Genomic DNA, 60,948 nt, shown 5'->3' with positions numbered 1-60,948 from the left:
AGGGGAGTGATTTTGACAATAACAAAAATGATTTTACCCAAACACACCTTTAATCCCGGACATCTTAATCTCATGCTACCTTTTTGAAACCTTCAACCAATCGGTTCAGAAAGAATTAAACCTTTTCCGACGCAACATTTCATTACCATTGCTAAAACATCAGTGAAGTACATCACATAATTATTGAACTAAAAAAAATATTTTATTCACTTCGATAATATGTAACTCTTTTTTTATTGTAGCACGTGAGATGGGAGTTCAACCCATGACTTTTTAATCGGAGATATTGCCTTAACCAGACGTGTTAGGCTCAGATTACCAATTTTTTTTATTTACTTTTTTAAGAATAGAAGTACTTTATTAAGATTAGCCAAAATCACAACTACCTCCCGAAGAGAGTAAATCCTGCTTGGTTACATCGACCAACCAATCAGGAACTTCCAAATCCCAATCTGAAGAGATTACATTACGACAGGCAAATGAGACGACCTTGTGGGCTGCCCTGTTTGCAGATCGACGCACATGCAAAAAATGGATATGAGTGAAAATTGGATATGCAAAAATTTGATTCTTCACCTAGACGACGCTCATCTTGCCATTATCGACTTCATCCTCTGTTAGGGACTTTATCAATTGTAGAGAGTCTGATTCCAATTGAACTGCTCGGATATTCAGACGCTCAGCCATGCGAATACCTTCAAGAAAAGCAAAAGTTTCTGCCGTCAAAGGATCATGGTAAACCTCAAAACTTCGAAAATTTGCTGCTATAATTTGTCCCTTTAATTTCATCTCTGCCCACAATACCCACACCAGTTCTAGAGAGGGATTTTTTGCAGGCAGCGTCCACATTAAACTTCACCCAACCAGTTGGAGGGGCAACCAACGACTCTCATTAATTTGATCTGCATTGCTGTTGCAAGCTTGATAGTGGGAACTGCCATGGGACAATATGTTACTGTCTTTAAACTCCTTCACGTAAGATAAGATCCATTCACTTCTCAACTTAGTATCTGAAATTTGATTCTTAGCTTTAATCCCGTTTCGGTCATTCCAGATTGCCTAAATTCCAACTCCAACCTGCTCAAATTCTGCCTTGGAGAAGGACTCCATCAAGTACAACAATCTGTCTTGGACACTATTTCTGAAATCGTATGGCGAGACAGCCTGAGGTAATAAGAGATTGCCCGTTAATATTCAACTTAGATACTTAGTGTAATAATTACCATCATCAATCAAGTTGGATATTGATTAATTATAGTTATAGTAAAAAATGATTGATGCATGTTTTATTTTCTACCATATTTATAATTAGATTTTATTGCTAGCATAAAAATATTTTATCTCAATTATTTATGCTACGTAACTATTAACTTTATGAATTATTTAAATGTAATTAACTAATTATAATTAGGTTAATTTGTAGCAAAATATTAGCGTAGTAATGGAGAATGACCAAAATCTTCTATGGATTTTGAACACCCTAGAAAATAATTGCATGAATGGTAGTAGCATAGGTCAAATTCAATAGTAAAATTATTCAATTTCAACAATTTGAAAGAAACTATTTTGCGCGAAAAAAAAAAAGCATTTGAAAGAAAAATGGTCTAAATCTTTTTTTTTTCCACCTATATCTTTAGGATGATTTTATTTTAGTTTTTAAAATTTAAAATATTCTGTTAGGATCTGTAAATTCTCAAATTCTCTACTTTAATTTCTGGGCTCTAAATAAAATTTTATTTAATTTAATTTGTTTATTAATGAACTACCTGTGACACCAAAAATTTATCTCCCTATCTTATTAATTTGAAGGATAAGAATAAATTCAAAGTAACATTTATTACACCGTGATGTTATTAAATGCGAAACTAAAGAACTTTGTTGCAAAATAATTTCCTACCATTAACAAGAATAATATGTGGCAAATCTTAGTGATAAATATTGCCTAATAATTAAGTGGTTACATTTCTCAAAAAAAAAAAATAATAATAATAATAATTAAGTGGTTAAACTACCCAATAGAAAGACACCATAAAGTCTATAAAATGTAGTCAATTCTCTCCCTACCATTCTACTTGCCCCAAATAAGAGATTATTTTTTTTAAAAATAAAAGTTATATATTTTAATAATATTTTTGAAAAATATGGTATCCCCTCGACTCTCTTCTTATTTTTTTCACTATTTTTTTCCTTTTTATCCTCTCATTTTTTTTCTCTCTTTCAATTCTAACCTCTTTCCTTTCCATCCTATTTATTTTCTCATTTACATTCATTTTTTCCCAACCACGTACCAATGCAACTAACATTAATGCATTGAAATTGTCTCATAATACTAGGAGGTCTACTTGGGAAGTTTGGATAACCAACATTCACCATTGTAATTAAAATGTTGATTCATATTGATGAGATGTAGAAATTTGTTGAGTTTTGACAAAATATTAGAAATATAATTGTCCCACATCGAAAAGATGTACTCTAAGTGCTATAAAAGGAGCTCGTTCTATTCATCCCAATTGAAATACTTTACATATACTAGCTCTAGTTAACTTAGTGACATTTACTTTGAAGGAATTTTTTGTGTAAATGAGGTCGAGTAGAAAAATTTGTGTGATTATAATAATTTTTTACCTAGTGGATTTTTCCTTTGGATTGTGGTTGTGGTTTAAGCCTGATATACTAGCTCCCGTGTTTATTTTTTTAAAACATGTAGGGATGAAGATTTGAAATCACGATTTTTTAACAGAAATAAGTGTCTTAACTGGTTGAGTTATATTCATGTTCGCAATTTGACTAAAGGATGATAATAAAACTTTTAAAGGTGGAATTTGTTTCGTTTTGCTAAAAGAAGAAAGCAAGAGAATTTTATGAGGCATATTTGTAAATCTCGTTCATCTATTCAGTGTGTGACAACTTGCATATGGTTGAACCAACTCTTTAGACAATGAGTCAAAGCGAGCATAGCTCAACGGTAATTGACATATATCTCCAACCAAGAGGCTGTGAGTTCTATCTCTCACCTCCACATGTTGTACTAAAAAATAGAAAAAAAAAACCTCTTCAGACAATGCTAAATGCTAAAGACTAATTGTTCGACTAGAAATTCAACGAAGAGAAACTCAGATTTATGAACTTGTATTTGTATTTATGTATGTGAGTGTGCTACAATCTCTAATGTATAATCCTTTGATTAATTCTCTCAAATGTAAATTTTAATTCAAGGGCTTGTGAGCTTGTTCTTGAATAACCGAGGTTGATGCATTTTGCTTCTTGCTTGTGGAAGCTAGATCTTTGAAGTCTTTGGCTTTGAGCTTGTTGAAGAATTCAACTTGTTTATGAAGTTTGGCTTGTAGTTTGATGAAGACTTTGTGAAGTCTTCGGCTTTGAGCTTCTTGAAGAATATTTGAAGTCTTCAGCTTTGCACTTGTGAAGTTTTTCGGCTTTTCATTTTGTTGAAGTTCGTCAGCTTTATAGCTCGTGAAGTTCTTCAGCTTTGCAGCTTGTTGAAGTTTTCCGACTTGTTCTTCAACTTTGCAGCTTATTGAAGTCTTTCGACTTTGCAGCTTGTGAAGTTCTTCGGCTTGTAACTTGTGAAGTTTTTCGGTTTTGCCACTTGTGAAGAATTTGCAACTTTATGGAGTCTTCGGCTTCAAGTCGTGTGAAGGTCTTCAGCTTGTAGCTTGGCGAAGAGAAAATTTAGTGTTCTTGAAGTCTCGTACGCTTCTAGTGTCGAATTTTTCAAGTCTTGTTGACTTTGGATGTTTCACTTGACTATGAATGATTGTAGACGACTTTGGAAGCTCTAAATCTCCAATTCTTCTGGATCTCTCCGCCTGTCTCAAATGAAATGTGACCTTATCTATTTATAGAGTTTTGGTGGGTCTTATATGGGTCATAGGTTTAATGAGCCATGGGCTTGGGCCCGTCTTCATGGGTTTTGATCAAACTAGTTGATTTCATCGGACTGCCATAAGAGAGACACGTGGCATAATTTGTTTCGTCGATTTTAAAGTTAATTTAGGATACGTGTAATTTTATCATTGATCTTAAGTAAATGTAATTTTAATTTTGTGACATGGCATTTAGTAATTAGCCGAAATTTCTACTTCAACACTAATATTTATAACTTGAATTGATATAGTTTCTTCGCTTGGTATCAACCTCAAGGACATGCCTTTATTCTGTGTTCAGGTTGAGGTCCCTTGATTTTTTTTTTTTTCCTTCTGATTTTTCTTGAATCATATGGCATGTGGATCTCTATAATCGGGGTTCATTTTCTAGACTGAGCAGCACTATAGCACCTATCTTTAGGCATTAATATTCCAGATGGTTGAGCATAATCTCGACAAACCTTAAAAGTGGAAATTGAAGTTCCAACTTAAATGGCAATCTCATACACATAGACAAACCCTTCTCAACTTCTTAGTTAGTCTATTCAAATTTGTCCTAGATGACTCTTACACTATATCATTTCATCTAAAATTTATCTTACGAAAAGTGTCATGACTCACATCAATATTTTGTCAACTAATATTCACAACAAACATCACTACTAGAAAAGTGGTCTTCCGTAACAGTTGTGCAGTAAAAAAAGTTTGGAGGAAAAAAAACTGTCATAAATCATGGGGTGCATTTTTTGCGGGAAAATTACAACTTTTCGGATTTTTGTTTTGTTTTATGACAGTTAAAAACTGTCACGAAAACTGAATTTTCATAAAAAAAAACTGTGACGAAATGGTGGAGGCGCGATTTTTGCGGAAAAAAAAGGGTGATCTACGAAAATTTCCATATTTTATGACATTTTATAATTGTCAGAGATAATTGGAAATCAAAGTATAGAAGAATATAATTAAAATTTTTCAAATGTTCCAGACTAATTAATCAAGAAGACACAACACTAAATAATTATTAGGACCAAACTTATAATTTTTAACCTATCTTAAATTTAAATTATGAACTAATTATATGCACAATTGAATACAATAATAATGGAATCAATTTCATAATAAAAGGGGTTTTTATTTGAAGAAAAAAAAGGATAATGGATCATTTTGTCATACAAATTCCATCATTGTGAATAGCATTATATAGAAGAATATCGTGGGAGATCTTTAGCTTTAAAACTTAGTGGGAAGGTGTGGTATCCAGAGATATAAAGTAGACAATATGGAGTTTGTTTGGGGAAGGGAATACCCTGGACACGTGGAGGACCCTTATTGGTGCTACAAGATGGCTCATGAGTCATGCCCAGCTCGGATAGTCGAGGTGGCCGCCACTAACGTCGACAAATGCTAAGTATGAGGGCCGAGGTGAACCTGGCCCAGGTCTGACCTACCGGGGAGCTCGGTAGGGGCCGATGTGAGCAACTGTCTGCGGCGTGATTATCGGGCGTAACCGTCGGTCCCGAGATTACCGGGTGTAACCGACGGTCCCGAGATTACCGAATGTAACCGTCGCGAGATTAGCGGGACTACCACCCATAAGTAGAGGACCTCACTCCCCGATCAGGTACGATGATTTCTGGCCTCGAACTAAACTGCGAATCCGACCTATACTGACTTGATCGTCGGAGTGCTCACCCTTTTTGTGCAGGTCCGCCCAAGCGTTCAGGTCGGTCCGGAGGCCGAGTTCGAGCTGCAATCTGGAACACACTGTTGTGCACATCTTTGCATAAACATTTGGCGCCGTCTGTGGGGACGACAATCTAAGTCATCCCAATTCTTTTAAACCAACGCGCGAGCGAACATGGTTCAACTAGCGAACTCGACCAATACGACAGACCGAAGGACTCTAGCTGCCAGCGATGCCCACCAGAGGGAGGTCGGAGCAGCAGCGGTAGAGGGGCAAGGTCACGACGGCCTAGCAACGGAACCCCTCCGCAGGTCGGCGCGGATCACCGCGCCTGCCCTACCGCCTGCGCACCCGAGGACGACCAAGGCCACCCGTGGCCGAGGTGGGACCTCTAAGAAGGGCGTCCGGGATCCAGCTCCGGCTCCAACAAGCGAGAACTTTGATGCGCTCAAGAGAGAGATGGAGGCAATGCGCACACAAATGCGCTCCATGGAGGAAATGTATAACGAAATGACATTAGCTGCAGGCGCAGGGTCCCGATCTGAAAATCGAGTGACGCGCGTGGACGTACAAAGGGGTTCCCACCTCGGCCCAGCCGAGGAGGAACGTCCTGAAGACAACGAGAGCGAGGGGTACACTCGCCAGGGGGGAGACCTCCGTGAGCATCTCAACAGAAAGAGAGGCTCGTCTCTCCGAAAAGGGCAGTCACCATCCCGCTCACACAGGAGCTCCAACCAGCAGGCTGAATCCTCTCACAATCCCGCAGGGATAATCACAAGGGAGGAGTTCGACCAGCTGAGGGGGGAGCTCGATGCTCAGGTGGAGGCCTTAAAGGCCAAATGTGAGCAGAAAGAAGATTCACTGAACGATGGCGACTTGGGAGAATCGCCCTTCACCTCGAACGTTTTGGAAGCACCGATCCCTCGGAAGTTCAAAGCTCCTACCGTGAAGACTTATGATGGGACGAAGGACCCCAAGGACTATGTTGAGGTCTTTGAAGGCCTCATCGACTTCCAAGCGGCATCAGACGCAATCAAATGCCGCGCCTTTCAGATCGCGCTTACTGGCAGCGCGCGATTGTGGTATCGGAGACTGCCAGCCAGGTCGATCTCGACCTACTCTCAGCTGAGAAGGGAGTTCCTTGCCCAGTTCTCTTCTCGGCACTATGACAAAAAGACAGCGACCCATCTCGCCACCATCAGGCAGAAGGAGGGTGAGACGCTGCGAGAATATGTCACCAGATTCCAGGAGGAGCAGTTGAAGGTTGCACACTGCTCCGATGACTCGGCCATGTGCTATTTCCTCACCGGTCTAGCCGACGAAGCCCTCACGGTGAAACTTGGAGAGGAGGCCCCGGCCACCTTCGCCGAGGTGCTTCAGAAGGCGAAGAAAGTCATCGATGGACAGGAGCTCCTCCGAACCAAAACCGGCCGACCGGAGCGAAAGATCGGCCGGGGCGGAAGTGGAAAAGATGTAGAAAGGGCAGATCCCAAGTCCAAGGACAAGGGATCCTTTTCCAGCGGCCGAGCTGAGTATCGAAGGGCGGAGAACGAACCTACCAGGAGCCGACCTTACGAGTGCTTCACCCCGACCACGATTCCAATTTCCGAGATCCTAACGAACATCGAGGAGTCTGGAATGGAAAAACTACTCAAGCGTCCTGAGAAACTTCGGGGAGCCCCGGAAAGGCGCAGCAAGGACATGTATTGCCGTTTCCATCGGGAGCACGGCCACAACACGTCGGACTGCTGGGAGTTGAAGCGCCAAATTGAGGATCTAATTCAAGACGGCTACTTCAAGAAGTTTGTGGGAAAGCCCAGGATCAGCTCAGCAGAGAAAAAGGAAGAGCGAAAGCGTTCAAGGACGCCACCCCGACGCACCGACCGACCTGCGGTCATCAATACCATTTTTGGAGGGCCAAGCGGGGGTCAGTCCGGACATAAAAGAAAGGAGTTAGCCCGTGCAGCCAGGCGCGAGGTGTGCATCATCAGGGAGCAGGGGCCGACCTGCCCAATCACCTTCGACGGTGCAGACTTGGAGGAGGTCCACCTGCCCCACAATGATGCACTTGTGATTGCTCCCTTCATTGATCATGTGGTGGTCAGGAGAGTGTTGGTAGACGGGGGCGCATCCGCTAACATCCTGTCCTTACCGACCTACCTCGCCTTGGGATGGACGAGGTCGCAATTGAAGAGGAGCCCGACACCGCTGGTTGGGTTCTCTGGAGAATCGGTCATCCCAGAGGGTTGCATCGACTTGCCGGTCACGCTGGGGCAGGACCAAACTCGGGTCACTCAGATGGCCGAGTTTGTGGTAATGGACGGTAGATCGGCCTATAACGCCATCTTTGGGCGACCCATCATCCACTCATTTCGGGCCATTCCCTCAACACTTCATCAAGTTTTGAAGTATCCCACCCCCAATGGCGTGGGCACGGTCCGAGGAGAACAGGCCGCTTCGAGGGAGTGTTATGCCTCCGCACTCAAAGGCTCATCGGTCTGCGCCCTCGAAACTCTCGCCGGCAGGGATGGGCGCTCGAGTTCGAGGCCGACCTGCCAAGGAAGGAGTTTGCCGCACCCACTGAGGAGCTCGAGCTTGTTCCTCTGCTTAGTCCCGAGAAGCAGGTAAGCATAGGAACCAAGCTGGGGGCCACCGACAGAGAGGAGCTAATCCGCTTCCTCAGATCCAACTCGGACGTTTTTGCGTGGTCCCATGAGGACATGCCTGGCATTGACCCGCGAATTATGACGCATCGCCTCAGCATAGATCCATCATTCCGACCTGTGAAACAAAAGAGAAGACCTATAAACAAGGAGAGGAATGATGTAATTGTTGAGGAAGTTAACAAACTTTTGAAAGCTGAATACATAAGAGAAATTTTGTATCCCGAGTGGCTCTCCAATGTTGTATTAGTTAAAAAATCTAACGGCAAGTGGAGAATGTGCGTAGATTTTACGAATTTAAATAAGGCATGCCCGAAAGATTGCTTCCCATTGCCGAGGATTGATCAGCTCGTGGACGCCACAGCCGGGCATGAACTGCTCACCTTCATGGACGCCTACTCTGGGTACAACCAAATCAAGATGCATGTCCCAGATGAAGGTCATACCGCTTTCATAACAGACCAAGGTCTGTACTGCTACAAGGTCATGCCCTTCGGGTTAAAGAACGCAGGAGTGACCTACCAGAGAATGGTGAACAAAATGTTCGCCAAGCAGATCGGCCGGAATATGAAAGTGTATGTGGACGACATGCTTGTCAAGAGCAAGCAGTCTAAGTCGCATCTCTCCGACCTGGCCGAAGCCTTCGAGGTTTTGAGGGCATATCAAATGAAGCTCAACCCTGCTAAGTGTGCCTTTGGAGTCTCCTCAGGAAAATTCCTCGGCTTCATGGTGAACAACCGGGGAATCGAGGCCAACCCCGAAAAGATTAAAGCCGTGACCGAGATGGAAGCACCGAAGACGCTGAAGCAGCTTCAGTGTCTCAATGGCAGGGTTGCGGCCCTAAGCCGGTTTGTTTCAAGAGCGACAGATAAGTGCCTTCCTTTCTTCAAAATCCTACGAAAGAAAGGGTCGTTTGAATGGACAGCAGAGTGCGAGCAAGCGTTTCAGCAATTGAAGAGCTACCTCTGTTCGGCACCTTTGCTCGCCAAGCCCATGCTGGGGGACAAGCTCCAATTGTACTTAGCAGTGTCTGACAGTGCCGTCAGCTCGATCCTAATCAGGCAAGAGGAAGCGCGGCAAAACCCGGTCTACTACACAAGCAAGGCTATGATCGAAGCCGAGACTAGATACCCTCAGATGGAGAAGTTGGCTCTCGCTTTGGTCACCTCGGCCCGACGGCTCAGACCATACTTCCAAGCCCATACGGTGGTGGTGCTCACAAACTTGCCCCTAAAAAGCATCTTCCATAAGCCGGAAGCTTCTGGACGCCTAATGAAGTGGGCAATAGAGCTAAGTGAGTACGACATCCAGTTCGAACCCAGAACTGCGTTGAAAGGACAAGCAGCGGCAGATTTCATCGCCGAGCTCACACCACCTTCCGAGCTGAGCGAGTCCGACCTACCTTGGACAGTCTATGTCGACGGATCCTCCAATGAGAAGGTGTGCGGAGCCGGGGTCCTCTTGCTCGGACCAGGGGACGAGCGATTTGAGTATGCCTTGCGGTTCGGCTTCCGGACTTCTAACAACGAGGCTGAGTATGAAGCATTTATTGCCGGCCTGCGAATCGCTCGAGCATTGGGGGCCTCTTGTGTTAAGGTCTTTAGTGACTCCCAGCTGGTTGTGAGCCAGATCAAGGACGAGTACCAAGCCAAAGACACTCGAATGGAGAAGTATTTGGGCAAGGTCAGATCGTACCTCGCCCAGTTTCGAACTTACGAAGTAAGCTGGATTCTGCGAGCAGAAAATTCTAATGCTGACGCCTTGGCCAAGTTAGCATCGGCGTACGAGACCGACCTGGCCAGGTCGGTCCCCGTCGAGATCCTAGATAATCCCTCGATCTTAGTGATTACGCTTGTTTACATGCGTAAAAAGAAGGTTTTAGATGCTGTTTTTACAATGTTTCAGCTTTGTTTCGGATTTTTCTCGATCGTTTGAGTTCCAATTCATGCAAAATTCATATATTATGGTTTGTGGTTGGCTTATATTGTATTTATGACATTTTAGGACCATTTGGGAGTGCAAATTAATCAAAAGAAGCAAAAAGACGAAAAAAGCATCATGGGAGGCGCCAGGCGCCTGGGAAGCCTGCAGAAAAACTGGTTTTCTTCCAACTTTGCCCTTAATGAAACGCGTCTTCCAATGCGTTTTGGTGGTTCCAACCGATGCATACGTGTAGAAGAAGTGTTCCACTATCAGTTTGAGCACGATTTGGTCAGTCAAAAGAGTTGGAAATGGGTGATTCACCATCGTTTTAGGACCTACCTAACCAATTCTGCACAGCTATAAATTCCAGCAACTTCTCCACCAAAATCATCAAGCCTTGCTTCCTTCTCTTGATCATTTTTAGTGTTTCTTTGTTGCTTTCTAAGTACTTTTGAGTTACTTTCATTAGTTGCTTTTGGTTTTTAAATCCCGAGTACTTTACATTCCTTTATTGAGCTTGTTTTGTTTCCATTTGTACTTAGTTATTTTCTACTTATTCAAATCTATAAAAATCTAGCACTTTGCTTATCTTCCCTTTGCCTTTACTTTATTTTTAGTTAAGAGAGTTGTGTTTTTGGAGGAAAGAGCACGTGACACTCTCCCTTGCTTGAAAGAGAAGGGCGAAGCTCTCAATCCCGATAAAAACTCTCCGTTAGTTAACTTTTGTTTTTCACACATGCATTCCACATTCAACCGTTTTACTTGCTGTATTTTCTTCAATATGTCTTTCTAAATTCTCGTCTCTGGCCCGGTTATGGATAGTTAGCCTTTTATGTCTAAAAAGGGTTGCTAAGAAGTAGTGTTTTTGCTTTCCATTCATTGCTCAACATGTTTTCCCAAAAAGTTAGGATTTAGAGAAGGCCACTGTAAGTCTTAACAAGTCAATACTGAAAAGGTTGTTTATTTGCATTGTTGAGTGGTTAAACCGAGGAGAGGAGCGCCTTAGACATAAGGGTTCCGCTTAAGTAGCCTAGACATAGGACCTTAACCCGAGGTTGCGACTATTTCCATCCTAAAACTAAGATATATCTCATAATAGACATATTAGAGAATGTCTTAGGACTTTGAACTTGCTTAGACATAAGTCAAGTGAGAAGCGTAGTCGTTGGTTTCTAAAGTAAAATGCATATTGTCCTTAGCATGTCCTTGATTCTTTGATGGCTAACTTGAAGTAATTCGGGCTAGGTTTTATTATTATAAGTCCAAATCCCAAATCCAAACCATTATTTGTGACCACTTCCCATTTTACAAGAATCACTCATTCCAACATTCACTATTCTTTAAAACTTTAGAGTTTGGAAATTGTTTAGAAGTCCTTGAGGATCGATACTTGGATACTCCGTCCATTTTATATTACTCTGACAGGTGTGCGCTTGCATCAATATAATTGTTACCACGCTTAGCGCGTGCGTTCAGCATAAACGCCTAGTCACTTAGAGCCAAATCTGATGGAGATCGGCACTCCAGAATCCTCATGGATGGACCCGATCGCGGACTTCATTAGGGGCAACTCACCACAAGACCCCAAGGAGCGCAGAAAGTTGGCAAGGCGGGCAGCTCGGTTCGTGGTCCGAGATGGGGCATTGTACCGACGTGGCTTTTCCCTGCCTCTATTGAGATGCCTAACCCTGAAGAGGGCCTGTATGTCCTCAGAGAGATCCACGAAGGAGTGTGCGGCAATCACTCAGGCGCCCGGTCACTGTCAGCCAAAGTGGTCCGACAAGGATATTATTGGCCGACCCTCAGCCAGGACGCCAAGGCGTTCGTTAGAATTTGCGACAATTGCCAACGCTACGGAACCATAATCCACCAACCTCCCGAGCTGCTCACCCCCATCTCGGCCCCGTGGCCATTCGCGCAGTGGGGGGTAGATATCATTGGTCCTTTCCCTTTGGGCAAGGGCCAGACCAAGTTCGCTGTAGTTGCTGTGGATTACTTCACCAAGTGGGCCGAGGCCGAAGCGCTCTCCCACATAACGGAATCCAGGGTCACGTCCTTCGTATGGACGAATATCATATGTCGCTTTTGTATACCGCAGGCCATAGTGACAGACAATGGGAAGCAGTTTGACAACGCCAAGTTCAAAGACTTTTGCAGCAAACTTGGCATAAGTCATCTTAGCTCGTCCCCCGCACATCCGCAAGCAAATGGGCAGGTGGAGGCAGTCAACAAGATCATCAAGCGAGGCATCAAACTTAGACTGGACTCCAAGAAAGGCAGGTGGGCCGAGGAGCTACCAGAGGTTCTATGGTCGTACCGGACCACCCAACGAGAGTCGACGGGTGAGACCCCGTTCTCCCTGGCCTTCGGCTCTGAAGCTGTAGTCCCGGTTGAGATCGGCATGCCATCTGACAGAGTAGAGCATTACGAGCCTACGACAAATGAGGATGAGCTGCTCCTCAACCTCGACTTGTTGGAAGAAAGAAGAGCAATGGCCCAGCTACGCCTGGCGGAATATCAGGGCCGAATGGCCAGACATTACAATGCCTGCGTTCGACCTCGGGCCTTTCAGGTCGGACATCTGGTCTTAAGGAGGGTCCAAACGCATGTGGGTGCCCTTGATCCGGCCTGGGAGGGCCCATTTGAGATCAAGGGCATAGTCCGACCTGGGACGTACATATTGGCCGATCTGAAAGGAGATGTCCTCGCGCACCCGTAGAACGCGGAACACCTGAAGCGTTATTATCCTTGAAATGCCAAAAGAGTTTTCAATGAATCTGTAACGACTGTTCCAAAAGAATTATGATCGGAATAAATGTGATGATTTAATTTCATGCTTCCGAGTTGGACCAGAAATTAAATGGGGGCCACGGACTCCCACGCGATCACATTCCAGCAGTTGGTTCAAATTCAATCCTCCGAAGCCTAAGGGTACGAGGTGCGATGCCAAAACCACTGACGAACTTAAAATTCAAACCTTCAAGGCAAAAGGGGCGATGTGAAAAGTTCAAAATGATCAAGCCTCCGAACTTGGGGGTACGAGGAACGATATGAAGAATAGCTACGGACTTAGGATTTTAGCCTTTTAACCTTTTTTAAGTTAAGGTGAAATGTTAAAAATCCAGAGTTGGTGCAATGTATTGATCATTAAGAGATTCAAACTCAAACTTACAACTATTTTAACTGAAGGCGCGACCTCAAAGGTAAGAGGTGCGACGTGACATTGGCTGCAGTTCAAGAAAAAAGCAAAGAAAAGAGGTTGCCAACAACAAAGTAGAAACAAAGGGGAGCCTCTTTATTGAATGAAGAGCGGAACCAAGGCTTGTAGACCTTGCAGCTCTGCCCTGACACTTACGAACAAAAAAGAAAAGGGAGGAAGAACAGCGAAAAGCCTCGTGAAGGGTGGTCGCCTAAGAGCCTGCTTGAGGAGCGCCCTCTTGAGTGGAGCCGACCTGGTCCTCTTCGGGATCGGAGTAGTCAGAGTCCAGATCTCTGACATACTGATCCACCAACGCTTGGGGGCCAGGGGTGCCGCCAGGCCCAGACGCCCACTTCTCGACATACCTCCTTTTTAGACCGCTGAGATCGATCTGGAGGTCGGGCATGTCGGAAGCAATGCCCTTCATGAGGAACTTGAAGCCCGCATCAGAAAAGTCTTTGGCAAATCCATCGAAGTCAGGATGTTGCCTAAACGATTCCTCCAATAGGACTCCATTGCTAAGGCGCTCCTTCGCCGTCTCCAGCTCGGCAGTCGCATGCTCCAGCTCCTTATCCTTCGCTTCAAGCGCCTGGAGCATGTCGTCTTTCTCCTTTAGGAGCTGGAACTTCTCCTTCTCCAAGCCCCTGGTGATAGCGTGGGCAGCTCGGAGTTGGGCCTTGCGCCTGTCCTCTTCCTTCTTCAGCAGCTCGGCCTCAGACTCCACACCGGCCTTCAAAATCTCCACCTCAGAGTGAGCCTTCAGCAGCTCATCCTTCATGGTGGAGGAAGCAGCCTCCAAGGCAGCAGAGAACTCCTCTTTCTCCCTCGCTGCCAGAACTTCCCTCCCATCCAGCTCGGCCTTTACAGCCAGAGCCGATTGAATGGAAGCAACGAACGCCTGAGAAACGGTACAAGGAAAAAGTTAGACCAAACTACATGTTGGGCGAAATTAAGCAAAAATGGGGACACTAGTCTTACCTCGGCGGCGTAATCGATGGTCCTCTACAGAACGGACCCAGGGTCGCTCACAAATTTGGACGCCCTCCTTAGGCAGCGGTCCAAACTTGCAGCTGAGATGCGGGACACCTGGTCCCTCACCCCGGAACTTGACGGCTCAACTCTGAACCGTGCCGTCACGTCGGACGTCCCGCCCATCCTGGCCGCAGTATCGTCCACCCGATCTACGAAACTTGCGGGTAAGACCCTGCAAGCTCCGACCTCCGAGGGGGAGATCGCCTTCTTTTTCTTCCTTCTTCGCTTCAGAGGGGCTTCCTCCCTCACCTCCTCGCCCAAAGGCGGGGCGTCCACCGCCTCGGTCTGATCCCTAGGGCGCTTCTCCCTCGAAGGACCCTTAGAAGACTCCAGCTCGATCACTGGGGCTGGATCTTCCGAGGCAGGCCCTGCCACGGCAGGGGTGGTAGGTTTCGAACTCTGAGCGGCCTCAAGAGCATGGGCTCGGCCCTTGGACTTGCGCTTCACGCTGCCTGCAAACCCGCAAACCATGGCTGCAAAATAAAAATAGGGGTCATCACAAGGTTAGAGGAAAAAGGGGTGAGGCAAGCTCGGCATACCAAGTTCAGAGTTCGGCCTTGAGGATTCAATGGGACGAACTGCAGGGTTGTAATCTAGCAGCCCGGACTCAAGCAGCAGCTCGTCGGTCACCAGGGTTCCGACCTTCCTACCCCTCGGAAAGCGCTCCTTGTAGTATTTCAGCGTGTCGAAGGAGGCTTGCGTAAGCTCGGGGACTGGTCGGATTGAAACTGCACGAAGACAAAATCCGAGTTAGACCTGAATGACAGAAAAGAAAATTACGAAAAGCAAGAACTACTCTGTACCTAGATTCCCAAACCTAGTGGGGACGTCAAAGAAGGAACGACTTGACTCGTCCTTTGCGAGCCATTCCCCGGAAGCGTAGAACCACTTCCTCACCCATCCCTTGATGGAGGTCGGCCCCTTAACTATACCGCCTGCGCCTTTCCTTGCGCACATATAGAACCGACCGGGCTTCTTAGCTATCCTTTTCGCTTCGAAGCACGCGAGGAGCTGGTCTACGTCCAACAGCTCGGCCTCCTCACTATCCCGAGCTCGTAGCCAAAAAAGGATGGCCAAAGTGAAAATGACACCCCACCCATTGGGGGCCACTTGAGCCGGAGCCAATCCAGTCCGGAAGAGAAATTCTTGGACAAAAGGGTGAAGGGGAAGTCTGAGGCCGTACTCAAACATTTTGAAGTAGAGAGTGACCCATCCCTCTGGAGGACTGTCAGCTCTCTCCCTCTCCTCCGGAAGCCTGAGGAGGACGTTCTCAGGGATAGCGAACCCCCTACGAAGGGATCCGAGGTAGTGCTCAGGTATCCTAGAAGGGTATTCCAAACCCTGACCTGAAGTGGAGGCGTCACTATCCTCCCCGTCATCGGAGAGTCTAAAGTTTTCTATCTCCTCGAGCTCGGACTCTAACCTACGAGCTAAATTGGATCCTAAGTTGCTGCTAAAAGAGGACGACATGGCAACTACGTTCGAAAGAGAGAGGGAAGAGACCGACCTACCAAGGGTTCGAGCTGCCTTCAGATCGAACTCCAAGAATTCAGGGAACGTAAGGTATGATCTGAAGGATTGGGGGTATTTATAGCCCGTCGGAGGAATTTCCCCACCGTACACGTGTAATCAACGAGCGGCTAGGATCCTCCCTGAGATCCGAAGCGTCGGAATATTTGAATATTCCGACGATAAATCTTCAGCGACGGTTGTGTTTTCCCACGAATAGGAAATCGCCACGTGTCCAAAGCAAGTCGAATGAACTTCTCTGCCAGGTCGAGATCGGACCAGACAGAGAGGGGGCCAATGTTTTGGGAAGGGAATACCCTGGACACGTGGAGGACCCCTATTGGTGCTACAAGATGGCTCATGAGTCATGCCCAGCTCGGATAGCCGAGGTGGCCGCCACTAACGTCGACAAATGCTAAGTATGAGGGCCGAGGTGAACCTGGCCCAGGTCTGACCTACCGGGGAGCTCGGTAGGGGCCGATGTGAGCAACTGTCTGCGGCGTGATTATCGGGCGTAACCGTCGGTCCCGAGATTACCGGGTGTAACCGACGGTCCCGAGATTACCGAATGTAACCGTCGCGAGATTAGCGGGACTACCACCCATAAGTAGAGGACCTCACTCCCCGATCAGGTACGATGATTTCTGGCCTCGAACTAAACTGGGAATCCGACCTATACTGACTTGATCGTCGGAGTGCTCACCCTTTTTGTGCAGGTCCGCCCAAGCGTTCAGGTCGGTCCGGAGGCCGAGTTCGAGCTGCAATCTGGAACACACTGTTGTGCACATCTTTGCATAAACAGAGTTCTAAATTTCAAGACGGCTGAATAAATGATTTGAATACTTTATTTTAAATTTTAGTATCTATTATAAAAATTTCTTGAATAATTTTTCATTAAACATTGATACATGAATGTTAAAACTAGTGGAGGGTGTACCTAGTGACGGTTAGTTTTAGAGGAGGAGAGAAAATAGAGAGAATACATAAACAATGAAGAGTTTTATTGAATACATGAAGTTAATACGAAAATCTAACACTTATGTAGTATAATAATTAGTGAGCTGACAATAATTCAAGGACCAAACAGAAAGAAAATTATAAATTACTTTAGGCTAATCTCTAAACATTTGGAGGAGAAATTTGAAACTTTTCTCTTTCAGGTGACCTAATTCTTCTTTTAAATAATTTTTGTCAATGCAGTATTAAATATGATGTAAAGTAAGTGTTCGTGCACAAAATTAGTTTGTGCAAGCGAAGTGGCTTATCCCTTCTGCTAGGTAAGTGTCGTGCAAAATTAGTTGGAGTTCAATAGTGAATAATGTATCTCATGAAAGGTTTGAACATACCGGAATGATGTGATACTCCTCATTTTTATAGGTGGTTGTAGGTGAATTGGTTTGGTAAGGGAGGCCGAGATTCTAGCCTTCTATCTCGACAAGAGCTAGCCTGACGGTGGCGCTGACTGGCTTGGTCAATCCCATTGATATTGCGCTCTGATGGCAAAAACAACCTGGCAAAGTCGGGTTGATTTGCTTTTCTTTTGCAGACCTGGTGACGTCAGGTCTGTTCATTTCTTGGATGTTCGATACGTGGTAGGTGGGCTTTCTTCTCTGGTAACAATATTTTTTTTATAAACGGCAATGTGAAGTAAGTTAATCGAGATAGTTTTAACATTATTTACAAATAGTGAAGATATATGTAACTGAAAAATACTGAATAAGTACCTAAATCGAAAGTTTTTTTTCTTTTTTTTTTTGTTAATTGTTAATATAAGAGGAGCTAAATAAATAATTACTCAAACATTTGAAAAATGAATTCATAGTCCATAGATACTAAGAAAATTCATTAAAATGATTCATTAGTAATAGATTAACGTGTTGATATAAATATTTGGGCACAAAAAAATTTATATTTTAAAATAAGATATAAATATTTATTAATAATATATATATATATATATTGATAATTTTGATATTTTGATATCCATGAGTAATATGAACCAATTTTATTGCTAATTTGATTTTAGTTTCAATTTAGTCTCTGTTTAAAGATTTTCAATTATTGTTATCATTATTACTACGAGAGGGTAACATTAACATATGACCTGCCACATAGAGAGAGAGGAAATAGATCATCACACGTGACTCGTCACCTTGAAAAATACACAATGATCATCCTATGTAGCTCGACTAGAGTGATAGTTGATAGCTCGGTAAAAACCAATGTTAGTCTTCAAAAGATTATACGTGGAGGTGGGACGTCCAACTATTTGTAACGGTGTAACAAACTCATGAAACAGTCTAACAAAACGATAGCGTGGGATCTACTATATTTCACTGAAGCATACTTTGGTATGTAGGTAGGTAATCAAATTCCTCGTCTTGAGAGCTTACTGACCTGAACGCTTTGTTCACGTCTTTTTTCATATAGCTCGTTCTGGATGGCTCATGCAACTCACACGTATTTCAAGAGTGGTCCAAAATTCTGTACTGCATATTAATTTGACACATTTTTTAGGTAAGCAATAAACTAAATTTCTTATTTAATTAAATGTAATATACTTGAATATATTAGAATTTAGGACTAAGTGAAGGAAAAAAGGTAGGATTTTCAGATGGACGAATATAAAACATGATTTGTGAGGATCAAATTGGTACGAGCCAAATTAAAAGGAAACTCAAAATTTTAAAGATTAAATTGAAGCTTTTTAAAATTATTAAACCAAATTGAAATTATATCAAACAGGATAAAATTAGTAATTTAATTAATATTGTTTTTCGTTGATAACAGTTTGAAATGTTGGAATGGCACACGGGTTTAGGCTTACACCGCCACACCTCCCCCACGTTTATCTTTCCATCTTTTTACAATTTCACGATTTATTTTCCTTTTTCTAACTTTTTTTTTATTTTATCTTTCTCTTATAATTTTATTTTTTATTACTAACATATTATCCATATAACTATATTCAAATTGATTAGAACGCTACAGGCTAACAATTAACTTATTATGCTACATACGTAAACATGTAATCATTTCAAATATATGAGACTCATCACTTATTTTACAATAATAACTAATGAGATAAGTCGAGTAATTCATTATTCTCTATCAATAGGCAACTAAAATAAAGAGAAAACACTTTGAATAAATTTAGCTTTTAGCTCATGAGAATAAATTAGGTTTTGTTGGGTAGTCGATATGTATCCTTAATACTATGTCCCAAAATAGAGAGATTAATTATTTATTAATAATGGTCAAACAAAGAGGTGTTTAGTTAGTCATAATGTCTCAGTAGATATACTTATTTTACAAGGATGATACGATTTAAGATCTTAACTATTAAAATGAAAGATCAAATAATGATATTTGTATAGTAATTAGAGTGTAGTATTTATATTTTCACAGTCCAACTATTAGTGATCAAAATACTCCCTTAATATGCTTTTGATATGTATCCAAAAATATATATATATATATATATATTTTGTTTTGTAAAAAAAAAAAGTTAGATTATGTTTTTAAAATATTAATTTCGAGACAACATGAGTTGATGGGTGTTGAAATGTGAATCCAAACACTATCATTTATTAGCTAAATAAAATATATAATATGGTAATGCTTCATATTTTATCCTTAATTTTATAAAGTTTGTGGGCTAAAGTTACGAGAATCTCTCATATGGATTGTTGGTTGCGACGTGTATTCAATTCACCAATCATGGACCTTAATTTGGCTTTTAGCTTTTGCCTTCATATATATATATATATATATTATATGCTATTCCTTATGCAAAAAAAAAAAAAAAAAAGTACACGCACGATGGGCCAACTAAATGGAATCTATATTTGAGAAATTCTATATACTATAAACTTACATTAGAATAAGTTGAAAAAAATTATATAATACATGCATAAATAATGGAGTATTTATAATGGAACAAAAAAATTGATCAGTGAAATTGAACTATAAAGACATAAATTTTCAAAAAAAAAAAAAAAAAGTCGGGTGCTTGAATCCTACTCCCATATATTGTTGTGAAAAAGAAAATTAAAAGAACAATTATTATATTTACAAATATAGTAATTACATTTTAATTTTGTAAATATGACAAAAAAAATTCTGAGATGTTTGTTTTTTAATATTTTTTTTTTCTTTTCAATTTTTGTCATCTTGATTAATGTACTTTCTAGTAGGTTAAGTAAAAAAATACTAATATATTGAATATAACTTATATAAATCATATTAATAGAACTTGTGCTATTTTTTTTCTTTTAGATTGTTCAACAATATATGGATGGGAATTCGAATCTCTAACTTTAAGATCGATTATATATGAGTTATATAGGCTCAAGTTGGTACTGTTGTACTATACTAATTTTCGCAAATATATATTTATTTATGGTAATAAATTATTATTCGTTTAATAATCAAATTAATTAAATTTAATATATTCACTGCCAATCATATCATAGCGTAGCATGAGGTCAAATCCAAGCTAACGGACTAAAGTATTAAAGAAAATTTGATAATAGAAAAACAAGGAAAATAAGATTTAATAATTAGATCCACTTAATTCGATCAAATTTTTAAAGAGGGGATGGAGTGATACAGAAGAAACGACAATAGGAGTTATGATGTGATTGTCAATGAAATTTTAAATAAAATGAATTTCAAATAATCAAGTAAAGTGTCTACCATGTCAAATCTTTACTTTTTAGTTGGATTAGGTCACCAATAAAATAACTTCAAAAGAAAATAGTTTTTATTAATTACTATTTCGAAAGTTAATAGATTAATTTTCATATAAACCATTGTTGAAAAAAAAAATAGTACTACTATGGTTTTTTTTTTCTGTTCTTGATATAGTGGCATGAATGGCAAGAACTTTATTTGTCTAATACAACATGTTGAGTAGAGATTCGAAATTTTACAAGGTTTTAATCAGATACAGATGTCTTAACAAATTGAAATATCAACAAATGTTAAAACCTTATGGAATTAGATTAAACGTGGAGTAAGATAGGTAAAATTTGTTGAGTACGGTGAATGGTTTGACAACATTTAATGTTGAGCATTGGAACAGGCCAACTTAGTGTATGTATGTAGTTGATTATTCTTGATGGCAATACTCTCGCAGAGAGAGTCGAAGGTATTTGCCTTTCTCAAAATGGATTGGGCAAAATGTTTTCTTTTTCCTAATCTAATAATTTTTAATCTAAGATATCTATACGAAGAGCTTTTGTTATAATTACTGGAAAAAAATGATTTTGTTGATGCATTCAAGTAATTAAATGTTTTACTTAGTAACTGGCGTGACGTTGCTTCTTTTCTAGAAATAGAAGTTCACGACCGATAGACTCGAGGTTCTGGAGAGGTTGGAAGAGGAGAACACTCCTCTTAAATTGAGTTACTACTTAGATGTTTTCAATCGTGAAAATAAGAGAATGAGTCACAAAGGATGAGTCTTTCCTTCCTTTTTCATATTTTTTCTAATGGCTAACAAATAGCCTAAATGAGTCTATGCAGGTAGGAATAAAGTATCAATCCTATTATGCATAGTTTGTTTTAATTTCAAAACATTTTAGAAATCATTAACTGAGTCAATACTAATTTTGTTGAATTTTCTTAAAAGGAAAATAAAAATTAAAGAAGAAAGTAAAGTGGACTCCAGGGAGGCTATCCTTTCTAAAGTTCTACTGTTGGCACTTTATAAGTGAGATATACGAGAAGATCAATAAAACCTGTTTCGTTAATTCTTCATAAATATAGCTCTAACGGTAATTAGACATTCCTTTTAGGTTAGAGATTCAAATTCTCGTACCCCAATTTGTTACATTAAAAAAAAAATCTTCACATTTTCCTTCTATGTCTATTGAATAAGATCTAAATGTAAAGATTTGGTGACTATTTAAAACATGAAGGCAAATCATGTGGAGGGTGAAGAATTTGTTGGTGAGGAGCAAGCCCATTTTTCACTAACAACACCATGCTCATCCCCCATACTTGGTGACGCTCAATATGGCAGTGCATCAACCACATGCCTACAAATTTCAAACCAAAAAGAAAAACAAGATCAATAGATAACTTAGACACGATGAATAAAAACGTTTAAAATATATCTAAAACGTTCAACATTATATTCTGATACCATGTTAATAGGTCATGGTAAAATATACATTCTTAAACATAGATACGTTTATATACTTACGAGTTTAAAATATAACATTTAAAAGTGTAGGGATATACAAACAAACCTGGATTGTTTGCCTTGAACCTGATAGCAACCCAGCCATTCTTGGGAACTCCAACCGTGGTCTCCTCTGACGGGTTGACGAGATTATATCGTTTCGGGTCAGTTTTCGGATTGAAATTTCCAAACCCCCATCCAACAACATAAAAGCTATAGCCATGCAAATGAACAGGATGGTTATCACTGGCAAGCACATTGGTGCCCTGCAAGATGAGCTCCACACTAGCATTGTACTCCAAAACAATTACCCTAGTCCCAAAAGAAGTAGCCAACAAATTTTCCGACAGATTCTTGCCCGTGTAGTCAAATTTTCTCGGTGGTTTCCTCGGAAAATTTGTCGTAAACACGCCATGGACATCATTGTAGTAAGCTTCAAGCATAGCAACAGATGGGGTCACAAAGCTCACATTGTTGATGCTTGCAGCAAACCTCTTCCCAAATGGCCCAGCACAAGCCCTATGATCAGAAGCATTGCAACTCATTAGATTGACAGACAACGTGAAGAACAGACGAGTGTCGATGTTTAAAGGAACGTCAGCTCGACGGTCATCGATCGTCAAGCTTCGCAGGCGTTTGGTGAAATCCGTCGCTGCTTTGGTTGCATCATATGGGGGCAAATTTGGGAAGAAATGGTTGAGATGATTGGGTTTTGAGTAGTTTAGAATGGCCGTGGCTGTGGTGTTGTCAAAGCCAGCTCCAAGAGCGCTGGAGTAGGATCTTGCAGCCATGAAATAGAGGCCTGGGGACTGGTCTGCAGTGACCAAAAGGTCCATGGATTGACCTGGTGTGATCATTATGTAATGAGTTTTGATTTGTTTTGTGTAGATACCGTCTTTCGCGACCAATGTCATCTCATGCTTTGCGATTCCAAAGAACAGATCTTCGTCCATAACCGCGTTCACAATACGGAGAAGATAGGTTTTTCCTTGCTCCATTGTGAACTCAAATGTTTCTGTAAAAATTGAACAACTTTTACAGAATGTGGAAACATTACGTTTTCATTGGAAAATAATGCTCAAACATTGACGTTTTTTATTTTTTTTTCTTCCTTTTTAACGTTGAAAATAATATAATTACATTTGGTAATTATTTTCTTTCTTATTTTTTTTTTCATAACAGAAAGAAACTTGGTTTCCTTGAAAATGAGAATAAAAAACAAAAAACTTATTTCTAGTTTTTTTTTTCTTTTTTCTAAAATATTTATACAATTTTGGAAACATTTATAAGAAAATAAAAAATAAAAAACATAAATAGTTATCCAATACTAAATTGTTTTTAACATGGAGAGGAGAGATTTAATCTTCAACCTCCACAAAAGAAACAAGGTGCAAATGAGTTAAGCTTATTTTCACCCATGCTTTAACTTAATAAAATCAAGAACAATAAATAAGAAACTGGAATATTAAGAAATGGGCTTGTTTTTTGCCATTTTATTTTTTTTGTTGCTCTTTTTTCCTCTTTGTTGTTTCTCCTTTCCTATTTTTCAATTAAGAAAAATAGAATTTATTTGGTACCTGTTTCATATTTCATGTTATTTTTTAATTTATTGATGAAAAAAAAAACATAAACATATTTGGTAACCATTTTTAATCGTTTTTATTCTTCTAAAATTTGAAATTAAAAATGTAAAAGTCTTGCACGAAAATTAATTTTTCAAATTAAAATTTTCAAAACTTTTATTTTTTTTGTAATATTTATATCATTTTCATAAATAATTTTTACGTGGAAGATACAATGAAAGTGATTTTCTTCATAAACCTCGAAATCTAAAATCTACTCTTATACATAATTCAACTACAACTGCGTGCATATATCTCAATCTTAATTTCTCATGAATTCAAACTATACACATTTCTTGATTTTCAAAATTTACATTAACAAACACCCGATTGATTGATAGATAGTTTTTTTAAATTAGTCCTACCTAAAAACTAGTTACCTACGTAACTTAAGTACGCTGATCACTTAAACATATGCACGTATACATACTTCACATATACATGCAAGCACACATTCAAACTACACGTTTCACAAAAAGAGAGAGTGAAGAAAAAACCGTAAAACAATATGATTTCGTGAGATTTCTTGAAAAACAAAAAAATTTAATCAATAGAATAGGTAACACTTATTAATACATTAAAGAAAATAAAGTAATGAAAATACTTAGCTCTTTAACGATGAGGACCAAATTTGTCTTCGTCACCCTTGAAAAATTGGCAACTCATTAATTTTTATAAAAAGTCTCTATTCTTGCGTTTCTCTCGTTTAGTTGTCAAATATTTAATAATGGTAACGATGTCAAGATTGTCCAACCAAGTATTCTCCTGAAATAATTTGAACTAAGTTTTATAGAAAAGGAATGATAAATGGTTATGGTATTGGTATAAATTATAATTCTTTTTTTTTTTCTCTCTTTGGGAAATATTGATTAAATTAAGGATTTTAATTTGTACCTTGTTTGGAACAAGGATAAAGATATCCTGGCTGTCCATTGATGGTGTAGGCATCTGAAAGCATTGGCTCTCCACCTGTTCTGTTTGCTTTCCTTGGTATTTCCATTACATCTCCCTTCCACCACTCACCTAATTAAAGAAATTAAATAATTTTACATTTTTTCTTAAATTGAATCAGATATTAAATAAATAAATAAGAACTTATATGATATACTATTTCACTAATTATTTTTTAAAAATTTATAATTTACTTTTTAAAGTTATAATTAATATTTTGAAACGTAAGACGATCTAGGTTGATTTAGTAAACATTATCTAACGTAACTCAAGTTTTGAAAAGTAATAAAGTAATGTTTAGAAGTTAAACATATTTTTAAGAAAAAAACTGCGAGGAAGCGAACGTAATTTTTTAAAAATAGAAAACTAAAAATAAATGATTCTTATTAGAAATTGAGATATATACCGATAATGATGGGGATTTGTGCATGAGGTTTGGGAAAGGGATAGGGCCGTGATGGGCCCGGGTGAACGATGAGAGGCCCATGGGCCGTAGCCCGAGCCCAGCCGCTGTGAGCATGCCACCACATGGTTCCCTCTTCTGTGGTGAGTTGAATTTTGTAAGTGAAGCTCTTCCCTGCTTGAATTGGGCACTGTGTAATGTATTCCGGACCATCATACCATGGATTTCTAACTTGTCTTACCCCATGCCTGCATTTGCATTACCAAAGATCCAAGTAGAATAACATTTAACGAACACAAATTTCACGTGGAGATCGTGAGTTCGAATCTCCACTTTATATGTTGTTGTACTAAGAAAAAATACATAAATTTTACTAGAGAGCTAAAATTTCAAACCAATGAAAAGTGATGTTGTATTTCGCCTTATTCAACACACGAACGATGATTTTATCTCCTCTGTGGGCTTCCAACGTTGGCCCAGGAAACTTCCCATTGACTGTCAAGATGTTTTTGGAGCTACAAAGCCTCGTGAATGGAGATAACTTCACCTGTTACAACACAATTCTCAATCAACGTAACATCACTTGACTTGAGCTAGATCAAGTATCAAATATCTCTTTTTATAGGTCGTAGGTTCAAATCTCCTACTATAGATAGACATACCACGAAATTATGGCGATGAGTTTTTGCTGCTACAAAGGGAACTAATAGCAGCCATAAGAGCTTTATGATGATGCCAATGGAACCTCTCAAATTCATAATTCTTTTCCAAAGTAATTTCTGGTCAATCTGATATTGTAGGGGAACTCACTCAATACCCTAAAGTTGGGTCAAGTTTTTGGTTTCATTTACTTTCCTTATAAGCCATTGCTTTTTGGGAGATTTCATAGTAATTATAAATTGGCTTGAAATGGTATGTGAATGTAGCCAGCCAACCCATTGATTTCTTTACTAGGAATCTCCACCCAATGAATTTAGAAAATTTGAGCAAGTACTTCATTTTCTAAAATAATTATCCCTTTTACATATCACAAATATAGCATTTAAAAAAAAATCATTGGCGCGATAAATAATTAGCTCTAATAATAGTAATTAAGATAATCATTGATTTATATAATTTATGATTTACCTTTACCTCTAATTAACTGTAATTGGTTAACCTTAACATGACTTGGCGGGTTAAGGCACCTATGTTGGATCACGACCAGTTATGTTGGTTTTTAAGGTGTAAAAAAATGTGAACTTAAAAGAAATTATTCACATATGCGTTGGGAATATTATTCCTTATTTATTATTTTAGTGGTTTTATTTCTTTATTTTATTAAATTTTAAGTTAATTCTTTATTTTGTTAAAGTTACAAAATTACACCTTTGTAACTTTATGTGTTAAAGTTACATATATAACATATGTAAAAAGATTACATATGTGTTTAAGTTACTGTGAGATGTTATAGTTTTTCTATCTGAGACATCAAACTTTCTCATTTGAGTTCCTCCTTGTCTCACAAGAATTCACTCTTATTTTTTAGGTGTTGTTTTTATTTATGTTGAGAGCAAGTATCTAAGAGTTCTGCCAGATTCGAGTAGTTCGAGGTTGCAGTTCTACCAGAGTTAGGTCGTTATATCCTACTGAAACGGTTGCTGTAGTCTGTTAGCAAGTTGTGCAGAGTGAATAATTGTCTTCAGGTCAATGCTATTGAAGCGTGCCTCGACTATATTTATCAGTTTTTGGTGTTCATCTAGTTGTCAAGATCTGTAATTGTTTGTAGACAGTTACGTTATAATTTGTTTGTCAGTATTACACAGTTTATATATATAGCGTATATTTACCAACAAGTTATAATTTCTACCAGGGGTGGATCCAAAAATTTTGTTGATGGGGAACTTCATACTAGTTATAGGTGAGAATTCATAAAAGTAATTTTGAATCTAGTAAGAATTGCCGGTAATTTTTCTAAATTTTATGTAAAATATACATTAATTTTTTTAGTACAATAAGTGAGAGTAGAGGCTTTCGACTCACCACTTCTTGGTCGGAGATAAGTTTCACCATGATGTTGGCTTTCCAAGAACATTTATAATAATAAAATTAAAAATTAATCTCAAAATAATGAAACTAATAATATATAAAATGTAAAAATAGAATGTACCTTGGAAAATTAAAATTGTAAATTTCTTTATATTATGCCAAATTAAAATTAAAATTTATATAAAAAAGAAGGGTTGAATATAAAGGTCCCACCCACTTTTATATATACTAGTTTGTATCAGGTGCATTGTAGTAACCAAATCAGTTGTACATTATTTTATTCTGATTTAGTTTGTTTATTGGACAGTTGTCAGTTGTATCAATTAGTTATTTTGTATTTTTTTAAATACTGTATTGAACTCATCTTTTAGAAATCAATTGAGAAGAGTTTTATTCCACTGTATATGATGGAATTATTTCATGGTATCAGAGCACCTTTTTGACTCGGCGTCTTGATCCACTTCCATGCGTCCGCCATTATCTCTACTTCCACAAAATTTGCCCTTGTTTAATTACCAAGAAAAGTAGTGAGTCGATTGATTCGTATATTCAACGAGTTAAGGAGTTGAAGGATAAACTTGCTAATGTTTCTGTGCTTATCGATGATGAAGATCTCATCATCTACACCCTGAATGGATTGCCCTCAGAATTTAATACGTTTCGGACATCGATGTGCACCCGCTCTCAGTCCGTTTCATTTGAAGAATTCCATGTTCTTCTGGTCTCTGAAGAATCTGCTATTGCAAATCAACACAAGAAGGATGAGATATTTGCTCAACCTACTGCTCTTCTTGCTAGCAATTTTAAGGCTCAGAATGTTAATCCAAACATCTCGCATGGTCGAGGTTATAATGGTGGTAAGGGAAAATTTCAAAACTCTGGTCGATCGAAGACTTCTTCCCTTGGTAATACCGGTAATTCTGGAAATTTCGGAGGCCGTGGACGTCACTCTTCGACGGTCCCCTTTGGTGTTCAGCCAAATCGACCTTTCTCTGATTCTGCACAGCATCGCCTTGTCTGTCATATTTGCAACCGTCCAGGCCACACTGCACTTGACTGTTATAATAGAATGAATTATAACTTTCAAGGAAGTCATCCACCTGCCCAACTTGCGGCAATGGTTGCTGCGCAAAATTATGCTGCTGTAAATGCTTCCAATATGCCATGGTTGACTGATTCCGGCTGCAACACTCATATTACCACCGATTTAAATCAATTGAACGGCGCATCTGAGTACTCTAGAGAAGATCAGATCACTGTAGGCAGTGGTCATTCATTACCCATCACCTATTCAGGTTATGGTATTCTTACCACTCCTACCTCTTCTCTTTCACTTAAACATCTCTTCCATGTTCCTAACATTGCTACAAATCTTCTTTCAGTTCATCGTCTGTGCTTAGATAATATTTGTCTTGTTGTTTTTTATGCTGACCAATTTTTTCTTCAGGACAAGTCTTCGGGCCAGATTCTTTTTCACGGCCCCAGTGTTAATGGGCTCTATCCCATTAACTCTGTTTCTACCTCTGTCAAATCTGTTCCGCGGTCCCATGTTGCTCATGTTGGTGCACAAACGTCTTCTTCTATCTGGCATAATAGGTTAGGTCATCCTAGTGACCCTGTTCTTCATTCTGTCTTTCGTATCATGAATTTACCTCGTTGTACTGCTGTTACTTGTATCTGTCAACACTGCCTTAATGGCAAAATGCATAAACTGTCCTTTCCTAATTCTCATTCAGTTTCCTTATTCCCTCTTGAATTGTTGCATAGTAATGTATGGGGTCCTGCCCCGGAAACTTCTATTAATGGATTCAATTACTATGTTTCTTTTATCGATGATATGTCAAAATATACTTGGTTTTTTCCTATTAGCAAGAAATCTGATGTATCCACTGTGTTTCAAAACTTTAAACCTCTTGTTGAAAATCTTATTAAGATTTTACATAGTGATGGGGGTGGAGAATTTATTAACCATAATCTTAGATCCTTTCTTCGCACTCACGGTATTCTCCATCAAAAATCATGTGCTTATACTCCCGAACAAAATGGAATTGCCGAAAGGAAGCATAGACATATCATTGAAGTTGCCCTTACACTAATGTCAAAATCCTCTATTCCTTTAAAATTCTGGTCGTTTGCTTTCGCCACTGCTGTCTTCCTCATTAATAGACTTCCATCACCATCTCTTGCTCACAAATCTCCTTTTGAACTTCTTTTCAAACGATCACCTGATTACTCATCACTTAAGACATTTGGTTGTGCATGTTATCCACTCTTGAAACCTTATCTTTCTCATAAACTACAACCAAAAACATCCCAATGTGTCTTCCTAGGCTATCCGCTAGATTTTAAAGGATATTTGTGTTACAACATGAGCACTGGCCGCTTATATACCTCTCGACATGTAGTTTTTGATGAAACATTTTTTCCCTTTTCTATTCCCTCTTCTATTTCCTCTTTTACTACCTCACCTTCTTCATCTTATCAACTTCCTATTTCTCTTTTTCTTTCTGACTTGTCCTCCCATTCTCCATCTAATTCTTCTTCTTCTTCTTTTTCTGATGTACCTTCTGTTATACCTCAAAATGGTGTCAATGGTGTTTTGAATGTATCTATTGTCTGCCCATCTGTTTCTTCTCCCAATCCGACAGTCAATTTGGTTTCAAATCCACCACCTTATGCAGCCGTTGATCCTCCGCCTTGTGAACCTAATAATACTTCATCTATCTCAGCCAATGATACTGTTGTTCGTAATGCTCATCCTATGCAGACAAGGGGGAAATCTGGTATCTCTAAGAAGAAAGCCTTCTTGGCCTCTTCGATTCCTAATGGTTCAAAATCTGAGCCTTCTTCCTATACAGCAGCCTCAAAACTTCCTGTTTGGACAGATGCTATGACAGAAGAGTACAATGCTTTACTTAAGCAAAGTACATGGGTTCTCACTCCTTTACCTTGTGGTAAGAGTGCTATTGGTTGTAAATGGGTGTATCGTGTTAAATGTAACCCTGATGGTAGTGTTGCAAGATACAAAGCACGTTTGGTTGCCAAAGGGTATCATCAAGAGGCTGGTATTGATTATGAAGAAACCTTTAGCCCGGTAGTAAAAAAACCAACTGTTTGAATCATATTATCCTTGGCTGCCCAGTTTAATTGGAGTTTACGACAGTTGGATGTTAAGAATGCGTTTCTCCATGGGGAACTTCAAGAAGAGGTTTATATGCAACAACCTCAAGGATTTGTTGACTCCTCTCGTCCTCATTATGTGTGCAAGCTACTTAAGTCTCTCTATGGTTTAAAGCAAGCTACACGTGCATGGTTCGAGTGTTTTACTTCCCACCTTCTAACACTCGGTTTTGTGGCCTCTCATGCTGATTCGTCTTTGTTTGTTCGACATGACAATCATTCTATCACATACTTACTCCTGTATGTTGATGATATTATTGTAACGGGCAGCAATAATGCTTATATTGAAGAATTAGTCTCTCAACTTCGTCTTCGGTATGAAATGACTGATTCGGGTGTTCTGAAATACTTTCTTGGACTTGAAATTGGTTATTCAACTGCTGGCATTACCGTTAATCAGTCTAAGTATGCTAGAGATGTTTTGGCTCGGTTTGGCATGCTTGCTTCAAAGCCTTGCTCTACACCAATTGCTCTCATTGCTTCTTTAGTTGGCGATCCTTGTTCTGATGCTGACGCTCAAATATATCGGGCAATGGTAGGTGCTTTACATTATCTTACATTCACTCGACCTGATATATGTTTCTCTGTTGGCAAGCTTTCACAGTTTATGCATGCTCCTACTGCTGCCAATTTAGTTGCTGCCAAACGTGTTTTGAGGTATATCAATGGTTCTCTGAATTTTGGCCTTTTGTTTAAGAAACATGCTTCTGTTGTTGATTCTCTGTGCTTGAGAGCTTATTCTGATTCTGATTGGGCTGGAGACCCACTTGATCGGCGTTCCACAACTGGCTTTGTGATCTTTCTTGGTCATAATCCAATATCTTGGGCAGCAAAGAAGCAGTCGACGGTCTCTCGAAGTTCTACTGAAGTCGAATACCGGGCTCTTGCAGTGACTTCTGCTGAGTTATCTTGGCTACGTCAACTTCTGAAGGATTTGTGTGTTGTTAGTACTAAACCGCCTTTGCTTTTCTGTGATAATCTTTCAGCTATTCAGTTGGCTCACAATCCGGTTTTTCATGGGCGGACTAAACATGTAGAGATTGATTTTCATTTTGTCAGAGAACGTGTGGTTCGTAGTGACCTTGATCTTCGCTCTATCTCCACTGTGTTCCAGCTTGCTGACTTGCTTACAAAGCCTCTCACCAGTGATCGTTTGTTATTTCTGCGGTCCAAACTCATGTCCTAGGACTTTCGTTTGCGGGGGAATATTAACCAAATCAGTTGTACATTATTTTATTCTGATTTAGTTTGTTTATTGGACAGTTTTCAGTTGTATCAATTAGTTATTTTGTATTTCTTTAAATACTGTATTGAACTCATCCTTTAGAAATCAATTGAGAAGAGTTTTATTCCACTGTATATGATTGAATTATTTCACATTGCACGTGGTTATAAACATTTTAATATAATATTTCTAACAATTTAACATATATAATAACAATTTAATGGAGCTTTTAAATGGTACTATTATTTTGTTTCAAATAAAATATATTATTATATGTTGACAGTTTCAATAAAAAAAAGTACCGTCTTCAAACTAAAATAATAAAATAAGAGGTATAAAAAACATTGAATATACTATAAAATTGAAATAATTAATGTGGTTATCAATTTTTGATAATCAAGTTGTTAATTGAGACATAATAAATTAAATCAAATTATGTAACTAAAAATTCAAACAGTAGTGAAATAATTTGTTAGATTGTCAAAAGTATAATTAAATATTAAATGATTGGAACAAATAAAATTACTTATTTTTACTCTTAAGCTACTCTCTAAAATTGAAACATCAAATATACTTTTTCTATTTTTAAAAGGATAAATATAAATTATACTACACCATTTAAATATAATAATAATTAAAAATTACACCTATTGGCACAATTATTAACAACTTTCTTAATCTAAATATGGATACAATTTAAAAAATGGATTGTATAATTAAATATATTAAGGTAATATTATGTAGGTAAAAGAAATAATGTTTTGATATTAAAAAACTAAAAATAAAATAGACACAATACAAAAATTGAAGTTTATGACGTAAATATAAATTAAACCAAAATATTAAATAAGAAAAAAATTATAATCTTATCTAACTATATGAATGAAGATCTGTCTCTTTCATCTGAAATTTATTAATTCTTAGTTTTAATAATTATTTTTTTAAAATATTTTTAAAGTGAAACTTTATATTGCTTTCTTCTGAACTTCTGCCCACAATGATTCATTACTATCTATGCAAACATAATTTAAATGCAAAATTAATTTGAACAGGACAATTCTTATTCGTTGTCAAATATTTTTTAAAAAGAATACAACAATAATCTTTTTGTGTGTTTTCTTAAATTATTTACTCATTCTTTTATTTTTGTATATTATGTAATAAAGAAGCATGAACCAAAATTAAAGAATTGAAATTTGAGAAAGAAATTGAGTACTATGTACTGCCATGAAATCATTGAAATTGAATTCATTGAAAAAGTGTTGGATAAAGAATCACATGACCAAGAAAAATAAAATAAGAACAACAGCAATCAAAAAGTCATAGTAAGATAAATAAGAAAACTAATACTAAAATATTAAATATTAAATCAAACTTGAAAATAACATTAACTAAATATTAAAACACGAATGTATCATGAATATATAACTTAAAAGTAATCCACATAAAAATATTAAAATAATATAAAAAAAATAAAAGTTGAAGATAATACGAATACATAATTTTGTTACTCTACCTCTCAATTGATTAAATATATTTCTGGAATCTCAGACATTCCTTTGACATGGTTCAGTTTTCACTCATTAAGATAAGAAAAATCTTCATTAATATTTTGGAAATGAATTTTAGGTCCTAGAAGAAAAAACCATAATCTTTCATTTTATAGATTATTTGTTATGACACCTATACGTGGATAGATGCATCTCCTCATCAAACAGTTACTTTTCATCGAATTAATTTCTCTCAACACACATTTTCACTCGAACAGTTACAACTCTTTTGGATTAAACTGTTTGTTTCATCTAATGATCACAACTTTTTTGGATTTGTTATCTCAATAGATACTTTAACTCGAACAGTCGTGTCTCTCGTAGAAATTTAAAAGGCAAAATAGGTATGCATTTAAAAGTTGGGGGCAAAATGGAAAGGTAAATATTATCCTCCATAGTCCCATTTAGATATAGTATAGATATATATTGAAAGAAATTTGACCTAGGAAATTTGTAATTTCTCTTAATTTTTCATTTTTTTAAATTGACCTAATCTATGATTTCTTTTTCTTCTTCAAAAATAAAATTGATGATTTTATTTTCTTTTATAAAATTCATGAAAAAAAAATATATAGTAAAAATGATGGGAAAATCATGGATTAAGATTGAACACAGACACTGGAAGAATACTAATTAAAAAAAAGAGAGAAAAAATATGACGAAAAATAAACAAAAATACAAATTAAAACAAAATAAAAAGCAGTATTGGAGACGAAGAAATACAAAATACATAAAAAAAAAAAAGAAATAAAAGCACAGAGATGCATATGCTCAAACACGCTAAAGAATACGAAGTATAAAAAAATACGTATTAAAAAAAGACTAAAATACGAATTAAACAAAAAAGGAGAGTATATGAATTCAAACACGGGCACTGAGATATGACGAGGGGGCCGGAGCTCAGATTAACCACGGTTAGACTAATAAATTTTGAAACTTGTATAGATTATTATATACTAAACCTACAATCTAAAAAGTTGAGGTGGGGGTGGGGCTCAAGCCCCGGCCCCTACGTACCTCCGCCTCTGATCTCTACTCTCACATGTTGTACCAACATACAAAAGGAAAAATCAACTGTAACTATTGTAATCGCAAAGTTAACAAAAAAAACATATTGATTTAATTATAATTGTAGTAGTCAACCTCAACTAAATTGATCAATTAGTTAAGGCACCTATCTCTAACGTAAAAGTCATTGAGTTTGAATCTTCACACTCACATGTTGTATTTAAAAAATAAATAAATAAATGTTCATTAATAATATTGTAGTAATCACTAACAAACATGTTCTGTGTTTTTTGTATTTACAATTTTTAGGTTGAATTGCAAGTTTAATCCTAGAAATTTCAAGCTTGAGTTTATTGGATCCATGAAATTTCAAAAGTGTGCAATAGGTCTCTAAACTTTCATTTTGGTGTCTTAACCTCTCTAAACTTTCAATTTTATATTTAATAGGTTTATGACCTATTTAACATGTTTTAAAATAGAAACCAATTATTATGTGCTTAATTAAGTCAACTTGAACATAGTTGAATGGATTAAAGCACCTATTTCCAATAAAAAATTATATATATGAGTTCGAATCACCATCCTTATACTAAAAAAAAAAAGTGAATACTTTTTAATTTTGTGTCTAATAGCTTTTTTAATTTTATAAGATACTTTTAAGATTTTGGGACCTATTAGACTGAAAATTGAAAGTTTATAAACCACCCTTTAATTTAACCTAGGTTTTTAACTATTATTTTTGTAATGTTTATAGGATATGTAATATAATTAATGACTATGTTAAGGTTATGCCACTGTAACCATAGCTTTGCTTCAATAATAATAATAATAAGTAAATAAATAAGCATAGCTTATCCATGGAGGGATATTGTTTTTCTAGAGCCAGTTGTTGTACTAAAAAAAAGGTACACTAACTGTACTAAGGTTTGAAATGTGGATGTGGACAGAAAATTATGGATATTTTATTGAAGTTATTTGAATTAGTTATTGAAATTATAATTATGATTTAATTAGGTTATAATTTACTACTTTTTAATCATTCTATATAAAAATAATAGTAATGTTTATATGGAAATGTCAATGTCAAAAAAAAAAGTTTAATAGAAGTATATCAATTTTGATGGAAGTTATTCAAATTGGTAAATACTAAATAGAAATTTTATTTGACTTAATTATGTAATAATTAATTTTTTGGGTTAAATTGATATTTATAGTTACATATTTATATAGACATTAAATATTACTTCCATAATTTAATATATATATATATATATAAAATACAGATATAGGAAAATAAATTTAAAAAAATCATATATGAACGATATAGATGAATGGAATAAAATAAATATGTGAAATATGAATGAAAGTAGATCGAGGAATAAAGGGGAGGAGAAGGCTAACACAAACATAACTCAGTGATAATTGACATATACGTTGACGAGAGAATGGTCTAATTGAAAGTAAGAAGGAAACGTACCTCATTAATCTTTTTTTTTTCCCACAGCAGCAAGCTTCAAAGGTGGAACCAAAAGTTTTGGTATAAATACTCATTTTTGGCTTCGTTTTAGTAAATTAGTCCGGGCTTTATGTTATTCTATTTGACTTGACCAAATATGTTTGGATTTGATCGAATGAGTTTGGGCCACAGTTTAGTTTTCTAGTAAAAATATTTTTAGTTTGACATTTCACTAATATTTCGATAAAAGATTGGGATATTATGAAATGTCAATGATATTTAGAAAAAATCGATTTTGTTCTTGCTACATTGGTTATACCCATGGTTCCAAATTTCAACCTTGGCATGTCGACTCAAATATTGTTTTTCTAGAATTTAGGTTATTTTATTTTCATCATCTTTCTATTACTAACAAAATTATTATCAATAAGATTCCAAATTTATTTTTTATTTTATTAGAAGTAGTTGACTACTTATCTTCCATAATAGGAATTCACTTGAAAGTTAGATAATTATGGAATTGATTTTTAAATATATTTCTAAATTTTAATTAACTCATAACTACTTTTCTTTTCAAATTTGAATTTACACGTTTTTCAAATACATTACACATTTAAAATTTATATGATTATTTCAATCTTTTATACTTCACATATATTCAATTGTGTAACTAAACACTAAATTGTATTTAAGTTATCAATAAAACATAATCGAGTAACAATGAACTTTAATTTAATAATTCAAATAATTTCGAAATGACATTTACATGAGTAATATTTCTTGTGAAACTTAATAGGCAAATAATTTAGATATGATGGTCAAAAAAGAACGAGTATAGGCAAATTAAGCTACGATTAAAGTTTACTTTACTTATTCCATCAATTTTCATTAAAGAAAAAAATATTTTTTTGGATATTTCCATCGACGTCGACATTTTCATAAGTAAAATTGTCATATTCTTACATTTAATGATTAAAAGTGATCAATTATAGGCTAGTTAAGCTACAATTAAAATTTTATTTACTAATTTAAAAAATTTCCATCAATTTCCACAATTTCTATGATTTTTTTCTCAAATATCCGTCGACATCGACAATGTCCATCGATATGTCCGTAAAATCGAGACCCCGACATTTCCATCGACATCGATATTTTGAATACTGGTTATACCCAAAGCCAATGAGCACTTACCATTTAAATTAAAATTTTTAAAACATATACTCTCAAAGAGGCTTTTTGTTAATCCAAGCTGAAAGTAATTAAAGGAACTTCTTCACCCTATATGCCTTGTATTTGTTAAATATTATAAGAAAAAAGTACCAAAAATGTTTTGTAATGGTTAAATGTTGAATATATATAAAAGAATTCACTATTGAAGTTTTCTAAAGACAGAAAATCACTACAGAAAAGAGAAGATTACCCCTCCACAAAGGATAGGAGGAGAAAGAATTTTATTCAAGAGATTCTTGGGATGCCTAGTTATCTTTTATTGGCATTTCACGACTTTCCAAACTTGAACTAAAAATTGAATACAAATTGATCCGTACGACTTTCACAATTTGAACCAAAAATTGAATACAAATTGATCAATACGACTTTTCCGACTTGAACCAAAAGTTGAATACAAATTGATCCTTGGTTAAAGGAGAACTATGACAAGACTCGAAGATTCTATCGAAAAGGAATTTACTTGGATAGAAAGCGAGAATGATCACAACTTAATAAAAAAATTTAATTTGAAATAATTTCAAGAAACAAAAAACCTTACCATATAATTAAAAAGATGAAGATATGCTAAGATTGCTAAGTTATATTATTTGACTTTATGGTGGAATATTTGCTACCTTAATAGAGATGTTTTGATAAAAAAGAATTTAAAAAAATTATTTTGCTTTTGTCATCTTCTACGAATGTAATGCATACTTAGCAACTATTGGAACAACGGTACCACAAGCATCATATTGTCTACTTTGGGCATAGCCCTCACGATTTTATTTTTTGTTCCACCCAAAAGACCTCACACCAATGGAGATAATTGTCATCTCTTATATATCCATGATCATTCATTTCCGTAAGTGAGACTTTGTTTGCACTATCCTTGCAAACCTAACAGCAACAGACATACAAATCATACAAACCAAACCTGATAATAATTCTTTTTATTATTTCATAATTGGGAAAACTACTTTTTGGTCATTGGGGTTTGAAGTAAATGTCAATTTGATCCTTGCGATTTCAAAATTAAATGAGCATTTTTGGTTCTTGAGATTAGATTTGGTGTCTATATGGTCTTTTAAAGTTTCAAAGTGAACATTTTTATCCTTCAAATTTAAAAATAAAAATTTTGTTTTAAATGGTACCTAAGCACCATTTGACCGTTAGTCGGCTTAACAAAAATGACATGATAATTAACAAGTGACTCAAACTATATTTAAATGAGGTGTAAAAACATATTAACTTTTATATGATTTTTGTAACGACGTGACTAGTTCTTATTTCCTTTCTTTTCTTCTCTTTAGTTCACTTTATCTTCTTACTATCGCCGCCACCATCACTGTCCACCATCATCGTCCACCACCGTCACTAGCGGTTGAAAGGAGAAAGCCTCTCCCTCTCTCTCCAGATTTGGAAGGAAGGAGGGAGGGTGGAGCTTTACCTCTCTTTGGAAGCAATGACAAGGTAATGGTGGTGGCAGTGACCGTGATAAATAGTGATGGTGGTGGCGACGACGGCGATGGACAGCAACGACGATGCACTGTGACAAGAAGATGATGAAAAGACCAAAAGAAGAGGAGAGATAATTAAAAAGCTGCCACATCGCATCGTCAAAATTATGTAAAAAAATGCACCTCATTTAAAAATAGTGAATTATAAAAATCTAGTCACGTATTAATTGCCACGTCATTTTAGGTTAAGTCAACTAATGATCAAATAATGATTAGGAACCATTTAGGACAAATTTTCAAATTTTAAGGATTGATAGTGTCTATTTGTTACAAAAGTGTCTACTTTATAACTTTAACAAAGAAATAGACACCAAATCTAAACCTCAAGGACCAAAATTGCTTATTTTAAAAACTACCAGACCAAATTGACATTTGCTTCAAACTTCATAGACCACAAGTATATTTTTCCCTTCATAATTTGTATACTTGAAAATCTAACTAAAATGACTAATCTAGCCTAACAAAAAATAATCCAAATAAAAACACAAAATAACACCTCATTCAAATATAAAATAAGATTAATTCAAATAACATCATCTAGTAATATTAATAATATAATCTAGTAACGAGGTTGACATATCGAGATGGATATTTTTAGATTGATGTCAATCTTTCAAATTAAAAGGATTAAAATGTGCCAAAACGAACCTTGCTTAACGGTAATTGTCATATATCTCAAATCAAGAAGTTGTAAGTTCGATCTCCTATCCTATACATTGTAGTAAAAAAAATCGTTAAAAGGTCATTTTTACAATTACCAACACCAGAAGCAAAGATATTTTCTTCTTATTTAGATGATCGAGTCAAAACTAAGATTCAATAATACAACATTATTTTTCCAAATTATAACCCATAACACAAATTGCTTGAAGAAGAAGCGACAAATTGCCAATTGCCACATGCTCTGCTATGTTATGGACTTTGGAGGCGACCATGACTTTGAAAAATGTCTCATAATGGAGACAATTTATAAGTTTTTTTTTTCTCTCTCTCTCTAGAAGGAGACAATTTATAATTAATAACTTTATGGCATTTTCCGTTGACCAGTATTATATAGGAAAACAGAAGAAAATGCCACAAAATACATGTAACTATTCAAGCAAATATCTTGACTTAGATGCTACTCCTTTAATTTTGGTCCCTACAAACAACTTGCGTTATCACTCGACCCAAGTTCACGGGAAAATGGTTCATGAACTATTATTTGATCACCTCATGTTTTTCAAGGGTCCACTCATCTTATCAAAATACTTCTTAATTTCATAGTTTGTCTTTAAATTTTAAAAAGTTTCAATTTGAGTAGTTTTGATATGAATTATATATTAATTTATTTGACTTTTTAGCTTTCAAAATTTGACATTTTTAATCTCTAGTCTTTTAAAAATGATTCTACATGGTCTATCATAACAAATTATCATTTAATAATTTGGGTGATGAACTAAGCGATGATGACCGAGGAGTGAGGAAGGGCTCATGAAAGCGAGATTGACGGAGGGGGAGTAGTTTTAGAGAGGAAGAGAGTGAGAAAGGAAAAGTTTAGGAAGAAAACGTGACATAGTCTTAAAATCGGTATATTTTGTCCTATGGTCTAAGATTTTCATTAATATAGAGTCCAAATTACCAAATTAATTGTCCCTTTTTTTAACGTTAAAGATAGTTTGTGATTGAAATTTATTTGGAATCATCTTTTTTTTTTCTGATTTTGGAAAAACTAAATAATGCACCCCTCTGATAAAGGACCAATTGTCGTGAAATTGAGAAAGATGTCACGAGGGCAAGAATAATGGAAGAATATAAGAGTGGATGAAATATAAAAAATAAATTGGAAATTATTTTATTCTTTGTTTTTCTTTTGATTTTTTCTCTCTTTTTTCTTTAATTTCATGTAAATTAGTGAGCCACAAATTGCCCTTATTTATAGGCGATTTGGATAATCATGAGGGGTAAGAAATTGGATACTAAGAATAGCAATTAGCCTACATGGAGTGTTGGAGATTAAACACATGAATAATGGATAATGAGCCATTTATTTTGGACAAGTTTATAATACAGATATTTTTTTTTTTTTTGTCGGAGTTAAGGACAGATGATTGTGGACCATATGACAAGCTTGTTGCACCATACCGCCGCTGTTGCACCACTATTACAAAAATATGAATTTCTCTCCTTCCATCTTGTCTAATCTTGCTACCATCTAACTATAAGTATCTCTACAATGGGATAATATATATTGTTTATTTAAAAATAATTCTTCCATATTTGGCTTTAATTTTATCCAAAATACTTCCTACTAATGGAGATAATCGTTCTCACCTATATAACATGTGTTATAGGGAACAAAAAGGTCCAAACAAGGCGAGAGATCGGACCGTTAAAAAAAGAAATGTGCCCAAGATCATCAAGCTCAGCCGACCAAGCACCTCGACACCGCCTCGGCGCTGAGACCTTCTCAGCACCGAGCAGTTCTCCGCCCCCGCCGAGAACTATAACGACCCACCTGACCGTTTTGCAGTACCTTCGTTTTGTCATTACGACCGTTTCGCAGTTACGCCTGTAACAGGTTTAAAGATTGAGATTCGATTAGAATTCCTATGAGACTGCTATAAGAAGGAGATGGACCGACTGAGAACCCGACATATATACTCTACTTCTCCAATTATTATGACTTAGGCATCGGAGCGTGTGTGACAGAAGTCACACCGGTTTAAATTTTGGTTTGTTCAGTTTTGCAGGTGTTTGATTTCGGATCATCAAGTTTGCTACGTATTGGAGATAAGAATCGGAATTGTCGAAGTTCACGCATCAACAATTGGTGCCGTCTGTGGGGACGACACAGTCCAAGCAATTAGCCGAGGTGAAACCCAGATCTGCTAAGGCGAAAACCAGATTGGCCGAGGCGAAGCCCAGATCTACCGAGGTGACACCCAGATCTGAGGAAGGTGGAATGGAGCATGTCGACGTAAACCCAGGTGAGGGTTGGCAACGTTTCGAAAAGAAGAGTCGGGTCGAAGTTGCTGACCACTCAGGAGAGGCAAGCCCGAGCCTTGGTCATCAACTAAGTCCGACCACCCCCGATAGGGGAGAGATAGCTGCGAAGGTGGAATCTATCCCCCTGACGTCCAAGGATCGACGAGTCAACATCGAAATCAGGATGGGGGATGAAGAAAGAAAGAGCCTTATAAACTTCCTACGGAACAGTGTCGATGTGTTCGCATGGTCACATGAGGACATGCCAGGAATCAATCGAGGAGTCATGGTACACAGACTCAACGTCGACGAGAGTTGTAAACCGGTGAACAGAAATGTCGTGCATTCAACCAGGAAATAAACGAAATTATGGCTGAACATATAGATGGGCTACTGAAAGCAAGATTCATTCGAGAAGTGCATTATTCCCAGTGGATATCCAACGTAGTATTCGTAAAGAAGTCAAATGACAAATGGAGAATGTGAATCGACTTCACAGACCTAAATAAGGATTGCCCAAAGGACTCTTTTCCTTTGCCCCGAATAGACTAGATGGTTGACGCTACTGCTAGATATGAAAGACTAAGTTTCATGGATGCCTACTCTGGATATAATCAAATCAAGATGCATCTACTAGATTAGGAGAAGACCTCTTTCGTCACAAGTCGAGGTTTACATTGCTACACGGTAATGTCGTTTGGGTTGAAGAATGCAGGCGCGACCTACTAGAGAATGGTAAATCGAATGTTTGCAGCCTTAATCGTCAAAAGTATGGAGGTCTACGTGGATGATATGTTGGTGAAGAGTGGAAAAGATAAACAGCACGAGGAAGATTTGGTAGAAGCGTTTGAGGTTTTAAGAAAGTACAAAATGAAGCTGAATCTTACAAAGTGCACGTTTGGAGTAACCTCAGGTAAATACCTGGGATTCCTAGTGCACCAAAGGGGAATCAAAGGCAATCCAGATAAGACCAAAGCTGTTTTGGAGTTGGATCAACCTAGAAATCTAAAGCAACTGCAAGGACTCAACGGAAGGGTAACAGCACTCAACAGATTTGTTAGTCGCTCAACTGACAAATGCTTGTCATTCTTCAAAATCCTAAGGAAGAAAGAGCAATTTGAATGGACAGAAGAGTGTGAGACTGCCTTTAAAGAGCTAAAACGATATCTGGGGGCAGCCCCACTCCTCTCAAAGCCGATCGTTGGTGATGAGGCTCTACTTATACTTATCTGTATCCGACACAGCAGTGAGTTCCCCATTGATAAAAGAAGAAGATGGACGGCAATCTCCAATCTACTACACAAGTAAAGCAATGGTAGATGTAGAGCTCAGATACCCACAAGTGGAGAAATTGGCATTGGCATTGGCACTGGTCACTTCGGCTCGGAGACTACGCCCATATTTCCAAGCCCACAGAATAACGGTCCTCATCAATTTTCCCCTACGACAGATTTTGCAAGGACCAGACACTTTAAGGCGACTAGTAAAGTGGGCCGTGGAACTCAGTGAGTATGACATCCACTATAAGCCAAGAAGTGCAATGAAAGGACAGGCTGTAGCAGATTTCATAGCAGAACTAACACCAGCAGAACCTCAAGTATGTAACATCGGCCCACAGCTAGTTGAGGAAGAGCAACCCTGGATGCTCTATGTAGATGGATCCTCAAATTTTAGAGGATGTGAGGCAGGACTTCTACTGGTCTCTCTAGATAAAGAAAGATTCGAATACACATTGCGGTTCAGTTTTCATGCATCCGACAACGAAGCTGAATATGAAGCTCTGCTAGCAGGATTAAAGGTGGCCAGGTAGATTGGGTCCGGAACATACTGATACTCAATGATTCACAATTGATTGTGAGTCAGGTGAAAGAAGAGTTTTAGGCTAGAGAACCACGAATGGCAAAATATCTTTCTCGGGTAAAAGACCAGCTCGGTCAGTTCTCAAAATTTGAGATTCGAAAAATCCCTCGTACCCAAAACTTCAATGCAGACCCGTTAGCTCGACTAGTTGCAGCTTATGAAACCGACCTGGGAAGAACTGTGGTGGTCGAAATTTTGCCCAAACTGAGCATAGAAGCACAGGAAACAATGGATATCGACGTGCAAAGGCAACCGAAAAAAAACTGGATGAGCCCGTTGATCAAGTATTTAAAGGATGGGATCCTGCCAGATGAAAGGATAGAAGGCCAACAGCTACAACGACGAGCAACAAGATATGTGCTTAAAGATGAAAGTCTATACAAAAGAGGCTACTCGTTGCCACTCTTAAAATGCTTAACACCCGATGAAGCAGATTATGTCATGAGAGAAATACATGAGGGTGTTTGTGGAAACCATTCCGGAGCTCGATCCCTAAGCCACAAAATAGTTCGACAAGGATATTATTGGCCGACCATGCTAAACGACACGACGCAATTCACCAAAAAATGTGATAAATGCCAGCGGTTCGCAACAGAATGTAGGCAACCACCGGAGCCTTTAACAAGCATAATAAGTCATTGGCCTTTGCCCAATAGGGAATAGACCTTATAGGACCACTCCCGCTAGGAAATGGCCAGACCAAATTTGCAGTGGTGGCAGTCGACTATTTCACCAAGTGGGCCGAAGCCCAAGCTACAATTACTGAGAAAAAGATCACCGACTTTATTTGGAAAAATATAATTTGCCGCTTTGAAATACCCTGCACCATTATCAGTGATAATGGGAAGCAGTTCGACAATGTTGCATTTTGAGAATTTTGTATGGAGCTTGGCATTAAGCACATCCATTCTTCACCAGCGCACCAGTAAGCTAATGGACAAGTTGAGGCGGTCAACAAAATCATCAAAAGAACTCTAAAAATCAAATTAGATAAACTCAAAGGATTATGGGCAGAAGAACTACCCAATGCATTATGAGCCTACAGAACAATGCCCTGTACGCGACAAGAGAGACACCATTCTCACTATCATTTGGTTCCGTAGCAGTAGTGTCAATAGAGATTGGCCTCCCTTCCCCATGGGTGGAGCAGTTCAGTCTTCTTGACAACAATAAATCCTTGCAATTCAACCTCGACCTATTAAAGAACATCGAGAAATAGTACGACTACGAACAGTTGAGTACAAGAATCAGATAGCTCGATACTACAATTTGAAGGTTAAGAAACGTGACTTTAAAGAAGGTGATCTAGTTTTAAGAAAGACCATGCCAAATACCAAAGATTTAACTAGTGGGGCATTCGGAGCAACATGGGAAGGCCCATACAAAGTCACTAAAGTAGTTTGAACAGGCACCGACGTCCTAGAAGACCAACACGTGAAAGCCTTACCATACCCATGGAATGCTCAGCACCTCAAAAGATACTACCACTAGTTCGACACATTTATTTTATGCTGAGCCCTCTTTTATCTTAGTTATTTTATTGTAACTAACTCTCTGACAAGACGATTTTCTTACTAAGAGTCCTCAACATTTGACATAAGTACTTGAGTTTTTATGTTCGTTCTGAAATAAATTTCTCAAGTAGGGGGCATTGTGTGTAAATGTCTACGACCAGTCAAGAAACTCAGGATTGGGACAGACCTAAAAGCAAGCCAAACAGGCAAAAGGCCGATAACGGCTCAGCATGGTTAAAACTAAAGCAGGGAAGTACTGGATATAAAAAAAAAAGAGCCAAATGAGTGGAAATTCGACAATACCGATACTAGCCCTGCTAAAGTTAGATCCCAGGGCCAAAGGAGGCTCGGGAGACTTGATTGTGACCAACGAAAATTGGAAAAACGTCCAATTCATGAAATAATATCGACAAACTCAAGGTACAAAACCCGTATCAATAACCAAGCATTGTAAATCCAAAACGTGATACAAAAGCCTTTGGTAAACGCTCTGTGGATTAGAAACCTTGGCGTAATAAACCAATATGAATCATGTTATGAAATGATCTCGTGGTAGCAACAAGCGACAGACACTCTAAAAAAAAAACTTGACACAATCATTCCTCTTCTGTTTTGAGAGTTGAGGTCATTGTTATAGGGAACAAAACGGTCTAAACGAGGCGATAGGTCGGACCGTTAAAGAAGAAATGTGCCCGAGATCATCAACCTCAGCCGACCTAGCACCCCGACACCGATCTAGCGCCATGGTGCCGACCGAGATCTTCTCAACGCCAAGCAGTTCTCAACCGAGCCGAAAACTATAATGACCCACCTGACCGTTTTGCCATTACGTCCGTTTCGCAGTTATGCCTGTAACGGGTATGGAGATTGAGATTCAATTAGAATTCCTATGAGACTGCTATAAGAGGGAGATGGACCGAACCCTAGAGGTATGCTATGAGAACCCGACATCTATACTCTACTTCTCTGATTATTCTGACTTAGGCATCAGAGCCCGTGTGACAGAAGTGACACCGATTTAGATTTTGGTTTGTTCGATTTTGCAGGTGTTTGATTCCAGATCATCAAGTTTGCTGCGTATTGGATATAAGAATCGGAATTGTCGAAGTTCACGCATCAACAGCATGGATTATTCTCTTCTCTAGTCAATATGAGATTTTATTTGCACCCCTTGCAAGATTACCTATTCTTAACGGTCAAAGCAAATACTTTCATTTCGAATTAAAGAATTCGAAATGAATGAAATCTCCCTAAAGCTCTTTGTAAGGTTATCTATTCTCTAAATTTATACCAACATAACTAAGTTTTTATGTCATGTAAGCTTACTATAAGCTAATTTAACATTTAACGACGAGAATGATAAAATTGAAAAATCTCAAAAGCATAAGAGATATCTCAATTAAAAATTTTAAAGAATAAGAGCTAATTAAATTGAAAACTATTTAACATAAGTACTAAAATATATGTTTAACCCAAATAATAAAATGATTATGACGACAAAAACATTTAAAAATAGTAAGACTAACACATGTCCATCCGATCAAAAGACACGTGATTTTAAAAGATTGAAAAAATTTTTAGTACTACGAGAATACACGATACTTCTTAATAATATATTTATTTTATTCAATGATACACTATTTCCAAAGTCTCCTGATTTGATAAATAACGAAGGGAAAAAAATTTCTTCCGATAACAGTTGAAGTTTTGTCTTCACTTCATGATGTCAAAAAGGATAAGGTGAAAGATGCGACATGCTAGTTTCAAGATATTCAAGATATTCTACCTTGACTAATCTTACATAAAAAAAAACTTCTAAAGGAGCTCCAATTTACCGTATCGTTGATATATATACTTTTAAATATTATTAATATATTATTCAGATTTGTTTATTTATTAAATATAATAAAAGTAGAACAGTACAAATACACTACTCTAGAAAATGAGTATTTTTATTTAATTTAAAAAAAATCCATTTTATTGAACAGTAGGTAGCATGCTAAAATTATAAAACTACATCTATTACATAGTTCACATCTTTAGACGTCGGAAATATTAGATATTTTTAATTATCGATGTCTGACATCTAATATAATTTGAATTCATATAAAATTAGTTTAGTAAAATAAATTAACGATTGTTCACTCAATTTCAATTGAAATATATGTATTAATGATTTTAACAATATTTAACGATTTTAACGATCATTGTACAAGTATACACAAATCGCAGAGCAAGTAATAAAAAGATTGATTCAACAGGGATTGAGTAACTAAACACTCCAACTTTCAATCCAGAAATAGAAAACAAAAAAGAGATATTCTGAATTATTGTTACTTTGCAAATAAGATAAAAGTGCTTAAAACATGAATAAAACAAATTTAAAAGTATCAAAACCTCAACACAAACACAAGAACAGAGAGGTGAAAATGGAGACTCGAATGTTAAGAAAAAATGGGGATTGTGTTCCTGTTACTAAGATGTTACTAATAGATGCTCCAGCAACAAAGTTGTTATAGCTATTGACCAAATAAACATGAAATCTTCCCAGATTTCTCAGATTTGTACACTATTTTAACCACTGTTAAAACCAGCGACTCTTCAACTCAGTTTTTAGCCATGTTAGGTGAGACATATTCCTAAGTACCCACACTCTAAATTGAAAGGTAGATCTAAAACAAGCTAAAACTATTATCTCTCTATTACAATCTCCCGAAAGTTAGTAGAGAGTTCATCCAACATGGTGATTAAGCATACTGAATTTAAAAATGTAAAACAAAATTTAACTAAGTAGAAACAACTTTATAAACTAGAAAATCAGCATTCACAAGTAAAGGTCCACAATAACCTCCTTAATGTATTTAGCTACTTAACTCTGTAACAAAGAAAAAGGAAGAAGAAAACACAAAAGCAGTGAACTAGAGAATACAAAAGAAGAAGAAAATGAAGAATGACAGTAGCCGTTCACTGTATCAGCCTTTTTTTTTTTTTTATCTTTGGATTCCTCTTCAACAAAATGTAAAAATCTTCCCTCCTTTTTTGTATTGTTCTCTCTAGGGATTGATGGAGAATCATGGACGCAACCTTCATTTGAAACTTTTATATCCCTCCTCAAATTGAGGGCAATAATTTTGGGCGTAGAATGAGGCCTCATAAGCAGCAGTAGAACCTTTTCGTCTTACTGTAATAATTTTTCGAGTCAAAGCTGTGACTTCAATTCACTTTTTCCAGGATTGGCTCCAATGCTCCAACATCTTCTTTCCTGCAACAAACATTCGAAATCAAAAGTGTTTCACTATATTCAATAACATACAACACAAATTAAGCTCTCCTTTGAATGATCATATATTAGGCCTATAACACTTGTAATTAGAGCTAACTTGTTCATTTTCTTATCTACCCAAGCATTTTTCTCCTAAAATAACTCTCTTGTAGTAGGTATTCCTTGAGAGAAAGTCATCATCGAGAGAAAGGTCTTCCACGAGGGGAAGGTCATCCATGATGAGAAGATCTTCCTTCAGGGAAGATCTTAAATCGAAAGTTCTTGAAGAGCTTTGGAGGTTTATCCAATTGCTTAGAGTATTTGAGCTTTGAGAAATTGTGGGAGTCATAGCTTCGTTTGGTAAGAATGACTTTAAATTTTAGATTCCCACAGACAGCACCAACTATTGATGCAGTTTTCTACCGAGCTATTGAGGTCGGCCATGTGGCAACTATACCAACTAACAAGGTACGACCTCATACAAGGTAGGACCTGCAAAAAGGAAGTTGTTAGATTTTTCGTACGATTGAGTACTAACCTTTTGTAGTGTCTCAACGGAATCTACGAAAACCAAGTAGTGATCGGAGATTAATCACGAACGGAAAAACCCCATGTTTCACAACCTGAATTCTTTTACTGGTGAAGAATTTGAGACGACAGAAGTTCTTTGTGTTTTACGGGTAAAAAATTTCTCTACCAAAATTCTCTTTATGGCTTTTCTAAGAAATCCCACACGAAACCACCACGTATCACCCAGATGTTGTGATACAGTGAGAGAGAGGAGAGATTTTAGGGGGGAGGAGTAGTTACTTAACTAGTTCCTCATTTTAAAATTCAAATTCAATTTGAATTTGGATTTAATAAATCCTACATTTTTCACTCGCACATAATGTACTTTCATTATGGGCGAACCACAAAAAAACACTATGTCTCATCTTCTTATGGGGCTTTTTTAATGTCTCAAAATCAGGAAACATATTCCAATTCACCAGCATAAAAAATTCATAGAATAAAACAGGCGTGTGATCGTCATACTTTAATTTCGAGAGCAAGTCACTTTAGAACTGTTAAGTGTGTAAAGTAACTTGAATAATTGAGGAGAGTCAATATGAAGTTTCCTAGAGTCATTCAGTCACATTTTATCACAACTCATGATCTCTTTTAAATATTAATTTCATATATGTGTTTATTAACAATTATATTACAAGAAATATAATTGGTCGACATGTGAGTACACTATAATGTGACACTCGAAATGATCTTCCATTTCCCAAAAGATTTGCATTCCCAAATAACTGCTTTCTAGATAGGTCCCATTAGATTGAATCATTCATGATCATTAGCAACCTCCCTAAGAAAACTAACATTGCAGTAGAACTTCAAAATTTTAGTAAAAAAGGTATTAGGGGTACTTATCGAAACTTCTTAATCTCACGGGTCTCATACAATAAATAAGTAGAGATCAATTAACTTATGCTACCCTTGATGGTCAAATTATGAACATGTGGTATGAAACATGTGTTACAGTATTTTACTCTTTCTCATTAGAGCGTATGCCTCAACTAAATACTGTACAAATGATAGTTCAAATATACTCAATATCTAACTTGAGCCCACTACTATACCTTAATATTTTATCAACTAATGATAATAGGACTTTCATGTGGTATCCAAAGACAGTTTAAGGTGAATAATGGGATTTGTCACTTTCAATCATAATATGATCTCATCTTATCCCACATCAAGGCGATATCTCATTTTAAGCTAGCACATGCTCTTATATTTTATTTTATTTCTACAACAATAAAATGCTTAAAATTATCTTATTTCTAACTGACGCATAGGTCATAGAAGCGATTGCTCGTATGAGAGAGCTAATCTACTGTCTGACATACTTCTCACTAAATGTACTAAACATTTTGTGTGTATGCATAATAAAATACAAAACTTTATTCCATAGTTCAAAAATACAATACAATTTTTTTAGAAATACAAACTTAAAGTCTTCCCAATCCTAAAGATTTAATGTTGTTATTAAATACATCTCAGGAATAGGCTTAGTAAAGGGATCCGCAAACATGTTGCTTGTTGATATATATTGCACATGTACTTCATTTTGTGCAATCATATCTCTAACAAAATTGTATTTGATATCTATATGCTTTGTCTTAAAGTGATATTTGGGATCTTTCGTGAAAGCTATAGCAGTCTGACCATCATAGTTTACCAATACCGAGTCAGGTGTACTTTCTTTAAATCCCAAATGACTTAAGAATCTCTTAAGTCATACTGCTTCTTGTACTATCGCTGAAAGTGCCACAAATTCAGCTTCCATTGTCGACAAGGCTATACAAGTATGTTTCTTGCTACTTCAAGATATTGCTCCTTTATTGAGTAAGAAGACATATCGCGAGGTGAATTTTCTTTCATCTACATCCCTCCCCAATCAGCGTCCGAGTAGCCTTCTAATTCTGAATTGTTTCCTTGGTAGTACAGCAAATAATTCATAGTGCATTTGAGATATCAAAGTATTCTCTTAACAACCTTCCAATGGAATTGACTAGGGTTTGACTGGTATTTGCTTACCATGCCAGTGACAAAGCAGATATTTGATCTCGTATAAATCATAGCATACATGAGGCTTCCAAGAGCACTCTAGTAAGAAACTTTTCTAATGAGCTCTATTTCCTCAAGAGTCGTAGAACACATTCTTTGACTTAAATTTTTGCCTTTTGTAATATGAGTATCAATGGGTTTTCAGTCTTGCATATTAAACCTTTCAAGAATTTTCTGGATGTATTGGCCTTGTGACGTGGCTAACATCCTTTTGGAGCGATCTCGTTCAATCTTAACTCCAAGTATATAAGCTGCATCACTCATATCTTTCATTTGAAAGTTTGAGGACAATCATTCCTTAATAGCTAACGCATACTTCTTATCTTTTTCAGCCAACAGTGGTGTCATCCACATCTTGTGAAAGAATCACAAACTTATCTTTATTTTGACATACACAGTGGTCCTCATCGATCATATGAAAATCATATGAGATGATTACTTGGTGAAACCTGATGTACCACTACCTCGAAGATTGTTTAAGGTCATAAATTAACCTTATTAATTTACATACTTTATCTTGTCTTTCGATAACAAAACTGATGAATTGCTACATGTAAATTTCTTTTTCTAACTCACCCTTTAGAAATGTCATTTTTACATCTATTTGATGTAATTTCAAATTTAAACTAGCGACTATGGCTAGAATGAGCCTTATAGAGGTAAACCTCACAACAGGCGAGAAAGTCTCATCATAATTTATTCCTTCCTGTTGTGTGAATCATTTTGTTACAAGTTAGGCTTTATATATTTCAATAGAGTCGTCAGCCTTGTGCTTAATCTTAAGAATCCACTTGTTACCAATTGCTTTGCGTCCTTTTGAGAGATCGACTAACTCCCAAACATTATTAACTTTCATTAACTCCATTTTTTCTTCCATTATTTTCATCCACTTCTCTCTATTGGGACATCAAATAGCTTCCTAAACACTTCTTGGCTCTTCATCATCATCGAGTGTAATCATATAAATTTCATCGTCCAAACGACATTTCGGTATTCTGCCACAATTACTACATCTTATTTGTGGTTCTATTGATTGTTCACGTGTTGATCTCATTGAATCCCGTGACAACTGATCAATTGAGTCACGAGTGTTTGTGATTCGTCCAAATCACATATAGTGTTCATGTATCTCCCACTTAGATGAGATATTGTTAGTACAATACTAAAACTATCCCACGATGGATTTGATGAAAGCAAATCATTTTTATTATAATTTTTAAATAGGGATATCTCATCACTGATCTTACTTCTCCTTGGAAAATCGTTTTCCAAGAAAGTAGCATCTCGTTATTGAAATTCAATTACACTCCCACTTTCTTATTCACCAATGAACACATATCCTTTCGAATGTTTCTAGTATCTTATAAATATACTCGTTTGACCTCTTGGACCTAATTTTCCATGTGGATGTGATAACTCATGTACATAAGCAGCACAACTCCATAGCCTTAGATCACTAAGGTCGGGTTTTCAACTAGTCCATAACTCATAGGGTGTGGAAGCAACAGATTTGGAAGGCACGTGATTAAGAATATAAGTAGCGGTCAATAAATCATCACCCCAAAAGGTGATTGACAATTTCGCTTGAATTGTCATTGACCTGACCATTTCAAGAAGAGTTCTATTTCTTCTTTCACCTACTTCATTCTGTTGTAGTGTTCGATGAGTAGTTAGCTACCTTACTATATCCTTTTCTTCACATAGCTGCCTAAATTGATTAGATAGATATTCACGCCCTCGATCTGCTCTTAAGGCATTAATCTTTTTATTTAATTGATTTTCCACCAAGTTTATAAATTTTCTAAAACATCCTAATGCTTCAGACTTGTGGGAAATCAGATAATCATGACCATAACATGTGAAATCATCTATGAAAATGATAAAATATTATGTTCCATTTCTAGCCTTTATACTCACAAGTCTATATGAAACTAAATCTGCTGTTATAGTGTTACAGGAAAGTCCAAGTTTTTTCATAACCTGGCTCTGATACCAATGTTAGGTTTTTAGTAGGAATGGGTACTAACCTTTTGTATCGTTGTAGAGGAATCTACAAAAACCAAGTAGCGATCGGAGATTAATCACGAATGTAAAATCCCATGTTTCGCAACTTGAATTCTTCGACTGGTGAAGGATTTGAGACGACAGAAGTTCTCTATGTTTTACGAGTAAAAAATCTCTCTAACAAAATTCTCTCTATGGCTTTTCTCAGAATGGCTCCCACACCAAACACCACGTATCACCTACATGTTGTGATATAGTGAGAGATATGAGAGATTTTAGGGGGAGGAGTAGTTACTTAACTGTTCCCCCATTCCAAAATTCAAATCCAATTTGAATTTGGATTTAATAAATCCTACATAAGCAAACACTCATACGCTCAAGTTAGTATAGGCGCGAGCTCAAGTACGTTGTTCTCGGAGTATAATTGCCAACCTAGGTCGGAGGAATGAATGTCCTTTTATAGGCGGAGTGAAGAGACAAGTTTGTTATGATCATTACAACAATGCGGTTGGATGGTTATGGACTGTCAAGCCATAGGTCAGCAATGACTCAAGTCAGCTATTCATTCTTTTATATGGATGAGCTTTGTAGCTTGGTACTTGATGAACTTCATATAGCTCGACCATGGATGAGCTTAGGAGCTCGATGGTAGATGAGCTTAGTAGCTTGGCGATAGATAAGCTTAGGAGCTCGACTATGGGTGAGCTTAAGAGCTCAGTGGTAGATGACCTTAGTAGATCAGTGGTAGGTGAGCTAAGTAGCTCGACTATATCTCGCCACGTGGTATGTCATATTTTTGCCTCCGACAGATTTTATTTATCTTATAATTTAAAATGATCACTAATGTGACTCGTGTACATTGAACGCAAATAATCTTTTAAGGCTAGGTACAATTAATTAAAAGATAATTTCTCAAGTTAACATCCCGATCAAGTGTATATACGAAGATAAAACCTAAAGGAATTTGACTCTCTCTTTAATAGTATCTATTGGGCTTCAAATTATCTCAAGCCTTCGAATTTACTGAGCTCCGATTTGTCTCAAGTTTTCACGAGTATACTTTGAATTGATTGGGCATCGATTTGTGTTCTTGTACGGCGATTTCGACAAGTGTCGCCTCATTCAGCCCTTGAAGGCAAGTTTTGTCATCGTAGTCGCTAGTTTTGCAAGCAAACAGTTGTTGGTTTGAGCCGATTTCTACAAGCAACGGTGCAGTGTGTGTTTAGTCGAGGGGGAGAGAGGATTTGGGGAAGAAGGAATTTTGAAATATTTGGAGAATATGGGAATCGAGGAATTTCATCCATACAAATAAAATTTTATTTTTCCGTATATTCTTTGTTTTGTTTATTAAATATATCCGAGTGGTACACTTATTTAGGGACCGTTTGAAAACCATAACCATTTTGTTTTTTGTTTTTGGTTTTTGGTTTTTAGTTTTTCAAAAATAGGGTTGTTTGATAACCAATTCAATTTTCTGTTTTTTGTTTTTCAATAACCATTTCGAAATTCCATGTAAATTTCAAAAACAAAAAAAAAAGTAGTTTTCAAAAACAGGTTTTTGTTTTTCAAAATCTGATATTTTCTTTTAATATTTAATTTTTTTCTTTCTCATATTTATCTCTAAAAAATTATTTCTCACTCTAAAATTTTTTTATTTTTAAATTTCTCTTTACCAACCTTATTTTTCTCTCTCTAAAAATTTAATAAATTTTCTTAACATTTTTCCCTCTAAAATTTCATTTTTCTCTTTAAAATTTCATCTTTTATAATTTTTCTCTCTTTGTAATCTATTTTTTCTTCTGAAAAATTATATTTTATTTTCTTGTTCAATTTTCTTTCACGGTAACTTTTATTTATCTTTGTATTTATTTATTTTCTCTAAAAATCATAGTTTGAATCTTGTTTTTATCTCTAAATTTGTTTCCACTATATTTTTTCTCTTTCTTTATAATTTCTTTTTTTTTCTTTAACATCTCTTTTCCTCTCAACTTTACTTTTTTCTCTGTTTTTCTTTAACTTTTCTTTCCCTATTTCTTTTTTTCAAAATCATTTTATTTATCTCTTTAAAATTTATACATATCTCCAAACTTGTATTTTCATGTCTCTACATTAGGGGATGACAAAAATTTCCACAGGGTCAGGTCTCAAAAATAGGAAATGCATGTCCCTGTTCTCGTCCTTGTCCCGATTTCATTTTTTAAATAATTAATATGTATTTGTTACACTTTTTTATACTTAAATACTAAAAATAATTATAAACAATTATAAAACCGATAATTTTTCTTGAGAACATCTGTCGGACCCAAGAACGAGGTGGAGACGGAGACTAAAAATTTTCACGAGCACGGGAATGGAGAGAGTATTATGAATTTTATAACTTTTTAAAAACAAAAAACAAAAATGGTTACCAAACATGTTTTGGTTTTCTGTTTTTTAAAAACAAAAAAGAAAAAATGGTTATCATTTTTGTTTTTTAAAAACAGAAAACCAAAAACTAAAAACAATAAAAACCAAAAACTAAAAACTAAAATGGTTATCAAACGGGCCATTAATTTTCAGTTGGACTTCTTCTTAATCGGCCACTTACAAAAGTGAAGTTTTTTTTTTAAATATGGATAATTTTGAAATTAGGATCTCAAAAAATCGACTACTCATGTAATTATCCAAAATAGATATTTTGAAAATTTAAGAATCAAAATTTAAGAAAGACAATGTTGGTCATGTGACATAGAATTTTCCTTTAGAAAAAGATAAAGGAATTCTAATTTAATAAAGGTAAATAAATGGCTAATAAAGCGCAACTTCTTCCTTAAAGTCATTAAATATTTGACAACGAGAAAAGTACAAAAATAAAAAATATGTTTTTAAAATAATAAGTTAATGAAATACTCAAGGAACCAAATATATACATATATTTAATAAACAACAATATTTTAAGATACGATGTGTCAATTAGGGAAAAGGACATGTCACTGAGAGGATGGGATGGTGGAAGTTTTGTCTTCACTTGGTGGAGTCAAGAAAGGAGAAAGTGAAAGATGCCACCACATAGTTTTGGAGAAGCACTCAATTTTGTTGATAAGTTCCCATACATTTTGTCCATTGACTAATCTTACATAAAAATGAGTGAAAACAGGAATAATAATACATTATCTATTGACTAATCTTACTTAGAAAACAGTGAAACTAAAAGATTTCTGTTAATGTACTCTTGTGATCCATCAACATCAAAATGATATGAAATCAAGATATATTTATAAATTTAAAATTATAATATAAATACATTACTAAGAATCAAGTAAAATCAATAACACCACGCGACATAATAGAAGTAGACCGATAAAAATACAATATATTAGGAAGTTAAAAAACACATACTAATTCATAGATGCATCAAGTATTGATTCATTTAACTTTTTTGATGTAATTAATTTTTAATAGATATTAAAGATTTAGTAAGATTACTTATTATTAAACAAAATAAAAGTAAGACAAATACAAATCAACAACCTCCTCCGTAGGGAATAGTTCAACTTATTCTAGAGATAAGTTTTAAACAATACTCAAATATTTATCCATCAACACTATTTTATCGATTTAATTGTCAATTTTTTTTAATCTTTTGAAATATAGAAAGTTTCCTGCTTTTAAAAAATTCAACCATAACGAGATATTCCTAATTTGGAACACCATTGGTGAGGTTTTTCGATAGAACTTCAGCAATGACTCGATCCAAATTTTTGGGGGACGAACCACCTGGCATACAAGCCTCCATTGCCTTCTTCCTCCACTCCTTCGCACTCTCCCTCATGGCTTCACCCTTTTTCCCTTCCATTAACTCCCTCACAAGCTTCTCCACGTCGTTCCTCTTCACATCATTCTCTATCTCCAAGCCGTTCTCCCACTCCGTGCAACAGTACCGACAGTTGGTTTGTTGCTCGGCGAAAAACGGCCACGAAATCATCGGCACTCCGCCGAAGATACTCTCCATTGTCGAGTTCCATCCGCTGTGCGTCAAAAACGCCCCTACTGCAGGGTGCTTCAAAACCTCCTCCTGGTTGCACCAGTTCCCCACCATTCCCCTCTCTCTCGTCACCGCCGCAAACTCCGACGGCAACACTGCGGATTTCCCCTCCACAAGATCAGGCCTTGTGATCCACAAGAACGGCTTCTCGCTGTTGGCAAGCCCCCATGCAAACTCCACGAGTTGCTGCGGCGACATCACCGTGATGCTCCCGAAGTTTACGTACACCACGGAGCTCGGCTTCTTGGAGTTCAGCCACTCCACGCATTCGGATTGCTCATTCCATAGATTTGATCGGATCGCTTCCATTTTCTCATCGGCAACGAGGTCGGCGACGAGCGTGTTGATCGGGCCGATGGTGTAGATGGGAGGAAGCTTGGAAGAGAGAGCTTGTAAAACATGGTGTTCGAGGGGATCGAATGTGTTCATGATTATTGCATTGGCTTTGGGAAGTCTTTGTAACTCTTGGATGAAGAAGTTGAGCATGATGTCGTTTTTGTCAGTTGTTCTTATGAAACTTGGGATGTCCCTCAGGCGTATGTTTTGCATTGGTGGAATCCATTCTATTGTCGTTTCCAAATCCCCGTTTGTCAAAAAGTTTTCATCTGCAACAGAACAAAAAACCAAATATGTTAATTACAAAATGCAAGATAAAGACAACGGATTATTGTTAGAAGGAAAAATAATACATCTCATGTTGCAAATCTGTGGCCAGAGAAATCCATAATGTATAGAAATTTGCTATCGAATTAATATGTATTTTTTAGATTGTCCGATACAGGAGGGACCGTTTGACAGTAAAATTTGGATGTTAACATTCAACCCTCTTGCACTGCCCAACATCTCAAAGGACACATAATTTTGACTTTTCAACTTTGTATGATATTTGAAAAATATATATTTTTTTTAGGTTAGTTTTGTAATTAACTCATAAATATATTTGAATGGTATTAGATGTTTATGGATGAGTACATATTTTCCAACCTATCATCACTAAAAGAATGACAGCTATTTATTTTTGAAAAAGAAAGGAAAAAATATATATTCTTTATTTTAAAGTATTCATATCTCTTGGGGTCTAATTTTTAAATGCTAAGGGAGTACTGATATCTTGTGCTAACCACCCTTATATTTTTTATAAATATAGAGAGAAATACAAAGATAGATAATGTGCTGTCAATTTTTCAACGGTAGTCAATATAAAAATAGTTACTTATAATATAGAGCACTGAATAAAAAAATATTCTTATTTTTTAATTCTTTTAAAAAAGTGAAAATATCTTCTTTTTTTTTTGACACTTTCTGATCTCTTCTAATTAGATGGTGCACCATCTAATTAAACACCTAAATATTGTTTCCAAATGAAGTCATCCTATATCCAACAAATTTATGAGATCACATGTGTGGTAGGTTGGATATCAAAAGATTCCAAAATCTCATGTAGTATTTTTAAATTTTTAATAGTAAATGAAAAATTAACTTTAACAACTAAAATAATTTCTTTTATGGAAGCTTAAGAACTAAAATACAGGATAACTAGATTTAAAACCAAATACTTAGTTCATACCTTTAAACGGCACCAAGCCCTGCTCAACAAGCTTACTATACTGCATATATCCAAGGCAGCCCGCAGCGCTGGCCGTCCAGAACATGGCCACCGGAATCCCAAACTCACGTGCCGCCATGATGGTGAAGGTCATTACACCATCGCCGATAACGCACGAGACCGGCGGGTGGCTGCCGGAGGAGGAAGAGCTATTGATCTCAGAAATGAGACTGCAGAGTGGACGCAAGCAGTTGTGGGATGTGGAGTAGCAGAGGGATGGGACATGCTGGGTCGCGTTTCCCTCCGATGGTGGCAAGCCGTCGGGAATGGTCTTGAACTGAAAATCAGGCAAGCCATCGAGAGAATTCGAACCTCTAGCCTTTAAAAGACGTCTATGATTGTATTCTGTGTTGACGAAAGTTATGTAGAAACCTTTGCGGTGGAGGAGCTTTGCAAGCTTTAGCATAGGATTTATGTGGCCTTGGGCTGGGTATGGGATGAACATGGCATGAGGTTTCTCCATCTTGGAAAGTGAACCCATCTTTGTTATCTCCTCCAAAATTATTTGGATTGTTTAGGAAAATGAAGGGGTCTCGTTGTCTCTTATATAGGCCTACTCAAAATGGAGTAGGAGAGAGAAAAATACCAACCTCAATAATAGTGGGATGCATTTTATTCCACAGATTAAGAAAAAGAAATGAAAAAGTAGACATTTTTCTTTTAAAAAATGAGTCATCAATTCCTTAATAAAAAAACACCTAGTTTCTCGACCCTCATCATCATTAAAACATTAACAATTCATTAGTTTTTAAAAAAAAATATTTGTTTTCGCATTTTTTTCTGTTTAGTTGTCAAATATTTAATTGTGACGAGGACAAGATTGATTAGTCAAATATTTTATTTTTTTTAATGGTGGATGTGTAAGTATCAAGTAAATGAAAAATGATAATACTTAGGCTCATTAACTGTGATGAACAAATCTTACTCTCACCATCATTAAAAATTTGACAATTCATTATTTTTAAAAAATGTTTGATTTTGAATTTTTCTATCTTAATTGTCAAACAGTTGATGGTGATGAGGACAAGATTCTTCCTTACAATTAAGGTGGAGGAACCAAGTATTTTCTAGCCCCTTAATGTAAATGTCAATCTTTTGCTTATCACCGTTAAATATTTGATAATTAATATAGAGAAATGCAAAAATAATTTTGTTAAAATAATGAGTTGTCAATTTTTGAATGATGGTGAGGACGAGATTTGATTCAAGAAAAATAGAACTAAAATTACTAATAAGATTTAGGTGATAAGTAAGAGCGTATTTGGTACGTAAAGATTTTAAATTTAAAACTTTAAAGTAGAGAATTATATTAAAAAGGAAGAGGAAAATTTTGATAGAAAAGAAAACGAATATTCAAACAATACACACCACGTGAAGTTGGCATTTCTTAGGAACATGAAATTACGTGTTTACAGAAGATTTTGTTATTTTTTTCAGAAGTGAGGTGAGGGTATAATTGTAAAAAAGACAAATATGAAACGACAGTCATTCTGGACCATAAGCCTAGTCTGTTGGGGTGAAGAAATAGCAACTTGCTAAAAAATATCTTATGTATTTAAACAATTAAAAATTGGAAAGTACAGTCGGCACAGAAGGAAAAAAAAAATCTTTTGACTCTATAAAAGACCAAAGTTTTAAATTGGGACGGTAAATATTGATAAAATATTGATGTCGTTGATATCCTTGAAGAAATATAAAAATAAAAAAATTTTATAATAAATCTTTAAATTAAGAAAGGAACATTATATACTTTTTAAACGAATTATAAATTATTAATATCAATATTATGTTTATATTAGTGATATTTTATTGATATTTTTTTTATATTTTGTTGATTTTTTTAATACTACAAAAGTATCGATGTCAAATCTATGAACATGTAGAAATATTTATGGAAATATCGACATTTATATAAAAATTTCATACTCTGGTTTAAAACACCACATGTCACCGTGAAAAAATGGTCCTTTCTTTTTCACTAAAAGACTTTTTATGGTTACACAATTGTAATTGCTGGACTCTTTGAAAAGAATAATATTATTCCTTTGAAAAATAATGTTTGATATTTGACTCCTATTTTTTAGTAAATGTAATTCAAGAAATTTATTATGAACTTAGTTTAACGATAATTGACATTTAGGAAGTTAGAGATTCGAACTCTCGTATTTTTAATTTGTTGTACTAAAAAAACTGCAAGTTAATGAGAAAAAACAAAGGCTGAATTTAATATTCAATATATGAGTATGTTTATTTCCCAATAATTTTATGGATTTGTCAATCTAATTTTATGAAAAATCCCTTCATAAAGCTCCCTCCTCTTACTTGGATAGGTCATGCATCGACCTTTTTTACTGTAATATTCAACATGTACTATACGGAGGGCCAATGACTAAATTATTTGTCGATAATCGATATATCTATAAATTGAAAGATTCAACATCGACGTTAAGAATCAATAGTGAAATAGTAAAAAATTTCAATCATTATAGAGGTGATCATCGGTTGGTCAGAGTCGGTTTTTGGCCATAACCGAAAACGAAACAACCACATCGATTTTCAGAAAATGAAAACCAACTATTTTTATTTCCTTCGTTGTACTAACCGGTCAGTCGGTCGGTCAATTTTTCGGTTTAAAACTAGAACACAAAGAAAAATTTTACATGGTATCTAACATGAGTAGCGACAAAAAGAAGTCGAGAAATCTGAGAGAAAACTATAATAGTAAAAATCAGAAGAGCTCGTGGAAGAAGAAAAAGAAAGGATATGAAAACGAAAGAAAGAAGAAAGGAGGATTGTAGAAGAAGAAACCATTGAGAAGGATTAGAGCAAAAAAAAATTAAAAACTATTAAAAAGAAAAAAAAATA

At 36.4% G+C, this 60,948-nt stretch overlaps 3 protein-coding genes and 1 long non-coding RNA gene across 5 annotated transcripts; 2 read left to right on the top strand and 2 right to left on the bottom strand.

Annotated features, from left to right (window-relative positions):
* The first annotated feature begins 468 nt into the window (after nt 1-468).
* On the top strand, nt 469-4,092 carry LOC111021695 (uncharacterized). 2 transcript variants are annotated; one of them, XR_015790360.1, is made up of 4 exons: nt 469-735; nt 820-975; nt 1,055-1,169; nt 3,282-4,088. It is a non-coding gene; the product is annotated as an uncharacterized LOC111021695 (long non-coding RNA). The 2 variants fall into 2 exon arrangements; XR_002602865.2 differs by having other exon boundaries at nt 472-735; nt 1,055-4,092.
* A 17,625-nt stretch (nt 4,093-21,717) lies between these two features.
* LAC14 (laccase 14) lies at nt 21,718-25,815 on the bottom strand. Its single transcript, XM_022298707.2, has 6 exons — nt 25,720-25,815; nt 25,453-25,604; nt 25,061-25,305; nt 24,598-24,726; nt 22,149-23,096; nt 21,718-21,935 (listed from the first exon to the last, which is right to left on the bottom strand). The coding sequence occupies exons 1-6, from the start codon at nt 25,813-25,815 to the stop codon at nt 21,799-21,801; spliced, it is 1,707 nt and encodes a 568-aa protein (XP_022154399.2). The 3' UTR covers nt 21,718-21,798.
* Nucleotides 25,816-42,509: 16,694 nt separating this feature from the next.
* On the top strand, nt 42,510-43,007 carry LOC148211722 (uncharacterized). The gene has a single exon (XM_088122588.1). The coding sequence runs from the start codon at nt 42,510-42,512 to the stop codon at nt 43,005-43,007; it is 498 nt and encodes a 165-aa protein (XP_087978714.1).
* Nucleotides 43,008-55,904: 12,897 nt separating this feature from the next.
* Nucleotides 55,905-58,610, bottom strand: LOC111021662 (7-deoxyloganetin glucosyltransferase). Its single transcript, XM_022298685.2, has 2 exons — nt 58,045-58,610; nt 55,905-57,082 (listed from the first exon to the last, which is right to left on the bottom strand). Exons 1-2 carry the CDS (start codon nt 58,562-58,564, stop codon nt 56,130-56,132), a joined length of 1,473 nt encoding a protein of 490 aa, XP_022154377.1. The 5' UTR covers nt 58,565-58,610; the 3' UTR covers nt 55,905-56,129.
* Between the last annotated feature and the right edge of the window lie 2,338 nt (nt 58,611-60,948).

The sequence above is a fragment of the Momordica charantia genome (assembly GCF_013281855.1).
Source record: "Momordica charantia cultivar OHB3-1 chromosome 4 unlocalized genomic scaffold, Mcharantia_2.0 BLBB01000004.1, whole genome shotgun sequence".
Classification (NCBI taxonomy): domain Eukaryota; kingdom Viridiplantae; phylum Streptophyta; class Magnoliopsida; order Cucurbitales; family Cucurbitaceae; genus Momordica; species Momordica charantia.
The sequence above is the reverse complement of the archived record's forward strand: the minus strand, read 5'-3'. Positions and strand labels throughout refer to the sequence as shown.

Coding starts and splice junctions, on each gene's coding strand:
- LOC111021662 (XM_022298685.2), bottom strand. CDS start 58,564: ATGGGTTCACTTTCCAAGATGGAGAAACCTCATGCCATGTTCATCCCA. Junction 57,083..58,044: donor GGGCTTGGTGCCGTTTAAAG/GTATGAACTAAG, acceptor GTTCTGTTGCAG/ATGAAAACTTTTTGACAAAC.
- LOC148211722 (XM_088122588.1), top strand. CDS start 42,510: ATGGTAGATGTAGAGCTCAGATACCCACAAGTGGAGAAATTGGCATTG.
- LAC14 (XM_022298707.2), bottom strand. CDS start 25,815: ATGAATTTGAGAGGTTCCATTGGCATCATCATAAAGCTCTTATGGCTG. Junction 24,727..25,060: donor ACAAATCCCCATCATTATCG/GTATATATCTCA, acceptor TTCTTTAATTAG/GTGAGTGGTGGAAGGGAGAT. Junction 23,097..24,597: donor TTATCCTTGTTCCAAACAAG/GTACAAATTAAA, acceptor CAATTTTTACAG/AAACATTTGAGTTCACAATG.